Source organism: Bufo gargarizans, chromosome 1 (genome assembly GCF_014858855.1).
Source record: "Bufo gargarizans isolate SCDJY-AF-19 chromosome 1, ASM1485885v1, whole genome shotgun sequence".
Taxonomy (NCBI): domain Eukaryota; kingdom Metazoa; phylum Chordata; class Amphibia; order Anura; family Bufonidae; genus Bufo; species Bufo gargarizans.
The window spans coordinates 221720377-221792465 of NC_058080.1; the positions used below are offsets into that span (position 1 = coordinate 221720377).

At 43.9% G+C, this 72089-nt stretch overlaps 1 protein-coding gene across 2 annotated transcripts; it reads right to left on the reverse strand.

The window, feature by feature from the left end:
* Positions 1-2088: 2088 nt before the first annotated feature.
* CFI (complement factor I) lies at positions 2089-56219 on the reverse strand. Of its 2 annotated transcripts, XM_044301856.1 has the most exons (14): positions 55931-56218; positions 40323-40575; positions 39041-39197; positions 38401-38576; positions 36350-36460; positions 35320-35427; positions 26320-26364; positions 22553-22597; positions 19424-19459; positions 16879-16982; positions 14950-15053; positions 12845-13128; positions 9928-10029; positions 2089-2415 (listed from the first exon to the last, which is right to left on the reverse strand). In XM_044301856.1, the coding sequence occupies exons 1-14, from the start codon at positions 55988-55990 to the stop codon at positions 2198-2200; spliced, it is 1803 nt and encodes a 600-aa protein (XP_044157791.1). In that variant the 5' UTR covers positions 55991-56218; the 3' UTR covers positions 2089-2197. The 2 variants fall into 2 exon arrangements, with proteins under 2 accessions (XP_044157791.1, XP_044157799.1); XM_044301864.1 differs by lacking the exon at positions 22553-22597 and having other exon boundaries at positions 55931-56219.
* Between the last annotated feature and the right edge of the window lie 15870 nt (positions 56220-72089).

The window sequence follows — 72089 nt, forward strand, 5'->3', positions numbered from 1 at the left end:
ATATCTAGACCTCTTCAGCACCTCTGTGACGTTTACTTGACAGTATTTTTATTAATTGGTCACTCAGACACCATTACGTCTAGCTTGAAGTGCTGACTAATATAACATTTTAAATCTTTATTTCATTTCCTTAAAACTATTTTCCACGATATAGACATAATACTGTCAAGTAAACGTCACAGAGGTGCTGAAGAGGTCGAGATATTTGCATTTTGTTAAACTTTATTGTTAATTGACTCAGCGCTACTGCGCCTGCGGAGTGGGCCGCTACCTTCGGCTCGCTAAAAGAGACGGCTCAGCGCAGGCGCAGTAGGAGCCAAAGGTATCAGAAAATTCCAGCCCACTGCGCATGCGCGAAGCCAGAATTTTCTGCTATCTTCGGTCGGTCTTCGCGCATGCGCAATGGGCCGGAATTTTCTGCTACCTTCAGTCGTCTTTTTAGCGCATGTGCAGTGAGCCGGAATTTTATGCTACCCTCGGCACGTTAACGTTATGGGTGAATCGACAAACCCCCGGCAGAGCCAATGAGAAGCCGAGGTGAGAGAAACACCTCCCACGTCACTACCGGAAGTGACGTGGGTAGCAAAAATTTCCGGGTAGCAGAAAATTCCAGAACACCGGCTGGCCCTGTGTAGATTCGGCGCAGGGGCTCTGAGATAAGGAGGCTCGTCTCCTCAGCACTCCCTTCTCTTTCGGTGACGTCATCGGCGCAGGCGCACTGAGGGAGTGCTGAGGAGGCGAGCCTCCTTATCTCAGAGCGCCGAATCAACACAGGCGCGCGATTTTTGAAATGCTGACAGGGCCAGCCGGAGGAGGAGATCGCGGCTGGCCCTGTCAATCAACAGGAGGAGGGGCGTTTTTTTGCGGCTGCTAGACAGGTAATTAGCATATTATAAAAGTAAGTTTTTTTACATATCTACAGAGCGAAAATGATTAATAACATAATGTATAGCTATATCGCAGGATAGGGATTATAAGTGCCCAAAAAAAAAAATGAGTTTAGTGGGGTGACAGAAGCCCTTTAAGTTCTTCAACTATTAAGTGAGACCTGCAATTACCATGCTTATTGTGCCACCCCGTGTGCTTAGAACCATCAAGCGCTTGTGCCACTGTTGTAAAAGATAATAAAGTTATATGTTCATTGGTTACATTCCCTGCTCATTTTTTTAAAGGAAGCACCTTTTACAGATTTATTTAGTTTGGTGCATTATTTCTCTAGCTCTAGAGCACCTTGAACACTTGCTTGTGGTAGAGCAGAAGGAAAGACTCATCAGCACTGGTATCTCAACAACTCTAGTAGCTCCATTCTATAATTGCAAAAAATTGATTACAGTTTCACTAATATTTCATATCAGATCATAAAAATTAAGGGGGTCATTTAGTAACAGTTTTCTGGTGTATATCTGTCACAGATTGCAGAGCAGAGGTTATTTGCGCTGCAATCTGCGACTTTTTCCCCACTCACGCCAGGTCTGAAAATGTGGACAGGAATGGTTTGGCTGCCAGGTCCGTCTCATTCCTTATTTTCTAAATCTGTTTAAGGGTCTATTCACACGTCCGCAAGTGTTTTGCTGTTCGCAAATTGCGGATCCGCAAAACACGGACACCAGCCATGTGCGTTCCGCATTTTGCGGACCGCACATGGACGGCACTATGATAGAAATGCCTATTCTTGTCCGTGGCTGCGGACAAGAATAGGACTTGCTCTATCTTTTTTGCGGGGCCGCAGAACGGAACTACGTGTGCTGTCCGCATCTTTTGCAGCCCCTTTGAAATTAATGGGTCCGCACCCGTTTCACAAACCCATTCATGCAGACGTGTGAATGGACCCTTAGGTGTAGAAAATGTTCTAAATCTACATCAACAAGGGAGCTGGCGTAGATTTAGACCAGCGATGGAGGCCGGCACCTCTACATAACTTAGGTGCATCAAGCGCCAGCACAGCGCTTATTAAGACCGGCGTCTAAAATGACGGTCTTAATAAATGACCCCCTATATGTCTAATTATGCTCCAAAAATCTCTGTATGTTGACCTAACCAAATGTGTGTGATTTTAATTGCAAAAAGAATAGAACCATTGCTGAAAACTGCAAAAGGGAGTATGCCTTTATTATTGTTGCCCACATGTGTATATACATAAAGAGGAAGTAAATCATATTAAGACATCATTAACTTCTGGAAGAACTTGTAAGATTTATCAAATATTATATTTTGCAATGAGCTGTCTTCCCACTTGTCGACTTATCCACTCAAAGTAGTGAGCGACCTTTGTGTATACTCCAGGGTAACCAGGCAAACCACAGTTCTCTCCCCAGCTTACGATTCCCCATACATATGCCACATTCTCAGCATCACGGCATATCAGAGGTCCTCCTGAGTCGCCTTTGCAGGAATCTATTGATCCATCATACGTTCCTAAAACAGTAAAACAATAACAACCGTAAATTATTAGGCTTGATTTTCTTTGGTTGACATGGTCATTTCAATGTTGTGTTTTTTTATGTGGATTCAAGATTTTATAAACCCTAAATCAGTGAAAAGTTGCCCAGATTATCTTTACAGCATAAGGAATGATTCGTTATATGAGTGTTGGAAGTGTGAGACATTAGATCATCGCAACTTTAGATAATTTGTGGTTTATTGGGTCACTAAAAGTGAGCTGAAAGGGGTTTTCCAAGACTTCAATACTGGCACACGGAGGTCCTACGCTCGGGACCAACGCCGATCAGGTGTCTGAGAAGGCATCGTTGGTCCTCTCCATGCTTACCAAGATCAGTGCAGTACATTGTATAGTGGCCATTCACTTCAATAGGGCTGAGCTCTGCCTGGGCCACGTGACTGATGAATGTGACTTCATTTGGCCTAGACAAAGGTAGAGAAGGACGTGTCGCTAACAGCAAGTGCTGCTATCTTCTCAAACAGCAGATCAGCGGTGGTCCCAGGTGTCACACCCCCACGATCAGTATTAAAGTCTCGGAAAAATGTTTAATTTGTATTGGATGAAAATCAGGATTATAAAGAATGAATCACAATTCTAAAAACTGAGCAGTACACCTACTGCACAACAAGAGCAATGTGTAGAAAGGTTGGGGTAAAGGTTAGGAAAGGCCACCACAAAACCATCATTTTATTGATTATTTTCCTATTGTATTTAGTTAGTTATTCCACCTTTTACTGTGGCAGCCACTCAGAACTATACATCTGTAGTAGATCTGGATATTTTCCTATGTGGGCTATAATGTGGGTAAAATGTGTGTCTAGTTTTAAGGCTACTTTCACACTGGCGTTTTTACTGGATCCGGCAGGGTTTATCAAAAAAAATTCCGTTACTGATAATGCAACCATCTGCATTCGGTCTGAACGGATCCAATTGTATTATCTTTAACATAGCCAAGACGGATCCATCATGAACTCCGTTGAAAGTCAGTGGGGGACGGATCCGTTTTCTATTGTGTCAGATTGTGTCAGATTGTGTCAGATCGGAAAGCAAACTACAACATGCTGCGGTTTGCTCTCCGGTATGGGAACGCAGCTAAACGGAACGGAATGCATTTTGGAGCATTCCGTTCTCTTCTGTTCACTTTTGTCCCCATTGACAATGAATGGGGACAAAACTGAACCTTTTTTTACCGGTATTGAGCCCCTATGATGGATCTCAATACTAGTGTGAAAGTAGCCTTAAGCCTCTTTCACACGACCGTATGGCTTTTTCAGTGTTCCGGTTTACGTTGTGTTTCTGTATTTCTGTTCCGTTTTTCCGTATGGCATATACAGTATACAGTAATTACATAGAAAAATTTGGGCTGGGCATAAAATTTTCAATAGACGGTTCCGCAAAAACGGAACGGATACGGATGCATTTCCGTATGTGTTCTGTTTTCTTTGCGGACTCATTGACTTGAACGGAGCCACGGAACGTGATTTGCGGGCAATAATAGGACATGTTCTATCTTTGAACGGAACAGAAAAACGGAAATTAAAAACCGTTGTGTGAAAGTAGCCTTATTTGTTAATACGTTCACCATTAAAATGTAAACATTAAAGAGGTATTCTGGTTTAGAACAAGTGATCCCTTATCTGTGCACAACTCTTGGCTGTTTCCAACAGTCCCATTGACTTTGAATGTTGCACATACTGAACCATTGCTTCATTCAAACAGTAAACATTGGCCCTCGTGGTCAAACCCCCACAAATCTAATAGTAATCCCCATCAAGTGGATAGCGGATAACTTATTTTAACTGGAATACCCCTTTAATGTAAACTTTTACTCACAACCTGGTGTTGGCATTCTCACTATTCACTGTAGTGATGATGTGCAACACTTTTAACACTAAAATGTGTTCGTTTTCTCAATGATTTACAAATTTGGAAATTGATGACAAAGGTTAGTGGGGTTTTTAGAGGAGACATTTGGCCAGATTTATTAAGTAGAATAAGAGGAAACGGCAAATTTTGATGCAAGTCCTACATTTTCACATGTGTTGACCTTATTTCCTGACATCCAACAGGTACAAATGTGCCAAATTTATTAAGGGATATGTGCCTTATAACCCCTTATTGACCAAACCTGTTTGTGCCTTAAAGGGAACCTGTCACCAGTTTTATGGTTTCCTAACTAAGGGCAACATAAATAAGTGACTGATTCTCTTAGCAAAATGCTGGGTCACTTTCTTTAATTGCCTCAGTCAATCTGCCAACATGTTGTATTGAAAAGCTCCAGCTGATAATGATGAGTCCTGAATATTCATGAGCTCCTGACTCTCCCCGCCCACCTGCTGCTGATTGACAGTTTTTTCCATATGAATCAGCAGCAGGTGGGCAGGGGGGTGGCTATAGCTCTGAATTAAATATACGCTGGACTCAATGACATCACGCTGGACTCAAATCAGCTCATTAGCATGCAGAATCTTTGTGTGTATATTATGAGGTAACCATCTGTCACACCAGTAAGTGAATACATCTAAGGTACATTTTAGTAGTTAATGATTGTATATAATTAGTTAGATTATAATCAAATATCCACATGACAGGTTCCCTTTAATGGCTGTGGACACCTTTGCAATGACATTTATTGTATTGTTCATTTGCTTGGTAAGTGTGTGTAATTCCTTCACCTAGCTGCGGTGCTGCTGAATCTGACAAGTCGACCAGAGCACTGCTCCTGTTTCTGGTGTCTCTCTCTACTTTCCACTCTCTTCTTTCAGATGTTAGATATAGCAGTAGGGAGGGGGAGGAGGTTATACACAGCAGATCAGTGGGTGAAAATAATTATTTGTACACATATCTTCACAGAGACACAGAGGGCAATACTACTGTGAAGGGGCACAGAGTGCATTACTACTGTGAAGGGGACACAGAGGGCATTACTACTCTGAAGGGGTACAGAGAGGGCATAACTACTGTGAAGCAGGACAAACAGCATTGCCACTGTGAAAAGGGCACAGATAAGGCATAACTACTGTGAAGGGGGCACAATGAAGGAATAAGTACTTTAAAGGGGCACAATGTGGGCATAACTTCTGTGAAGGTTGTACAATAAGGGCATAAATACTGTGAGGGGGCATAGTGTGGGCTTAACTATCGTGACGTGTACAATATGGGCATAACTGCCGTGAGGGGGCACAATGTGGATATTATTAGGGGGCACATATCTGGACATAAGTACTGTGAAGGTTGTACAATGAGGGCAATGCTACTGTTAGGTGGCACAATTTTTTAAAGTATTGGGTGGGGGGGGTGCCAGACAAAGGACCCGCCCCGGGTGCTAAACACCTTAGGCATGCCACTGCTATGCACGCTCACACGGTCCTGGCCACCAGAGAGGCAGTGTTTTTCCTATAGTGTGCAAGCACAGCCACCACTGCTGGACTGCAGCAGTGGCTGTAACCCCTGGAAACGAGCAGCTTTTTTCTTATAGGTTTCACTGATTGAAACCTTGTTTTATATGTAAGAAATTGTATTTTATTTTTAGTGCTGCTTAGAAGTATATACACTTCACTGTGAAATTTATATACTTTTTTTTGCAGTATGTATCCAGACAAAAAAAGATATCTTGTCACTGTTTATTTAAATATACCATTCACATTCCACACTAAAAACCTGTTAAGTGCGTTGTCCAGGCCCTTAAAAAATTGTGATGACTGGGCATGATGTGTAAGTAAACTCACCTTCTCTGCTAGTATTAGTTCCTGTGGCATTTCTATGTCCCTGCCAGGCCAGAAGTGTGATGTGCCGACTCTCTGGAGGTCCTCACTGATGGCCAATCTCTGGCCTCAGCGGTCACGAATCAGCATGTCACATTTCCAGCTTGGTGGGAACTGAAAGAGAAGGGGATAGAGACATGCTGCAAGAACAGTGATAAGTAGAACCGGTGAGTGTTTTTTTTTTTTCACTTACACACAATGCCCGGCTATTCCCAATTTTTTGTCAAAGCACAGACATTTCCTTCAGGGGCATCTGTCAGCAGATTTGTACCTATGAAACTGGCTGACCTGTTACATGTTCACTTGGCAGCTGAAGGCATCTGTGTTGGTCTCATGTTCATATGTGACTGCATTGCTGGGAAAAATTATGTTTTAATATATGCAAATGAGCCTCTAGGAGCAATTGGGGTGTTGCCGTTACACCTAGAGGCTCAGCCCTCTCTGCAACTGCTGCACTTTCTGCACTTTTTACTGACAGGGCCAGACAGTGTCAACATCATCACACTTGGTCCTGTCAATCAGTGCAGAGGGCTCGATAGTTACAGAGACAGCAGAGCCTCTAGGTATAACAGCAACGCCCAGTTGCTCCTAGAGGCTCATTTGCATATATTAAAACATCATTGTTCTCAGCACTGAACATGGGACCAACACAGATGTCTTCAGCTGCCAAGTGCACATGTAGCAGGTCTGCCAGTTTCATAGGTACAAATCTGCTGACAGATGCTGTCACGGCTGAGGAGGGGAAAATCCTCAGCCGTGTGATGCCAGATGATGTTAACCCCTGCTCGGCCAGGACGACAGAATTAGGGAGCAGGTCACATCCTAATCGCATCCCTAATCTGACCCTAACTCCTAGCTGCATGGGCCGACCTTTAAGGTAGGAGGACCCATGCTCAGGAACCTCGGATCCCTAACTCACCCTCCGACCGGTCCCTGGACTAGGAGTCAGGGTAAGACGGCCTGTTCCTTCTGGACACGGAGGAACAGGGGTCTCACTGGCCAAGCTGCAGGGAAAAGGGGAACACTAACAGTCTTACGGATATGGCAGGTGAACTGAAGAGTTCCACCTACCTGCCACAGCCTTGCTGACTGGATCCCTGTGCTGGCAAACACATATCCACACACAGGAATCCAGATCCATAAGCTGCACCAAACAAAAGGAAAATCCCAACTGAACATCACATAGACATCACACATAAACATGACATAAACTTTATGTGACATAAATCTTTATGACCACAAGGGTGGCCCCCACTGGCAGATTGAAAACACAGGAGGCTGCTCCAGCTAAGCATGGCTGAAGCAACCTTCAGACATGTGCTAAACACTGAGGCCTTATAGGCCAAGAAGCCACACCCAACAGTCAGACACACCCAGTGACTCACACACACACTGGGAAGGGAGTTAACCCTTCCAGCACCAGGGAAGGGAAACACAAACTTAAAGAGAAAGTGTCCAACTCGAGAACACACAGTGGCTGTTGCCGCAGGCAACGACATGGGTGGCAACCATGTCCTGGGAGTCAGCCGGGACACTGCCACCACATGTACACATACAACCAAACGTTGCCACGGGCAACCACAGTGAAGGGAAGATGTCAGTGCACACCACACATAAAACAGAGTGCACACAAGACATACAAAAGTGCATACATACACGCACACAACTCCAAGGGAACCGCACACATACCTGTTGTCCGCGGCAACCGCACTTGAGGCAAACAGCATTATGCCTCCAGCTGCGGTTGACACTACAACCCAAACCGCGGGCAACTGTATGCGGCTCCCAAGGAGTCACGGCCATAAACATGGTCGTGACAGATGCCCTTTAAATTAGTTTTTCATTTATTACAGATAAATTTGTATTTTTTTTTTTTTACTTTTTTTATCCTACTTTTTAATTACATATTTTAGAAATAAGTAAATCCTATTAAGGGATTACGGTTTTACATGTTTGCCAATACGTTATGCCCTATGTCACCATGACAATGGCTGTTGTTTAGGCAGCACAGTTCAGACTTATTGTACAGACAGCCAAGGGTTCATCCTTCGTCCCCAGAGAGATTGTACAGGGATTCCCTAGTGCCTGAGTGCATCATTGGTAAAATCTGGTGGCCTAAATAAAGAGGGGAGGCCCCCTTTGATCATGTTGCAATCATGTAATCTAAGGTTTAAATTGAAGGAATGAATGTTCCTATGATCACAGCTACAGAAGCTCGGCTGTTATTAGACATCAGAACCAACTCTTGGACAGCATGGAGCACCCCCAGCACTTAATCTACAGCTCCATAAAAACATGGCGCTCGAGGATAAGTAAATGGGGGACAATACCTGTGATGAAACTAGTGAGCCTACACAATGCATCTGAGCCTAGGTTTACATGGGTCGATGAATTAACCAATCAGATAGACTTTGTCATAATTAGTTATAAAGGACAATTTTTAATCTAATGACAGCAGCATGTCATGTGATACGCCATCCTATAGTGAGTTTTTTTTTTTTTTTTAAACAGCAGGCACTTTGAGTCTCAGCTATGCATTCACTTAAAGGGGTTATGCGGTAAATTATATTGATGACCTATCCTCTGGATAACTGCTGGGAGTCAGCTGCACTCACCACAGCTCCAGTGAGTGTGGTGGCTCCCCATATCAGCTGATCTGTTGGGGTCCCGGGACTCGGACCCCCACCAATGGGATAATGATGACCTATACTGAGCATATTTACCAGGATAACCTTTTTAAACTGCAGTCCTTCTAAAAAGGACATCATTTAAGGAACAGAGTCCTGTCACTCTGTGTTCTTCCATTATAAAGCTAGCCTGGGACATGGTTATAGACAACAGGGAGGGGTTTTAGTATTGAAGATAAGGACAGGTGGTAGCATAGGTAATCTGACCTGAATGGTAAGAGGTAGGAGCTACTGGGCATGTTGATACAGGAGATAACTCTTTGGTCTTAAAGGGGTTGTATGGCAGGATAAAAAAATGTTATATAAGGGCCAATCCATGGCCACTGCCATTTTGATGCTCCCAATTCCTGGTCCTGGCTGGACACACATGAGATGCCAGGAGATGCCCGCTCATCCAATTACTGGCTGCAGTGTTGACCTATAGTCAGTGACTGGGAAAGCAGGCATCTCCAGGCATTTTCTGCATGTCAAGTTGGGACCAGGAAGCAGAGGACAGCAGAGACTTAGGCTACTTTCACAGTAGCGTTAATATAGATTCGTCATAGGGTCTCAATACCATACAAAAATGCTTTCGTTTTGTCCCCATTCATTGTCAATGGGGACAAAACGTAACTGAACCGAACGGAATGCTCCAAAAAGCTATCCGTTCCGTTCTCAGACCGGAGAGCAAACCGCAGCATACTGCGGTTTGCTTTCCGTCCTGGGATGCAGAGCAAGACGGATCCGTCATGACCCACAATGCAAGTCAATAGGGGACGGATCCGTTTTCTATTGTGTCAGATTGTGTCAAAGAAAACGGATCCGTCCCCTATTGACTTTCAATGGAGATCATGACGGATCCGTCATGGCTATGTTAAAGATAATACAACCGGATCCGTTCATAACAGATGCAGATGGTTGTATTATCAGTAACGGAAGCGTTTTTGCTGAATCCAGTTTTTTACCTATTCTGCCTATGTCATCCTGATGGACAATGCTTGGGTCTGAACATTCTCTTTTCTTCAAAGAGTACAGCAATGGCAGATTTTAGTCTTACCTGCACACTCCATTTTATCAAAGAAGCGTCCTTTGTAAACAGTTGAACAATTGTTCATCAATGAAATATGGCCCCACTTTAGATGAAACACTTTGCTCAACCCTAGGGAGACGAAATAAATACGGTACATGTTACATTCCTTGTTGAATGCATTTTATGAAAACCGGTCAGCAAAATTGCATTTCAAGGATCATATACAACAAGGTCCCTCATTGATTTAAAGGTTATGTACACCTTCGGAGGAAATTTTTTTTTATTGCATTTTACTCATTTTTGGCTAAAAATCTTTTTTTTCAGTTGGCCTTTATTAAAAATATTAAGCTGTTCTGTCACAAAGGGTTAACTGTTTTTCTAATTGTGTGACTGGCACTTTCACATTCACTTTGTGCCTGTAATAACTCTTATCTTTAAACTACTAAGAGGTCATAAACACTTATTTAAGCCACATTCTTATCAGTGAGATAAGAACTGAGCTATAATGAGTGTTTAGGAGATCATAGATCAGAGATAAGGAGTCGTCTGCTCCTGGTCTGACGGAATAGACAGAAAATCCAAAGGGTGCTACTAAAGCATGTCAGCTTTGTACAGAAAAAAAGGACATTATATTTTTAATACAGACCAATTGGAAAAAAAAAATTTTAGCCTGAAAATGAGTACAATGTGATAATTTAAAAAAATTGCCCCGCAAAGTTGTACATGGCCTTTAATTTAAAGGGAGTCTTTCACCTATACTGACCATTATAGAACACTAACACCATTGTCAGCATTATAGTCCCCATATTGGAATGCTACTTACTGTTTAGCTTATTTTCTTCAAAAAACACTTTTATTCAATATTCAAATTAGGTCTGAAGGCGCCCAGGGGCGGCATTCAAGCAGCCGGTGCCCAGGCCCCTCGTCACTATTCATATAAAACCCCTCCCCTTTCATCCCTCTGGCCCGCCCTAGGTTCTTGAGAAATCCAGCGGCAGCGCCGTTCACAATCTTCGCCACGCCTGCGCACTTCATTCCCCATTATGGGCAGAGGCACAAGAGCGTTTAATGCGCATGTGCCGGAATGGGAAATGAAGTGCGCAGGCGCGGCGAATTTTGTGAACGCCGCTGGCGCTGGATTTCTCAAGAACCTAGGGTGGGCCAGAGGGGTGAAAGGGGAGAGGTTTCATATGAATAGCGATGAGGGGCCTGGGCACCGGCCGCGTGAACGCCGCCCCTGGGCACCTTCAGACCTAATTTGCATATTGAATAAAAGTGTTTTTTGAAGAAAATAAGTGACGGACAGCTAAACAGTAAGTAGCATTTCAATATGGGGACTATAATGCTGATAATGGAGTTAGTGTTCTATAATGGTCAGTATAGGTGAAACACTCCCTTTAATTCTGAGAGAATACCATATTTTCCCTTTGATATAGCCATTTGATAGCTTGATTTTTTTGTGTAAACAGTTGTATTTTTTTATTGCATTGTTTTCAGGAACATGCAGTGTAACATTGAAACAACTAAGTTTTTTATGGTATAAATGACATGGTAACTATTCTGCAGTCAATTATATATTGGCAATACCAAATTTATATAGACTTTTTTGTTTTACTACATTTGCACATTAAAAAGCTGTGTGATGGCTTGTTTCGTTTTAGTTTTTTTGAAAGGGGCAAGCTGTAGTTTTTACTGGTACCATATTGAGGTACATACAGCATTTGGATTTTTTTTTTTACATTCACCATACAATACAATTTTCATGTGGGTTAGTTGCGATTAAAGAGATACTTCAATTTTTTTTGTTTTACTACTTTTGCACAATAGAAACAGCGGGAGTGCTGGGTGTCAGACCCCTGCCGATCTGATATTGATGACCTGTCCTGAGGATAGGTCATCAATATTAAAAGCAGACATCCTCTTTAAAGAAGAACTCCCGCAAAAATGTTTATTCTCTGACCTGCTAGAAAGGTATATGATGTAATCTGTAGTGAATGTAATCTTCTCATCAGTGACTGTATTTGTGAGCTATCCCCTCCCTTCCTTCAAATTTTTAGCTGTGTCATGTGACCAACTCTCTGATCTCCAACTAACACAGGACAGGGAGTCAGTTACTTCTCTATTCATTCCCATGAGACTGACATTGAGGCTCCCATAGGAATACATAGAGAAATTGACTTCCTGTCCACACATAGGATGCTGTGTTATTTGGAAAGTCTCAGTGCTGGTCACATGACAAAGCTGAGATGCAGAAGGGAGGGGATAACTCAGAAATACAGTCACTGGTAAGAAGATTACCTTCACTACAGATTACATCATGTGCCTTTCTAACAGTTAGAGAATACAATTTTTTGTGAGAGTTCTTTTTTAATGCAGTGGAAAAGTATTGTGCATTCTTAGGGCTCATTCACACGACCGTATGTCTTTTTCAGTGTTTTGCAGGCCGTTTTTCCCGGATCCGTTTTTTTGTTTTTATTTCTGTAGTGTTTCCTGTTCCGTTCCGTTTTTCCATATGGCATATACAGTATACAGTAATTACATAGAAAAAATTGGGCTGGGCATAAAATTTTCAATAGATGGTTCCGCAAAAAACGAAATGGATACGGAAGACATACGGAGTACATTCCATATGTGTTCCCTTTTTTTGCGGACCTATTGACTTGAATGGACCCACGGAACGTGATTTGCGGGCATTAATAGGACATGTTCTATCTTTCAACGGAATGGAAATACGGAATGCATACGGAAAGTATATTCCGTTTTTTTTGCGGAACCATTGAAATGAATGAGCCTGTATACGGAACGCAAAAAAAAACATTCGTGTGAACGAGCCCTTAGCCTAATGTGAGCAGTATGACAACTTCACCATTAACATGCAGTAATGCAAAATTACAAAAATAATACAAACAAGAAACTCATTTGACCATTAATTGTATGTATTTACCTTCTGAACGTCCCCATCCAGAGACTGTACAAATGTCCCCTTCCTTGAACTGATAAGGTGACCAAGGTACACAAGCAGCTAGAAGATTATTGTCAACTTGCATGCATGCTGGTTCATTGTATATATTTACCACTTCAAGCAGAGCAATATCATTTTCATATGTGTTAGGGTTATAGAGTTCATGGACTTTTACACTTTTCACTGGGAAGGAATCAATGTCTTTGTCATAAGCCAGGCGATCCAGGAGCTCAACAATAATACGGTATTTATGGGCCTGGTCTGACCTGTAAATATGAAATATCAGCTTAAAAGGAGAATTCCTGCCAAACAACTATATATCTATAAAAAAAACACATTTAAAGAGCATTTTCACCTAAAATAAAAAAAAATACTGTAAATATGTGGATATATAGGTCACTGAATTATTCTCTTGAGTGCAATCTTAAAAAAAAAAATTTGTTGCTATTTTACGTTAATGGGTTATCTCACAAATGACAATTTATCAAATATCCACAGAATACGTGATGTGTCTAATCTATTGTATTACATTATACCTAGTGGCTACAGTTAACCACAAATGTATTATTTAACTCCTTAACCCCTTCTGTAGAAGCTATTTTGAACAAATGCCAGAGCCCCATTTATTCAATCTGACATACTGTATATCACTTTATGTGGTAATAACTTTGGAATGCTTTTATGTACACACAGGATTGTGAGATATTTTTATTTTCTTGACAAAATGATACTTTATGTGTGGTATAAAGTTTGGTCGGTATATATTAATAAAAGATATCGAAAAGTTCTGAAATGTTTAAAGAAAATTAGCAATTTAAAAAATTTGAGTTTCTCTGCTTTTAAGAACGATAGCCATACCTCCCAAAATAGTAAAAAATTTAACATTAAACGTATGTCCACTTTCCATGGGCATCCATTGTCATACCAATTTTTTTTTATTTTCTTATAAGTTTAGCAACAATTTCTCAAGTTTTCAAGAAAATTTCCCAAACCCAATTTTATGGACCAATTTCAGTTTACTTATGTGGCTTTGAGGGGGCCATATCACAAAAACCCTCGATAAATTACCTAATTTTAAAATATGCACCTCTCAAAAGACATTTAGGAACTTTAATACTTTAGGTGTTTCACAGGAATTAATACAAAATGAAGGTGAAATTTAAACATTGCATTTTAGATTTTGATTTTAATCCATTTTTAACACAGCAGGTGTTGAAAGAGACATACGACTAGACATTTATTATGCTGATTCTGCATTTATATTTTAGAAATGTAACTCCATTATTGGTCTCAGAAATGAAGGTGCACCTATTTGGGGACTCCATTTGGGGACTTTCAGGCACCATTTCAGGTTTTAAGAGGTCTTGAGGTCAGAAAACATAAGAAACACCTCCAAAATACCACATTTTGTAAACTACACTGCAGAAGAAACTCACCTAGGAGTGTAGTGACCATTTTGAACCCAACAATTTTTTTTATAGAATTTATTAAAATTAAAAACTACATTTCTACGTTTCTAATAATATGTAGTTTTAGCTAAAAGGTTTTAATTTTCAGAAAGCAGGCAGGGTCTAATTGGCTACAGTGGCTGGCAGACCCAGAGACCATAGCAGCCATCGGCACCCCATGGTTACATAGCGAAATGCCAATGGCTAGACAGAGAGAGCCTCCTACTTTTGCCAACCATTAAGATGCCATGGTTGCTATTGACAGCGACACCTGCCGGAATTGCCCTAACTGCACTGACTTTTTTATTTAATGTTATTTTGCAGTTTATGTCACACCCTGGATACTTTATTTATACATTTTTTTTAACAGATTATTATTTTTTGTTGTGTTTCATTTTTGTGTTTTACTTTTGTACAATTTATCGCCTCTAATAAACAGCTTCTGTCTTCTCCTTAAAGTACCTAGCTGTCTCTGAATGCTGGGGACCCAACTTGCTCCTGCCAGATTGCAGGAGCTGGAGCTTTAAACCCTCCCCGTACACGTACAGTGCTCCAGATTAATTATCCAGACAATTATAAAATGAACAGGAACAGAATGTTGGATATATAATTGTAGGTGTTTTTTGGAAAACCCTGTACCTGACACAGTGAGCAGCTGTCAATACAAAGCAGCCACCTATATAAATTCCTCCGCAGTTAACTTTGCTGCCATCTTTTATGGCCACTTGCCATGGAAACTGATTCTAAAATGAAAAAGAAAATCAGTGATGATTGACTCATTGAAGAAGTATTACACATGCCAGGTAAAGGTTCTAAGTAACTGTTTTATGGAACTAAAATCAAGTTAGTAACAAACTGATCAAAAGCTTATTTTCACTTTACATACACTCATTGAAAAAAATAATAATAACGCACTCAGATGAGAAATGTCAATGTCATGGCAGGACTTCCAACTGGATAATGCTCACCCATACACAGCAAGGGTTTTTCACAGGGGTGGGATTCAAATTTTTAATAACAGGCTTCATACTCAACAGAACATTTATACACACACACAATAATTACCTTTAAAATTAAGAGAAGTCCAGGGGACTCACTATTAACAGCAGCAGAAATCCTTAGTTTTAGTGCTTCACTGCAGGTAATACAAGGGGGACAAAATGGAGATCAGCCTGCAGAAAGTGTCACAGGACACAAGACAGTCAATGGCTGATCTCTATGTGTCTGCCTCCTGTGTATTACCTGCACTGGAACACGAAAAATAAAGCACCATTACTTTCTGGTCCCGTGTACAGTTTTCCTCAATAAATGTATCCTTTTGCTCTAATATTATCATCATTACATTAACACATACTGTATACAGTTTGATTCCATACCAACAGCTCTATTTTCCCATCACATTATTCACTGGTCATTTCCACGCTTATGACCACCGTGTAATCCAGCAGTGGTGGTCGTGCTTGCACATTATAGGAAAAAGTGCAGGACTATGCACACTCTCATGGTCCCAGCCACCAGAGAGGCCGTGCATCTTACTATAATGTGCAAGCATAGGGCTGTATTACACCAAAATACCTATCCAATCAGACCAATAGTTGGTGTGTGTATAACAAAAGATCTGTGTGCGTAATCAGCCATCTGACTAATGATTGGTCAGATAATCTGCTGGCCTTAGTCTCTGTCATGTCAGTGATTCTGACTTTTTTGACAGTAAGAATCACACAATCTGCAGCACTTTCACTTTCATAGTAAGTGCCAGAACCCATTTAAGTCAGTAGGGTCAGTCACTCACCCTCTGGATGCTATGGACAAAGAAGCCATGACACTTGCGTGAATCTAACCTACACTAATACATTTTCCCTCTACTTTCAGTGTTTGTTGCACACTGATTGTACTTTTCTTCTCTAGGTCACCCATTCCCCAGCACAGGTAAGTTCCATGCCTGATGTGCTAATTAGTATGAAGAAACTGACATTTGCACCAATGTCAAAGGGTTGTGAATCATAGCCGCCCTGTCTCTAACCAATAAGTGGTGAGAATATCAGGCGGGTCCAGCTGTATGTTCTTCTGAGAATGTCACCATCTCACTAGATCACTGTGGATTGAATGACAGGCAGTCATCTCAGAGCAGCAGGAGATCCAGGTTCCACCAAGGTGAGGCAGAAGCTGCAGTAGTAATCATACTTACCTTATCCCCGTCGCTAGGTTCTGGCTCCACTGCTGCCCCACCGGTTCTGCAGATCCAAGCACTCCCTGCGTCAACATATGACTGCTGAAGCCAGTGACTGAGCACAGCGGTGAAATGCCAGTGAGGTGCCGCATGGGTGTCACATTACCACTGTGACTAGTCATTGTTTGCAGAGGTCACATGATCTGCATTGAAACAGATGTTGATGTGCTGCTTTCCGGGACTTGCAGAGTCAGTAGAGCAGTGATTGAGCCGGAACCCCAAGTCCGGTCACGCTGGGTTGTCTGAAGAACAAGTCGCCAGGGGTGAACAAACCCTTTAAAGATCAATCACACTGTAAATGTTTGAGTGCTATGCAGTGTAATATAAGGCAGTTCTACCTTTTCTGCTTTTTGTCCTCCAACAATTCTCTTCACTCTCGTGTGCTCTTGTTTAGCAACTCCACAGGAGAGGCTTGGAATGCTTTCCTTTATAAGTCTTCTCTCTATTTGAATACAAAGAAAACATGTGATAAGGAATCAAATGAAGAAAACTGGAACATCCATTGCATTCTTGAAATCTCTGGATGATATGCTATGGAGTTGTTTTATGTCCACATAACATTTAGTTAGTGCTCAGGCATGCAGTACACTAATCTTAAAGGGAATGTATCACGGAGAAACATTTTCTGGTAGTTTAAACCAGATAGCGACACATATCCTTTCTTTCTAATCTGTTTTCATTTTCTCATTGCAAATTTTCTTATTCTAAGTTTTGATCATGTTTATGGGGGCGGCCATCTTGCCTGAGCTGTTCTTAACAGCATTTAGAGATTTGCGTTACAGCAGCCCCATGGGCCATAGACACAGAGGATATCAGGGGACCTCATTGACTTCTATAGGAGAGTTTTATGGGCATGGTCTGTTACCTGTGCAGAGGTCATTTTACAAGAAGAAGTAGATAAGCTTTGACAATCCAATGTATAAAGATGTGATGGCACACTTACATATGGTATAAACTTGGAATGATGAGTATCTTGGTTATGATAAAATGGTATTTATTAGTGATAAAAAAGGGATATAAACCAAGTATGATTATATAAGGTCTGCTGTATAGTCACAATTAGATGGTATACTATGTGCGAGCTGAGTACATATGAAGATCAATTCAAGCTGAATATACAAAGAACTAGGTACAAGTACCTATACCAATACCTAATTGGTGAGCCACTGAATAACTACATTGCAAGCTTTGACAATCGCCTATTGTAAATAGTGGATCCTGTGTTCTCTGTACCTATAGGTGATATCAGTCATTCTAATCCAATCTGTGATGATAAGCAGATAAATACAATGAATTGATCTGTACAGACCAAGAACTGGTGCCTATTAGGCTTAGTGGCCAGTGTGAAAACCTCTGGATTTTATGTATTTTTTTCAATATAGATATTGACATGGAAATATTTAACCTAAAACATTATTTAAACAATAGGCCATTTTCTGATTACACATTCCCTTTAAGCTGGCCATATGCTCGTTCGGCTGACAGCTATATCTTCCGAACCTCCCACCATCTGATCAGTGCTGCCAGTGTCTGATTGTGGAGGGACACATCCCCGATTGGTAGAACCCAGCTGGACCTTTAATGCAGACTACAGCAGGGGTCAGCAACCTCTGGCACTCCAGCTGTTGTGAAACTACAACTCCCCACATGCATACTTGCTCTGCTCTTCTAAGAACTCACATACAAATGAATGGAGAATGCTGGGAATTGTAGTCTCACAACAGCTGGAGTGTCGAAGGTTGCTGATCCCTGGACTACAGGATAGGCCATCAATATAAAATTCCCAGATAACCTATTAAATGCAACTGGAATTAAAAATACCCCTCAGTTTTACAGCAAAGCATGTTGTGCTGTATGATATCTTCAATTTACCAAGTCTTGTCCATATACCTAAGGCTACTTTCACACTCACGTTTTGGCTTTCCGTTTGTGAGATCCGTTCAGGGCTCTCACAAGCGGTCCAAAACGGATTAGTTTTGCCCTAATGCATTCTGAATGGAAAAGGATCCGCTCAGAATGCATCAGTTTGCCTCCGTTCCTTCTCCATTCCGCTCTGGAGGCGGACACCGAAACCCTGCTTGTAGCGTTTTGCCGTCTGCCTGACGAAACTGAGCCAAACGTATCCGTCCTGACACACAATGTAAGTCAATGGGGACGGATCAGTTTTCTCTGACACAATCTGGCACAATATAAAATGGATCCGTCCCCCATTGACTTTCAATGGTGTTCAAGATGGATCCATCTTGGCTATGTTATAGATAATACAAACGGATCCGTTCATAACGGATGCAGACGGCTGTATTATCTGAACGGATCAGTCTGTGCAGATCCATGACGGATCTGCCCAAAACGCCAGTGTAAAAGTAGCCTTATTAGTTAGGAGCTCCCTATATTACTCAAAGAGCAGCTCCAATGTTACATGGTCGCCCACTCATTTGAATAGTTACCATGTTAAATGAGGTTTCTTCAGATGTGTGTCCACTCAGAGTGCCCATGTCCCCATTTCAAGGCGTTAAGAGCTGATCACCAGCGGATTCTCATTTTGAAAAGGGGTTGTCCAGATGGAACAAACCCTTTAAAAGTATCCATTATCAACTAGATTTAAATTGAACAATTTCCCGCTGATCAGACTGACAGTCAAACATTTACTCAATAATGATACAACGTTATAATATTACATGCAACGATATTTTGCCACAAGAGGAATGATTGATGATGATGATCACCCTTCCAAATATGTTTTTAACATTGTTCAAAAAGGTTTCAGACTGATGAAAAATGTTTCAGAACCGCTGGATCATCACCATTGACAGAAGGTCATTATACACATACAGTAGTTTTGAATTGATATTAAGATGGTGGTGAATTGCAATGTTTACTTACCTGCATTAATGTCATACTTTAATGCATTGCTTCCCTCTGTATAATACAAAAAGATTGGTTAGCTTATTAGAAGATCATTAGAAAATGGTGGTTTACTATTGGTCCTTAAAGATGTTATCCAAGATCTATAATGCCCCCCATATGCCCGGACCCCTCACAGAGGTTATACTTTACATGGCTCCCCGACACCCACTTCACTTCTGATGCCGCTACTGCATCTCCCCGTCGCGCGGATGAAAACATCCTGCAATGGGGGAGCAGCCAATGGCATGTTTTCATCCGCGTGACGGGGAGATGCAGTGGTGCCAGTGCCAGCATCGGGAGCAACGCGGATGCTAGGGACCAAGGCAAGTATAACCTCAATGAGGGACTTGGGCATATGAGGGGGCATTATAGATCTTGGATAACCCCTTTAAACTTTGTTACTGTGTAGACTATGCTTATTATATTATAGAAGAATAATCTTCTCCAAAGTTTTCACATTGTTACGTTATAGCAATTAGGTGCAAGATAAAATGCTTTCCTCTTTGTAGGGATGCTTGTAAACTTCGCCCTAAAGTCTATGGCATTAATTGACAAATGGCACTAACTGAGAAAAACATAACGCAGCCAGATAGAAATCTTAGATTGCTGCAAAACTTGGCATGCAAATATGTCTCATGCTGATATGTAAACGATGTAAGGTGTGGTTTGATTAGACACAGTGCCTTGCCACTCTCAGAAGCTACTTATGGGTAGTGTAGTGACTGATCGTTGACTGCTAGACATATCTCTACAACACACTCAAAGTCATTTTGCTTAGTTCATAGTCTTTGAAAGAGTGAGCAACATTGGACTGAAATAAGCTCACTGTCTACCATCTTAGGCTACTTTCACATTAGCGTTCGGGGCTCTGCTTGTGAGTTCCGTTTAAAGGCTCTCACAAGCGGCCCGAACGGATCCGTCCAGCCCTAATGCATTCTGAGTGGATGCGGATCCGCTCAGAATGCATCAGTCTGGCAGCGTTTGGCCTCCGCTCTGCTCAGCAGGCGGACACCTGAACGGATCCGTCCAGACTTACAATGTAAGTCAATGGGGACGGATCCGACACAATATGGCTCAATTTTCAAACGGATCCGTCCCCCATTGACTTTCAATGTAAAGTCTGGACGGATCCGTCTGAAGCTACTTTCACACTTAGAATTTTTTCTACAATATAATGCAGACGGATCCGTTCTGAACGGATCCCATCGTCTGCATTATATGAGCAGATCCATCTGGGCAGACCCCAGACGGATCCGCTCTGAACGCAAGTGTGAAAGTAGCCTAAGCCTTTCTTACCTAGCTCTTAGGATGTTTTGGGAGCAGCTGTTACATGAACTCACCTACACACGCCTTGAAAAGGCCCAGAAAGACCACCTGTAGAGGTTAGTAAATGTTCTGGTGAACTAGCAAGTGAGAGGATGTGCCTAGTGTATGCTGCTTACAAGCAGCTCAGAAGAGAATCCTCTATGTGGATCCAGGAAAACACCATTCCTGTGTGATTTAAAGCTGCCAGAAAAGCAACCTTGATAAGAATTAAGCTCTGAAGGAAAGAAGCATTGAATATTTGCAGAAGGTTGAGGACCATAAAGGGACAGTGTCTGAATGTTATAAACAGTAAAGGTAACACGCTTGCATCTTTGGACTTTACTGCACGTGGTTAGGGTTAATTACTTCCGACAACTGCCATGCTGCTAAGATGGACTGGCTATCTGATCAAAGCTGCACCCAATCTAGGAACTGCAGACATATAGAGCAAGGAGTTGTACACCTTTAATCATTTAGGAAGATTACATTGTATACCTAGAGAGAGACTTAGAGGGACTATCATAATTGTTATTCCCTATAAAAAGCCATTTAGGAGACATCTGCCTTGTGAAATACTTGGCAACGGTGCCTACTACTTGTATTTGCACTGTGACACCCATCATCTATCCATTAAAAGAGAGACTTTATTTTACGTGTACCATCATCTGGTTATTGTTCTCCAGACCCTAAATGGGTCCTCTTGCTCTGTGAACATAGGGTTATGCCCCTCTCCATTCCTTGCGTGCGTGGCCTGGGGGAGCACTGGAACAGGGGTTAGCCACCATTAAAGGGAACCTGTCACCTGGATTTTGGGTATAGAGCCAAGGACATGGGCTGCTAGATGGCCACTAGCACATCTGCAATACCCAGTCCCCATAGCTCTGTGTGCTTTTATTGTGTAAAAAAAAACGATTTGATACATATGCAAATTACCCTGAGATGAGTCCTGTCCCTGACTCATCTCACGTACAGGACTCATCTCAGGTTAATTTGCATATGTATCAAATCGTTTTTTTACACAATAAAAGCACACAGAGCTATGGGGACTGGGTATTATGGATGTGCTAGTGGCCATCTAGCAGCCCATGTCCTCGGCTCTATACACATAATCCCAGTGACAGGTTCCCTTTAAGTACTACAACACCCCCTATTTGCCATTGCCTTCCCCTACAGGCCTGCTCAATTACAGCAATTCCTTCTTGGTGCCTTATAATTTTTTGTCAACGAGTGTAGTTTAGTAGGATTTACAAAGCAGTGCCATGGTAAAAATCCACATGTATTTTAGGGCATGTCAAATATCACTAATTTGTTGCAGATTCCCCAAGGAACTATTGGGTCGTGTCCATTCTATTGAAATGGGGATGCAAGTGATTGCATATGGCTGGTCACTTGTTTTTGCTTTTGACTGTATGTATGGTGGTGTGGTTGCCTCAGTTTTGCTCTTGCACCCTAGCCACCTATCTTTTCAAGGTTGTTTATATATAGCTGGACCCTACTCTCACTGAATTTATTTGAGGCCTACTTTATATTAGGTTCCTATTTATATGAGGTCATATTTTCGTGGTAAATGGACACAAATGATTTTGGTAAAAATATCTGCCAAGATCTCATATTAATTTACCATATTTTTGGACTATAAGATGCAGTTTTTAGCAAGAAAATAAAAAAACTGCCAAAAAAAAACCTGCCACCTGTGTATTTAATGAAGCTTGGGGCCTCCTGTGACATATAGTTGACCCGCTCACTGGACCTGTAAGTACACACACATATACTGGACATGTAAACTAAATGTATACTTACCATTAACACCAGATACAGGATTTTCTGATCTTGCTTCTGTACGTTCTAAAAAAGTTAAAGGCAAAAAATGTACATTAGTTTACCTTCAAAGGCATAGTTAACTGTCTGATGGCAGATGTTTTCATTATAATCACATCAGAATGTGGAAGTTTGTTTTCTCTTTAAGGAAATTAAACTCAAAATTTAAATGTTTAAGGTAATTTTTTTGTATTATCAGAAGCCACTGATTGCAAGTGATTTAGTATGTAAAGATCCTTACTATTTAGGACTATAGAAATGTAGAGCTCAGGCCACAGTGCAAAGTCTGTTAACAGGGTCCTCATCTACCATAGGCCACTTAAAATACTTGTGTCTTCTTATGTGTCAAGGGGCCTCTGTACCTCCTCGGCAGTAGGGCTTGGGGACAACTGCTACCTCAGCACTCCCTGTAGCTACCAGTCAGGCTGTATGTGAGTTCAAACTGACAAAATTATTTAATGAATGCATCACATATATTTATATTGACAGTTGGAACACCTCTTTCAATTGGTAAATTGTAAAACTCCCTCTGATTGGCTATGCAAATGAGGTAAGCAGGGATTAGTTCAAGAGCTTGGCTGGGAGGCAGATGGGTGTGGCCATTGTCACAGAGAGATTCAAACCATGACAGTCCTGATGGTTTCCAACGTTACTGGCATGACAAGCAGATCCCACCTGAGATGTTTTCTACGCGCCACAGTGGAGGGGGCGCCATAATGGTCTGGCGTGCTTTTTCCTTCAGTGGAACAATGGAGCTTCGGGAAGTGCAGGGGCGTCAAACGGCCACTGGTTATGTCCAGATGTTGCAGAGAGCATTCCTCATGACTGAGGGCCCTTGTCTGTGTGGTAACGACTGGGTTTTTCGACAGGACAACGCTACAGGACACAAGGGACTTCTTCCAGGAGAATAACATCACTCTTTTGGCCCATCCTGCATGTTCCCCTGATCTAAATCCAAATGAGAACCTCTGGGGATGGATGGCAAAGGAAGTTTACAAAAATGGACAACAGTTCCAGACAGTAGATGGCCTTTGTGCGGCCGGCTTTACCACTTGGAGAAATGTTCCCACTCACCTCATGGAAACGCTTGCATCAAGCATGCCGAAATGAATTTTTGAAGTGATCAACAATAATGGCGGAGCTACTCATTACTGAGTTCATGTTTGGAAGTTGGATTTCTGTTTTGGGGGGGGGGGGGGGTTTAGTTTTTTTTTGGGAGGTGTGGTCCTAAACTTTTGATCAGCTGAAAAACAGCCTGTTTCAGTTTATTCGTTGTTTTCATTAAATTGAATGCTCAAAAAATGTTTTGTCTCACTCCCATTTCTTCTTGTTGCACGTTGAAGCTCTACTTGGAACCTTGTTAAGATCCAGCCATGCTAAATATGATTTTTTGCCATTTTTCAAGTGGTCTTAAACTTTTGATCAGGACTGTATATATAGCTGGACCCTACTTTCACTGAATTCATTTGAGGCCTACTTTATATTAGGTTCCTATTTATATGAGGTCATCTTTTCGTGGTAGATGGACACAAATGATTTTGATAAAAATATCTGCCAAGACCTCATATTAATTTACCATATTTTTGGACTATGTTGACAACTATAAGATGCAGTTTTTAGCAAGAAAAAAAAATTATGCCAAAAACTACCTGCGTCTTATAGCTTGCAGTCAAGGTAGTATAGCAGTGTCAAACCTCCTAATCAATTAGAGAGAGGTGTGAGTCTTATGGTCTGGTGCATCTGAAAAATATAGGCATATATGCAGAGTGCTGTTGCATTGTTGGTTCACTTGTCTAAATGAAGACATATGGCTAGGGTCACTTGTTGATCAGTGGGAATCCAAATGCCATAACCCCCACTGATCCTCAGAGGTGTAAAACTGTGGATTCTTTAAAGATTTCAATTGAGCTATGTTACAGGGCAGAGAAAAAGCTGAAAGGGCTTCTGCACTGTTCTTGGGATTAACAAGCATCCTAGAGTATCGTATTCTAGGACAGAGAAGCATTTAGGGTAAAATATATGATATTAATAAATTTTGGGGCCTCGTGTGACATATACAGTCATGTGAAAAAATTAGGACACCCTTTGAAAGCATGTGGTTTTTTGTAACATTTTTAATAAAAGGTTATTTCATCTCCGTTTCAACAATACAGAGAGATTAAAGTAATCCGACTAAACAAAGAAAACTGAAGAAAAGTCTTTTCAAGATCTTCTGTAAATGTCATTCTACAAAAATGCCTATTCTAACTGAGGAAAAAGATAGGACACCCTTGCCCCTAATAGCGAGTGTTACCTCCTTTGGCTGAAATAACTGCAGTGAGACGGTTCTTGTAGCCATCTACCAGTCTTCGACATCGGTCTGAGGAAATTTTACCCCACTCCTCAATGCAGAACTTTTTCAGCTGTGAGATGTTTGAGGGGTTTCTTGCACGTACAGCCCTTTTCAAGTCACCCCACAGCATCTCAATGGGATTCAAATCTGGACTTTGACTTGGCCATTCCAGGACTCTCCATTTCTTCTTTTTCAGCCAATCTTTGGTTGATTTACTAGTATGTTTTGGGTCATTGTCATGTTGCATGGTCCAGTTCCGCTTCAGCTTTAATTTTCTAACTGATGGTCTCACATGTTCTTCAAGCACCTTCTGATACACAGTAGAATTCATCGTGGATTCTATGATGGTGAGCTGACCAGGTCCTGCTGCAGCAAAGCAGCCCCAAACCATGACACTTCCACCTCCATGCTTCACAGTTGGTATGAGGTTCTTTTCTTGGAATGCTGTGTTTGGTTTACGCCAAACATGTCCTCTGCTGTTGTGTCCAAATAATTCAATTTTGGACTCATCTGTCCAAAGAACATTATTCCAGAAGTCCTGGTCTTTGTCAACTTTATCTCTGGCAAATGTCAGTCTGGCCTCGATGTTTCTCTTGGAAAGCAAAGGTTTCCTCCTTGCACACCTCCCATGCAAGTTAAACTTGTACAGTCTCTTTCTGATTGTAGAGGCATGTACTTCTACATCAACAGTAGCCAGAGCCTGCTGTAGTTCTCGAGATGACACTTTAGGGTTTTTGGAGACCTCTTTTAGCATCTTGCGGTCTGCTCTTGGGGTGAACTTGCTGGGGCGACCAGTCCTGGGCATGTTGGCAGTTGTTTTGAAAGCCCTCCACTTGTAGACTATCTTCCGGACAGTGGAATGGCTGATTTCAAAATCTTTTGAGATCTTTTTAAATCCCTTCCCAGACTCATAGGCTGCTACAATCTTTTTTCTGAAGTCCTCTGACAGCTCTTTTGCTCTCACCATGGTGCTCACTCTCACTTCAACAGTCAGGAGCACACCAAACTAAATGTCTGAGGTTTAAATAGGGCAAGCCTCATTCAACATGCAGAGTAACGATCTACTAATTATGTGCACCTGGTGTGATATACCTGTGTGAGATCTGAGCCAATTTAAGAGGGAATACATGTGAGGGTGTCCTATCTTTTTCCTCAGTTAGAATAGGCATTTTTGTAGAATGACATTTACAGAAGATCTTGAAAAGACTTTTCTTCAGTTTTCTTTGTTTAGTTGGATTACTTTAATCTCTCTGTATTGTTGAAACGGAGATGAAATAACCTTTTATTAAAAATGTTACAAAAAACCACATGCTTTCAAAGGGTGTCCTAATTTTTTCACATGACTGTAGTTGACCCGCTCACTGGACCTGTAAGTACACACACATATACTGGACATGTAAACTAAATGTATACTTACCATTAACACCAGATACAGGTTTTTCTGATCTTGCGTCTGTACGTTCTAAAAAAGTTAAAGGCAAAAAATGTACATTAGTTTACCTTCAAAGGCATAGTTAACTGTCTAATGGCAGATGTTTTCATTATAATCACATCAGAATGTGGAGTTTTTTTTCTTTCTTATTCTTAAAGGAAATTAAACTTAAAATGTAAATGTTCTTCAAGGTAATTTTTTGTAATATCAGAAGCCACGGATTGCAAGTGATTTAGTATGTAAAGATCCTTACTATTTAGGACTATAGAAATGTAGAGCTCAGGCCACAGTGCAAAGTCTGTTAACAGGGTCCTCATCTACTATAGGCCGCTTAAAATACTTGTGTCTTCTTATGTGGCAAGGGGCCTCTGTACCTCCTCGGCAGTAGGGCTTGGGGACAACTGCTACCTCAGCACTCCCTGTAGCTACTCCATTGATTGCAGTTCGGCAAGTTCCTAGTACACCTTTTTGGTGTCATGGCTTGAAAGTTTGTATTAATCAAAACTGACCATGATAAGTGTAAGATACTACTATTTCATAATAACCAGCCGTAGAACTGACATAAACCTCAATTACTTCCTATGTATCTATGTATACAAATGCGGGGACGTTTGTAACTTGCTAAACACACACACTGTTGTCTTGCTGTAGATATGTATGGCACTCCCGCTGTGCCTGTAGGCACAGAAATCGTGGTGACGATATGGCATGTGTGGTATCACTGTTCAAAACTTGCCACGTGACATGTTTCGTTAGATAACTGGTGGCTTCAGGTGTTGTCAGGCAATCGCTACCAATTGCGCCACGGCTTTTAAGCATTCTCCCCTGACTTTATTATATTGACTTCCGAGAGATATACATAGCTGTCAGTCACTAATAGTTTGGCAAGGGGTGTTCTAAAGTTTAAAAAAAGAGAGTTTAATGTATAAATTACAAGTTTTACTGAATCTTTCCACAAACTATGGATCAATCTGCCTAGAAATTAGGTCCATGCACACGACTGTCTTAGTTTTTTTGATTCGCACATTGACAGTTGGACCCATTATTTTCATTAAGTCCATGGTACTTTTTGCATCGTATGTCCTTTCCGGACCGAATCTCTATTTTGTAGATCCGTGATTTGTGGACCACAAAATGGATACGGTCATGTGCATTTTGTGGTGACAGGTCCTCTTTAAAGAGGACCTGTCACCACAAAATTCTGTGCAATCTGAAAGCACCATGTTATAGAGCAGTAGGAGCTAAGCAGATTGATATATAGTTTTATGGGAAAACATTTAGTAAAACCTGTGATTTACAGTATTTTTCTGACTATGCACTATGCACTCCCCCCCTCCCCCAAAGTGAGGGGAAAGTGGCAGTGCACCTTATAGCCCAAATGCTAATGACCGCCATTGTCAAGGAACCATGAACCAGACGTACAACAAGAGATACGTGGAAATAAGAAGGCTTTATTGCAAATCAAGCTGTAAGCAAAAGTCCAAACGGATGGCTAAACCGGAGCAGGGTCTTGCGAAGCCAGAGGTCAGGAGCCAGAAGGGTAGTCAGACGAAGCCAGGATCAGGAACCAGAAGGGTAGTCAGACGAAGCCAGGATCAGGAACCAGCGGGGTAGTCAGACGAGGCCAGGATCAGGAACCAGAAGCAGCAGCAGTCTTAGAAGCATGTGCACACAGGAGGACCAAGCAAGGAACTGAAGCCACAGACCTCCTATATATATGAGCTAGGCATCCAGCTCCTCCCAGTGGGAAGGAGAAGCCGCAGGGTGGGAGGCTACAAGAAACCCAGAAACCAAGATGGCCGCCAGCACATGTCAAACGAAGGAGAACAGCAAGAAGGTAAGACCATGACAGTACCTCCCCCTCAAGGGCCCCTCCTCCGCGGAGTAAGGAACGGTTTCTGAGGGAAGCGTGCGTGGAAGGCTCGGAGCAAGGCAGGAGCATGGACATCTGCGGAGGGAACCCAGGAACGCTCCTCTGGACCATAACCACGCCAATGGACCAAAAACTGCAACCGACCGCGGACCAGGCGTGAGTCCAGGATATTGCTCACCTCATACTCCTCACGATTGCCCACTTGGACCGGACGAGGCCGAGGAACCGAGGAAGTGAAACGATTACACACCAATGGCTTCAACAGGGAGACATGAAACACGTTGGAGATCCGCATGCCAGGAGGAAGCGCAAGGGCATAGGCTACCGGGTTTACCCTGCGAAGCACTCGGAAGGGACCAACAAAGCGAGGCGCCAGCTTGGGAGTGGGCACTCGAAGGTTGAGGTTGCGGGTGGACAACCATACACGGTCTCCAACCTGGTAGGAAGGAGCGGGCGCTCGTCTGCGATCAGCCTGGAGTCTCTGGCGCTGCGCAGAGACCTCAAGGGACCTCTGGATCTGTACCCAAGAAGCACGTAGGACGGAAAGGTGATCCTCCACAGCCGGAATATCCTGGGGAGAGAATACCTCCGGTAACACGGCAGGAACCCATAATTGGCCATGAAGGGAGACGTCCCAGAGGAAGAGTTCACCGCCGTGTTCCTGGCAAACTCAGCCCAAGGCAGGAGGTCAACCCAATTGTCTTGGTGATCGGAGACATAGCAACAAAGGAATTGCTCCAAGGCCTGATTGGATCGTTCTGCGGCCCCATTGGACTGAGGGTGGTAGGCCGAGGAGAAAGAGAGATGAATCCCCAACTGGGAGCAAAAGGCGCGCCAGAACCTGGACACAAACTGACTCCCCCGATCCGACACAATCTCCTTGGGCAAACCGTGCAACCGGAAGACCTCCCTGGCGAAAATCGTGGCCAACTCTTGTGCAGAGGGTAACTTCTTGAGAGGAACACAGTGGCACATTTTGGAAAACCGATCCACAATCATGAGAATGACCGTATGGCCTCGGGATGCAGGGAGGTCCACAATGAAATCCATCCCCAGGTGTGACCATGGGCGCTCCCCGGTGGCTATGGGTTGCAAAAGGCCCAACGGAAGGTGCCGAGGGGACTTACTCTGGGCACAAACGGAGCATGCCGCTACATATGCGGCGATGTCGGAATGTAGAGAAGGCCACCAGAACAGACGTGAAACAGCCCAGGACAGCTGATTCTTTCCAGGATGCCCCGCGGCCTTGGAGTTATGGTAGGTTCGCAACAACCGAGTGCGCAACTCCTCAGGCACAAAACATCTGCCGTTGGGTCTCCCAGAGGGAGCACCAGATTGAGCCGCCAAAATCTGCTCACCCAGGGGAGAGGTCAGGCTGGTGCGAATGGCGGCCAGGATCTGATTCGGAGGTATGACCGAAGTCGGAATCGACTCCTCCCCGGACAGCTCGGAGTACTGCCGTGATAAGGCATCCGCTCTGATGTTCTTGGAACCGGGTAGGTAGGAGACCACGTAATTAAAACGTGACAAGAACAGAGCCCATCTGGCCTGACGTGGTGTCAATCTCAATCAGGAAAGAAATAAGAGACTCGAGCTCCAGTGGTAGGTCCTTAGCTGCAACCTCATCCTTCAAGGCATCCGAGAGACCATGAGAGAAAGCAGCGACCAGAGCCTCATTATTCCAGCCCACCTCTGCTGCCAGGGTACGAAACTCAATGGCGTATTCAGCTACGGATCGTGAACCCTGTCTGATGGACATAAGGAGCTTCGCAGCAGAGGCAGCACGAGCCGGCACATCGAATACCTTCCGAAGAGAAGCAACAAAACCAGAAAACTCGGCAACCACCGGATTGTTGTTCTCCCATAAAGGGCTGGCCCAGGCCAAGGCCTTGTCCGAGAGCAGCGAGATCAAGAAGCCCACCTTTGATCTCTCAGTAGGAAAGGCATGTGGCAGCAACTCGAAATAAATGCCCACCTGGTTAAGGAAACCTCGGCACTGAGTTGGCTCTCCCCCAAAGCGCTGTGGAAGGGGGGCAGAACCGGTCATACCCCGAGACACCGCAGGCGCAGCAACAGGTGTCGGGGTAGACTCTGGCGCAACAACCGGAGCGGCAGTAGGAGCGGGCCCAGGAGCGACAACCGACCCATCGGCAACGGAAGCGAAATGAGCCGTGCGTTCAAGCAGGGTTTGCAACGCCACAGCGAACCGACCCAACAGGTGATCCTGCTGATCAAGTCTGGCAACCAGCGTAGGTAGCGAGGATGGCCCTGTACCGTCAGAATTCATGGCTTGGTCCTAATGTCAAGGAACCATGAACCAGACGTACAACAAGAGATACGTGGAAATAAGAAGGCTTTATTGCAAATCAAGCTGTAAGCAAAAGTCCAAACGGATGGCTAAACCGGAGCAGGGTCTTGCGAAGCCAGAGGTCAGGAGCCAGAAGGGTAGTCAGACGAAGCCAGGATCAGGAACCAGAAGGGTAGTCAGACGAAGCCAGGATCAGGAACCAGCGGGGTAGTCAGACGAGGCCAGGATCAGGAACCAGAAGCAGCAGCAGTCTTAGAAGCATGTGCACACAGGAGGACCAAGCAAGGAACTGAAGCCACAGACCTCCTATATATATGAGCTAGGCATCCAGCTCCTCCCAGTGGGAAGGAGAAGCCGCAGGGTGGGAGGCTACAAGAAACCCAGAAACCAAGATGGCCGCCAGCACATGTCAAACGAAGGAGAACAGCAAGAAGGTAAGACCATGACAGTACCTCCCCCTCAAGGGCCCCTCCTCCGCGGAGTAAGGAACGGTTTCTGAGGGAAGCGTGCGTGGAAGGCTCGGAGCAAGGCAGGAGCATGGACATCTGCGGAGGGAACCCAGGAACGCTCCTCTGGACCATAACCACGCCAATGGACCAAAAACTGCAACCGACCGCGGACCAGGCGTGAGTCCAGGATATTGCTCACCTCATACTCCTCACGATTGCCCACTTGGACCGGACGAGGCCGAGGAACCGAGGAAGTGAAACGATTACACACCAATGGCTTCAACAGGGAGACATGAAACACGTTGGAGATCCGCATGCCAGGAGGAAGCGCAAGGGCATAGGCTACCGGGTTTACCCTGCGAAGCACTCGGAAGGGACCAACAAAGCGAGGCGCCAGCTTGGGAGTGGGCACTCGAAGGTTGAGGTTGCGGGTGGACAACCATACACGGTCTCCAACCTGGTAGGAAGGAGCGGGCGCTCGTCTGCGATCAGCCTGGAGTCTCTGGCGCTGCGCAGAGACCTCAAGGGACCTCTGGATCTGTACCCAAGAAGCACGTAGGACGGAAAGGTGATCCTCCACAGCCGGAATATCCTGGGGAGAGAATACCTCCGGTAACACGGCAGGAACCCATAATTGGCCATGAAGGGAGACGTCCCAGAGGAAGAGTTCACCGCCGTGTTCCTGGCAAACTCAGCCCAAGGCAGGAGGTCAACCCAATTGTCTTGGTGATCGGAGACATAGCAACAAAGGAATTGCTCCAAGGCCTGATTGGATCGTTCTGCGGCCCCATTGGACTGAGGGTGGTAGGCCGAGGAGAAAGAGAGATGAATCCCCAACTGGGAGCAAAAGGCGCGCCAGAACCTGGACACAAACTGACTCCCCCGATCCGACACAATCTCCTTGGGCAAACCGTGCAACCGGAAGACCTCCCTGGCGAAAATCGTGGCCAACTCTTGTGCAGAGGGTAACTTCTTGAGAGGAACACAGTGGCACATTTTGGAAAACCGATCCACAATCATGAGAATGACCGTATGGCCTCGGGATGCAGGGAGGTCCACAATGAAATCCATCCCCAGGTGTGACCATGGGCGCTCCCCGGTGGCTATGGGTTGCAAAAGGCCCAACGGAAAGAGCTGAGGGGACTTACTCTGGGCACAAACGGAGCATGCCGCTACATATGCGGCGATGTCGGAACGTAGAGAAGGCCACCAGAACAGACGTGAAACAGCCCAGGACAGCTGATTCTTTCCAGGATGCCCCGCGGCCTTGGAGTTATGGTAGGTTCGCAACAACCGAGTGCGCAACTCCTCAGGCACAAAACATCTGCCGTTGGGTCTCCCAGAGGGAGCACCAGATTGAGCCGCAAAAATCTGCTCACCCAGGGGAGAGGTCAGGCTGGTGCGAATGGCGGCCAGGATCTGATTCGGAGGTATGACCGAAGTCGGAATCGACTCCTCCCCGGACAGCTCGGAGTACTGCCGTGATAAGGCATCCGCTCTGATGTTCTTGGAACGGGTAGGTAGGAGACCACGTAATTAAAACGTGACAAGAACAGAGCCCATCTGGCCTGACGTGGTGTCAATCTCAATCAGGAAAGAAATAAGAGACTCGAGCTCCACTGGTAGGTCCTTAGCTGCAACCTCATCCTTCAAGGCATCCGAGAGACCATGAGAGAAAGCAGCGACCAGAGCCTCATTATTCCAGCCCACCTCTGCTGCCAGGGTACGAAACTCAATGGCGTATTCAGCTACGGATCGTGAACCCTGTCTGATGGACATAAGGAGCTTCGCAGCAGAGGCAGCACGAGCCGGCACATCGAATACCTTCCGAAGAGAAGCAACAAAACCAGAAAACTCGGCAACCACCGGATTGTTGTTCTCCCATAAAGGGCTGGCCCAGGCCAAGGCCTTGTCCGAGAGCAGCGAGATCAAGAAGCCCACCTTTGATCTCTCAGTAGGAAAGGCATGTGGCAGCAACTCGAAATAAATGCCCACCTGGTTAAGGAAACCTCGGCACTGAGTTGGCTCTCCCCCAAAGTGCTGTGGAAGGGGGGCAGAACCGGTCATACCCCGAGACACCGCAGGCGCAGCAACAGGTGTCGGGGTAGACTCTGGCGCAACAACCGGAGCGGCAGTAGGAGCGGGCCCAGGAGCGACAACCGACCCATCGGCAACGGAAGCGAAATGAGCCGTGCGTTCAAGCAGGGTTTGCAACGCCACAGCGAACCGACCCAACAGGTGATCCTGCTGATCAAGTCTGGCAACCAGCGTAGGTAGCGAGGATGGCCCTGTACCGTCAGAATTCATGGCTTGGTCCTAATGTCAAGGAACCATGAACCAGACGTACAACAAGAGATACGTGGAAATAAGAAGGCTTTATTGCAAATCAAGCTGTAAGCAAAAGTCCAAACGGATGGCTAAACCGGAGCAGGGTCTTGCGAAGCCAGAGGTCAGGAGCCAGAAGGGTAGTCAGACGAAGCCAGGATCAGGAACCAGAAGGGTAGTCAGACGAAGCCAGGATCAGGAACCAGCGGGGTAGTCAGACGAGGCCAGGATCAGGAACCAGAAGCAGCAGCAGTCTTAGAAGCATGTGCACACAGGAGGACCAAGCAAGGAACTGAAGCCACAGGCCTCCTATATATATGAGCTAGGCATCCAGCTCCTCCCAGTGGGAAGGAGAAGCCGCAGGGTGGGAGGCTACAAGAAACCCAGAAACCAAGATGGCCGCCAGCACATGTCAAACGAAGGAGAACAGCAAGAAGGTAAGACCATGACAGCCATCCAGTATGGAAGCGGCCATCAGCATGCGGGAGGTGTCGTGAGTGGTGAGGGAAGCGCTGCGCTGCTCTACTCACCTTCCCTGGTCTTCCTTCTGGCCCCGCTCTGCATTGTGTTCAGACTGCATACAGCACCAGGACATACTGCACCTAGGTGCGCACTAAGTCCTAGTGCTGTGAGACGTCAGGTCACAGTACAGAGTGGGCTGGAAGGAGACCAGGGAGACATGAGTGGGTGGCAGCACCAGCTGGAGAAAGTGAGGTAAGTTTATTTATTTTTTACATGTGATCTGAGGCTGATGGGGTCTGATCTGAGGCTGATGGGGTCTGATCTGAGGCTGATGGGGTCTGATCTGAGGCTGATGGGGTCTGATTTGAGTCTGATGGAGGCTGGGGGATCTGATGGGGGACTGATCTGACACTGATGGAGGTTGGGGGGTCTGATATGAGGCTGATGGACCTTGGGGTCTGAGGGTCAAATCTGAGGTCTGATGGAGCTTGGGGGTCTGATTATGGGGCCTGATCTGAGGTCTGATGAAGAATAGGTGTCTGATTTGGGGGTCTGATGAGGATTGGAGGTCTGATCTGACGTCTGATAAAAATTATGTTTTTCCTATTTTCCTCCTCTGAATCCTTGGTGCGTCTTATAATTCTGTGTTTTATGGTCCAAATAATACAGTATACATTTATGTCTCTGCTTTTTCCACTTCCTATAAAGAGCTTTCAGTGACTGACAGCTATCTCTCTATGCACACTTATACACACAATGCTATTAATCACTGATAACTCCTCCCTCCTGTACCGATAAGTTTTCACAGGGCTGCACAAAAGCAAAGATATACATGTATAAATTACAAGTTTTACTGAATCTTTCCCCCCAAAAATATATATTGATCAGCTTCTCCTGTTCTAAAACATGTGGGTTCATTTACCAAACTGCTGTAAAGTAAAACTGGCTTAGTCATGGCAACCAATCCAATTCCACCTTTCATTTTTGACAGCTCCTTTGGAAAATGAAAGGAGAAGTCTGATTGGTTGCTATTGCAAACTAAGCCAGTTCTACTTTACACCTGTCTCATAAATGACCCCAATGGTGCCTTCAGATTGCATTGCATTTTGTGGTGACAGGTCCTCTTTAAAGCTCCTAACTATGGTGCCTTTGTATTACTGAGGTGTGTTGTCACCGAGGCCACAAGAAATTAAACACTGATTTATTTAACATGATGATTTGGAATGACTTTGTTTTATTTTCTACTTTAAATCATACAATTTGGATCTAACCCAACATACTGTAACCGATACAGTCTTTTGACCTGTTCACAGCCTGCACTTGGCATCGCTATGAGTGCCCATATTAAGTAACTCAGTAGTACGCCATGTTGCAACTGTTTGGAAAATGTGATATATCCTAGTCCCTTCTATTGCAATACAGTGAGTGTTTTTGGCAGGCATACTGCAATCATTTCTTATGCCAGTATGTATGTGTACCATTTTTATGAATAAGCCTCATAACCCGAGCTTAAAACAGGAGATTTAATTATGTACCTCTAGTTCCTGGGGACTATATGCTTATTTTACCTTTGCAGCCGACCTCATCTTCTCCACTGATACAGTCCACTTCACCATTGCACTCATAGTCCAGGGGAATACATATATCTGACTTACAGTGAAAAGCACCTTTGCACTCTGTAATGGCATAATACAATAAATAAAATAGGACTATAAATGTATGACCCTGAAATAGAAAAACGGCATAAGGCAAATAAGACATAAGGGTCAGTGCACAACAATGTATTTCTTATGCGCATGCACTGCCGCTCCATTTATCTCCATGGGAGTTCCTAAGATAGTTGAGTACAGTGCTCGGCTATTTCCAGAACTCCCATAGAGATGAGTGGAGCGGCAGTGCACATGCTCGACCTGCAGCTCTGTTCTCGTGATCATGGAAGTCCCTGTGGATAGGGAATCGTTTGTTACAATTGGAATACCCCTTTAATAGGTTTGTATTTTCTGTTGCTTATTTAGCACCAACTCATTGCTGTACACAGTTTGGGACCACTACTGTATCTCACACATACTAGAGGCAATTTCACAGGAGCCTTTGTGGGGAGAAACGAGGGTACCTGGTGGAAACCCACGCAAACACTGGGAAAAAAATCAAACTCCATACATATGTTGTCCTTGGATAGATTTGAGCTCAAAATCCAATCGCTTTGTGATAACCACCAAATCACCATACTAGTAAGGGCGGATATTTGCTGAGATACTTGCTACAGATTTAATGAAACGCTGAGTATTCTCTTGTCTATATCCATCTATATTGTAATCCAGCCATCTAATGATGAATGTGCCCTGATTATTTTATCTATTCATGTCGCATGCATGTGCCATGAGACACGTGACATGTGAGACGGTGCTTGGAGACACCACTGATTGTAATGACAGGTTCTAAGCAGGACTATTAAATTCAGGGTTTCTTCGAACTGAGCACTAAGAAGACTCTTGGTTACAGAAATAGCAAAAAGGTGTCCACTAATATTATCTAGCTTTATGTCTTCATTAAATGTAAGAAGATAGGTATGCTATGTGATTTCTACGTCATAGTTACCTGTACAGCAGAGTTCATCACTGAGGTCTCCACAGTCATTTTGCCCATTACAGGTTTGATTACGAGCAATGCATTTTTTGTTGACACAAGTGAACTGATCTTGGCCACATTCTGCAATAAAACAATAGGGCATTTACTTATACATGTATACATGTATGTTTTTATTTAATGTGGGGGCTTTTCAAAAAACTGTATATACTATCTGATACATAAAATATTAACTTAAAATTCTGATAATCTAGAGAATCTTGAGAATACTGAGGCAGGGGCTGCTCTTGTGCAAAAGTGTGAGTCCTTGCCCTGTATTCTGTGGTTCTGTGCCAGCAAAACCACAGGAATAACATTTACACGCTGTTGTAAGACCCAGTGTCTAATCTGACCACACCTGCCACAGGTATCTGGAGCCATATGCAGTCAGCATGTATGGGTGTACGTGATCTGCAAGGATGGATTCATACCCAAATCGGTTGAGAGTGCCTTCCACATGGATGAGTGGGCCCAGAGAATGCCACGAAAACCTTCCCCAGACCATAAAACTGCCACTAGCAGCTTGTGTTTTTCCAGCAATGGTTGCAGGGTGTTTGTTCTCTAATGTTTCTCGCCTGTGTCGTTTTAGACACACGTCTGGTAGCCCCCTGGTTCATTTTGGTGGTGAAGTGCTCCGCTGTAGGGTGTTGGTCCACCCTCGTACACCTTTGTAGCCGACATTAACCTCTCACATCAATGGCACATGGTGCTCCAACGTTTCGACTTCGCTTATTCGTAGTGGTATATCACACACCTTATATGCCCACCGAGCCAGCTCACAATACGTGACTTCCTTCATAAGCTACATGCTCCTGACTTCAAAAGTAGGAAGTGGTCATAATAATGTGACTTGACTATATACATTTTTATATATATTTATATACAACATAACTACTGCGTGGGACAAAACTACTGTGTGGGGGAAATATGGGGGCATACTACTGTGTGGGGCACTTTGGAGGCATCACTACCTGTGTAGGGGCACTATGGGGGCATAACTACTGTGTGGGGGCAATATTAGGGCATAACTAATGCGTAGGAGCACTTTGGGGGCATAACTACTGTGTAGCCACACTATGGGGGCATAACGACTGTGTGAGGCCAATAAGAGGGCACGACTACTGTGTGGGCCAATGAGAGGGCATGACTACTGCATGGAGGCACTATGGGTGCATAACTACTGTATAGAGGCCCATTATGGGCATAACTACTCTGTGAAGACATCACTACTGTGTGTGGGGGGGGGGGGGGGCAGTAATGAGAAAAAATTACTGTGTGGGGGAACTAAGGGGACTGGTCTGAATTGGGCGTGTTTAGGTAGGCCTGCTGCTGAGTTATGTACTACTCTAAAACAATCCATTTTTTTGTTTAAACTGTGCTGTCCCAGCTATGTCTCTCATTTAGAATCCATCGTAATTGTACTGTGTTATGTCTGTTAACCACTATACCAGTATATATTACTGCCATCTAGTGACGATTGTTAAATTTGGTTTATGTAAGTTATCGATGGTTGTAATTCTATGTCATTCATCTTGTAACTCCTCCTGTTCTGTGAGCTCATATCAAGTGTCCTTAAATCTTTTCCTGTTTTTTAGACATGCATCACAGAGGTGGAGGGAAGATTTCTTTAAAATCCCTATGATCATTTCTCAAGGTACAATCAATAAATTAACTAAACGCATATTCATTGCATCTCCACCACTGGAATTCTACATGTAACTAGTGTAGCTAAGGGAATAATTATAGCGAGTTCACTATCTGTGATAGTGAACTATCCGCATTTCCTAGGGTGACTGCACCCCCTCTGATCCAAACCTACTGCATCATAGTCTAGTGTTCCGTACTCACAGCATCATGTCAGCAGGAACTCACAGCATCATAAATCACTATGATGCATTGAGTTCAGGTTACATTAGCAGTATTCAATCTGGGAAATGTGGCTTTCAACTTTCCCATGAATTCACATGCTTTTTTCTGAGCAGCACTGATGTTAGTGAGTGCCTTATTTAGACCTCAATACCTACCATGTGTCTCCTTATAACATGAAACACCAGCTCGCATATTGCTTGTACTTGTGCTCTTCTTAATACTGCATTCCGCCAGGGTGGTCTCAGATCCTCGGCATGTCACCTGAAGACACTCCAGCTGACTATCATCAGTCTCTGAGAGATCGTACTGTAAATCTTCACTGAAAGCACCTCTGGAAAAAAAGATTGAACAATAATATTCTATAAGAAGATATACTATTGCTGGTTGGGCAGGGGCCTTCTCACTTTTTGCTAAGTAAGGTTGTATTCACATGTTGTGCAGTGCAAAGCCGGTTTTTGTGGTAAACAGTTTTCCCCATTTAAATCGATTTTCCCATACATTGGAAATGCCATCACTTTTTGATCAGCGGGGATCAGATGAACCCGAGTAATGTTGAGGACAAAGCGGCCACAGCTGTATTCTCCGCTGCACATTCAACATCCTGGCCATGGGCTATGCAGGGAATTGCATGGGGTTGTAATGCATTTTCCTGCTCATCAAGGATCTTAAAGAATATAGTCCTATATCAAATCATACACTATACATTGATGTTGATCAGTATCATTTTGTAGTCCATTTTCAGAACTGCCATTCTCTAGAAACCAAACTAACACTGACAATTGTATCGTAACTTACTGGGAATATTGAAGTTGTCGGCAGGCTACATTGGCTTCTGTGATAGTCCATTTTTCAGGACACACAAAGAATTCACTCTTTTGGCTGGGTAATTTGATTTTTATAATACCCTTCTGTTTTGTTGGATTTTCATCTTTCAACAATGTTTCAAATGTGTCTAAAACATGAACAAAATAAATGTAAGGTTTTTATGTTATTAAGTAGGTGAAGTAACTCATCTGTCATATGTCAATTATTTTTAGTGTACACATACTAATACGGTTCTTCATGTAAATGTTAGTTTGAAAATGGTTTATCCAGGTTGCTTTTAATTATTATTTTTTAATTAGAAAGAAAATATTTCACACATTTCTATTGTCAGAGACTTAAAGGGTTTTTCTGAGATGTTAATACTGATGACCTATCCTCTCATCAGTGGGGGTCCAACACCCGGGGCACCGCCACAGCCTTCTCTCAGCTTTTCCTAGGCCGAGTGACGACACATTCATCGGTCACATGGCTTAGTCGCAGCTGAAGGGAATGAGGCTGAGCTGTGATACCAAGCACAGCCGCTATACAATGTACAATGTTGTGCTTGGTAAGCTGAGAGAAGGCAGCAGTGGTCACAGGAGCGCCGCTGCCTTCTCAAACAACTGATCGGCGGGGGTCCTGTTTGTCGGACCCCCACTGATCAGATAATGATGACCTATACTGCGGATAGGGCATCAGTATCAAAATCTTGGAAAACCTGTTTAAATGTATACTGGTAAATTACAAGTTTTATTGAATCTCTACCCACAAAACTATATACAGATCTGCTCAGCTCCTCCTGCTCTATACCATAGGTGTGCAATTCCTGGCAAACAGTTACAGGACTACGACACTAAACAGTGCAATTCCAGATAACATTATATTAGGGAATCACTAACTTTGCCATGTGTTTTTTTTTTTATGGTTACAATTATGATTAAGCTTCATTTGAGTGAGGGGACTAAATAAGTGAGTAGGGTAATACCCAGGGGGCCGGTGTCTAGCTTTGGACAGAGAGAATCCAAATAGTGACCAAGCTTTATAGTATCTAGTCCTTGGTGGTTCATAGTAGGTCTTCAGCCTGTACCACATACCTTTAATTTTAGTTTACTGTCACATAGCTATCTAGCCACTGAAAGCTATACTTCAGATATAGACTGGTTAACAGTATGCTTATTTAAACAGAACCCCCATAGTCATCAGTAATCATGTGGAGGACTCATAGACATAGAAATCTACAGTAATTAGCACACAACAGAGATTTTGATATTACCACCAACGCATGGAGTCGCTGAAGAAAACCTGTATTTTGGGTTGGTGCATTCTGCACTCTTTAACTGACAGTAGTTTATAAAGTTTTTCTTGCTTTCACTGCAGGCCCCTATGGTCATATTTCGAGGACATTGGTAAGGCAGCTTACAAATACATTTCCCATCCACACATCTCTGCCAGGGAGCACAAAATACTTTATGGCATGAATTGATAGTGTACTTCTCATCCCAGCATGTTTTCTGTGGCACGGTGCCCTGTAAAAGACAAGAAGATATGACTAAAATGTAATATATTAGCTATAGTTCCCATGCTGTGTACTATGCAGGCAGGGGTGCACCTCCAATGAGGCCAGGTGAGGCGGCGAGACCTAGAGACAAGCGGGGGCGGTGGCAGGGCGATGAGAAATGAGTGCTTCCATTGTGGAAGTGGGCAACTCTCTATATTCACTTGTATCACAGTATGCCTTTAACAGTAGGGAGCCATTTCAATTTTTGCCTCAGGCAGCAGAAAGACTAGGTGCACCCCTGTCTGCAGGGTTCCTTCAACCGCATATAAGAGTTGTGAATGTGATTCCCTTGCTATCATATGCCATCATAGTCAGATGTGCTCTTCATGACCTGCAAAAGATCTTTATTAAATAGATAAGAATAATAAAAAATGAGAATGCACAAGGCGACTGACAGATGTTAGATTGGTAATACCCATACATAGACATATCTCCTACACATGAACATATCTCCCAAACATATGCCAAACTAGGGTTAATAATTACAAATCCATACATGTGTATATGCCTCTATGCACATGCAGTACCCCAGAACAGGGTACTACCAAACTGGTCTTGTTATATAATGTTATCTAATGTGTAAATGCAATGTAATGTCCCAGCATATCTCTGTATGGATCAGTCAGAGTTAACAATCTTGACTCTGCCCCTGCAGGAAGTTAGATGTGGATTTAGATTTGCTCCTAGCTTCATGAGTTGTGAGTTAGGCTACTTTCACACTTGCGTTCGGGGCTCCGCTTGTGAGTTCCTAGGGCTCCATTCACACGTCCGCAACCTGTTTTGCGGATACACGGAGCCACGGATCCGCAAAACACGGAAAGCGGCAATGTGCGTTCCGCATTTTGCGGACCGCACATTGCCGACACTAATAGAATATGCCTGTTCTTGTCCGCTATTTTTTTGCGGAAACGGAAGCACGGATGCGGAAGTGCGGATCCGCAAATGTGGATGCGGACAGCACATTCCGGCCCCATTGAAAATGAATGGGTCTGCACCCGTTCCGCAAAATTGCGGATCCATTTTGCGGACGTGTGAATGGACCCTAAAGGCTCTCACAAGCAGCACCGAACGCATCCGTACTGCCCTAATGCATTCTGAGTGGATGCGGATCCGCTCAGAATGCATCAGTCTTGCAGCGTTTGGCCTCCGCTCCGCTCAGCAGGCGGACACCTGAACACTGCTTGCAGCGTTCGGGTGTCCGCCTGGCCGTGCGGAGGCGTGCGGATCCGTCCAGAGTTACAATGTGTCGGGTGTAATAATTCAATTAAGAATTATTAATTATGGTCATAAAAATAATTAATAATTCTTAATTGAATTATTACACCCGACATAGATGGAGGCCCCAGCGAGATATGATTGATGAGATGACATATTAATGATAAATTGTCATGTATATTGTTGCTGGCATTAGAATGTTACAGCCAGATCATGTTTATAACTCTTAGAAGGGCGTGGTCTACACGTCGTCAAAATTATTGTCCTGGTACTGAAGGGTTAAGCCCATACCAGAACCGCAGATGAGTTGTTGCAGTAAAGTGTTATTACACGAATGCAACGAGTGCATGACATGTAAATCAACTCAGGAGTTGTTTGTCTATGCTAAACACAATTGATGTTTTTGTATCGCCAGAAATTAATAGTAAATTGTCCCAAGATAGGGAACAGATGTAGGTCTCATTAGCCTAGGCGGTACAGGGTCCGGTTCTAGTCCTTTGTTTGACTCAGGAACCTTCCTATTAATTCCTGGCCAGTTGACTCCCATAGTTGGAGATTTACCCCCATATACAGGGAGGTTGAGTTTAGTAACTCAGGGCGTTACAGGATAATAGAGGAACTTTATACATAAAGTCTGACCCAATGTTATTGATAAATAGAATCTATAAGAGAACAGTATTAAACGGGTTAATTGCTATGTATGCTAATATAACCATGCTTTCTTATAGGATCCTAATGTACAATTCGCAATTGCCACAGATATGATAATCCCCCAAGGAGGGAATTGTTTTTTTTATCTATCTTTGATTAATCGTTTCAGATTTTAGTTTTGTTTGTGAATTATTTTTAAACAGAGTACCTAGAACCTGTTAATTGTTTTAGTAGTAAAAAGCGCAAAACTGTATTTAAATAGCTCTGTTAACAAACCCTAATTGCCTTAAAAAGTCTCCTAAGGGAGGGGTGAGGAGTAGTTTGCAGTAAGAGCAGACCAGAGTATACTCCCAGGGTCTCAGAGCTGTGTCATGTATACAATCAGTTTTCCTGCAGATGCTGTAGGTCCCAAAATTTTGCCCACCATCTTAAAGATGGGAGGGGGGAAGGAGCACATTCCTAAGTTTAGATGCATGTCAGTGAAGAGGTCAGAGGTTGCAGAGCTGCGCTGTGAGCTGATTTCTTCAGTCAGACTAATGGAAAGGAAGAGTAAGATTCTCCCAACTCCATTGAATGTAAATTCCTTATCTCATGAAGTGAATAAAGAATAAAGGAAAAGTTGTTTAAGACTTCGCTGAGATAGGAATGTCCAGTAAACGAAGCAAACTGCTTCATTAAATTAATAATTATAGCAAGTCAATAAATGATTAAAGATATTGATTACTAATCAAAATTTTCCACAGGATCATTAACATGATGTTTTTGTAGAGTTGTATTTCAGGGCTAAAAACGCCAAGAGCTGAACTGAGATTGAAAAAAGCAAAAATTTGAAGACAGAGAACAGAGACACACACAAGAAAGATAGGAGAGAGAAGTTGAGCTCTCTAGAGGTGTCTATCAGGATGAAAGCCATGGTGAGATGTGCTATGATGGACCACCCAGCTTTCCTAGGAGCAGAAGTGAGATTTCTACTAGGACTTGGTAAGAGACACAGAAAATGATATTTCATTTTATTAAGACTAATTTGATAGTGTGGGTGAAATTATACCATCTAGATTGGCAAATAAATACAGTAATTAATTGATCATCTCCATATTGAGATGTAGTTTTAGGATATTGTGAGACTTCATTCTACCTGCAGAAGAATCAAGACTCATAATCTAGCACAGCATTAAATAATTGCTTAGATATATATATATTGATAGAACATTCTTCGCCAAGCTAAGTGATGGATTCCCACAGGAAAGACTTATTTCAAGTCCTTCCCGTTTAAGATATGGTCTAGCAAGATCCTATATCCCTGTCATTTGTCTTAATAGTCTTACCAAAGTTATATGTGTGAAAATAGTCCAGGATGGGGCGGAAGGATACAGTTATCTCTTCTAAGTTATATCCTTGAATGGATTTGCCCATGCCTGAAGTCATGTGACGTGTAGTTGGTTAGAGGGGGTGGAATGTATTTAGCATTCCATATTGATGTCTAGGATTAGACAGGCCCGTCCTGATATCATGAGGCTTTCTCTGAACAGGGTAATATATAAATTATGTTCCTACTTGATATCCTAACCTAATAATAGCTTGGTTATAATGTGACAAGTTATTTCCACTCACATGTATTGTTAAGCTTGTAATGCTTTATATTAACGCTATATATATATTCATTTGCATGTATCATTGTGTTTATTTAGGCTGCTTTCACACTAGCGTTCGGGTTTCCGTTCGTGAGCTCCGTTTGAAGGAGCTCACGAGCGGACCCGAACGCAGCCGTCCAGCCCTGATGCAGTCTGAATGGAGGCGGATCCGCTCAGACTGCATCAGTCTGGTGGCGTTCAGCCTCCGCTCCGCTCGCCTCCGCACGGACAGGCGGACAGCTGAACGCTGCTTGCAGCGTTCGGGTGTCCGCCTGGCCGTTCGGAGGCGTGCGGATCCGTGCGGATCCGTCCAGACTTTCAATGTAAGTCAATGGGGACGGATCCGTTTGAAGATGCCACAATGTGGCTCAATCTTCAAGCGGATCCGTCCCCCATTGACTTTACATTGAAAGTCTGGACGGATCCGTACTAGGCTATTTTCACACTTAGCTTTTTTTAGCTAAAATAATGCAGACGGATCCGTTCTGAACGGAGCCTCCGTCTGCATTATTATGGGCGGATCCGTTCAGAACGGATCCGCCCGAACGCTAGTGTGAAAGTAGCCTTACTTATATATGTTTATAACCTTGTAACCAATAAATCTGCATATTTGTATAATACCTTTGTATTATTGTGTAATGTAGAACTACATGTTTTATCATTAACGTCATCTCACGTCAAAAATAATTTATTTATCTGAGGAAATAGTCGGACTCAGATGTGAATTGTATCAAGTAGGTTGTCTACAATTCACCAGGTCATGATTTTAAGAATTTATGACAAATTTTATAAATTTTATTTTTTATGGTTAATTATTTTTATGACCATAATTAATAATTCTTAATTGAATTATTACAACCCGACAAATGGAAGTCAATGGGGACGGATCCGTTTGAATTTGACACTATATGGCTCAATTTTCAAACGGATCCGTCCCCCATTGACTTTCAATGTAAAGTCTGGACGGATCCGTCTGAAGCTACTTTCACACTTAGAATTTTTTCTACAATATAATGCAGACGGATCCGTACTGAACGGATCCCATTGTCTGCATTATATGAGCGGATCCGTCTGGGCGGATCCACTCTGAACGCAAGTGTGAAAGTAGCCTTAGCAGAGGAAGAGTAAGCAGTGACGTGCCTCACTCCTCACAGCACTAGGCCAAAGTTCTAGAGAACCATTATCTCTGAGGATTATCTACTCAAATGAAAGGCCTCACTACTTTACAGTTCTCCAGAGGAAAAAAAAAAAGAGAGAAAAGAAAAAACCTAGAAGGTCCAGAATCTGCATGGCGGAACATTGGAGTCAGACAGTAAAAACGTTACTGTAATGAGAGAGACATGAGAGAGATCACCCTTCACACTTGGACATGGTTTGGCCCACCGTATCCTATACCCTGTATCCCTTAGTTAGAAATTACAGCCACCATTGCAAGAGTAATATTGCCACTCATAGAAAATGGGAAAGAGTACTACAACCCCCTTCCTTGCTCAAGTTCATACATTGTTGGAAGTGTGGAAGTGAGTTTTGATACCGTTGGATGAACTACAAGCTCCATCCTGCGCTGTAGTTAAGACAGAGGTTTATTTTCTTACAACTGACTCAAGCAACATATGAAGGCCTCTGCATCTACATGCCCTGGCCTGCACCCATACAAAACGTTAACACCAAGGGTGTGGTGTGCTCCGAGGGAGGAAAGGATGTGCCCTCCTGTCACTCCCTTGGCCCTAGGAGGATTGCCACTGTATTGAGTGTACTAAGTACTGCAGCCAGAGCCACTACTGCTTTCATGCTTCGCTCCGCTCCTCCTGGGCCGCGGCACACACAGCGGTAAAACCTCAGCGAAACCTATAAAGCTAAAAACTGTTCTAAAAGTATGCAAAGCTAAATTACCCATAGTGGTCTTCAAACCAAAGATGACAGCAGCCCTGGACCGCATTTAAAGCAGTCTTAATTTGGATTTTAGATGCTGTATTTTTTGACATTCTGTGATTGTGGTTGTGGCAACTTGTGAACCACACTGCGACACGAGGCAGTTCAATGACTGCACCGCTACACATCGATATTTGGTTGTGTGACCAGGAGTGGTGTTTAGCCCCAGCCCTAATGTTGTGATCTCCATTATTTTACTCGTTTTAACAGTTTGTGATGTATTGTCTGATTACATGTGAATAAAATATATATTTCAGTGATAGCTCTTTCTATGTGACCGTTTAATGAGAGGCATTCTCTTTTTGGTGCTTTGCGAATCCCTGTGGTCATGCATTGCCCCTCATACCGTGTGTTGGGCATCGCATAGTCTCACTTTTGCCCACAGTGGTTTAAATTCTATTGTAATGTTTTGTTTCAAATGTTTTTTATGCTGAATTGCAGACTTGGTGTAGTTAACATTTCCAAGGAACAAACATGTTTATCCGGCATTGCAGTAAGATATTTCACAACCTTTACTGATAACCATGTATTTACCTATATCAAATATTTGCTTAGGTCTAGGAGATCGATGTGTTACACAAGCTTACGGAATAAGCCACTGGAAACAAACCGGTGCTGACTATAGGGTGCACCTGTTTCCTTCTAAAGGTACCATACACCTTCGATAGCTGTCAGCCGAACGCTCAACTGGCTGAAAGCTATCAATCTCGACTCCTCCGTACTTATACACGCTCCTCAGGTGTTCTTTCTCCAAGGTTGCCACACCGGAGAACGACTTAGGGCTGGGTTTACACATAGTCAATTATCATGCTGTTTTGCAGGTACATAGAAGTTGTAACAAAACACACAGCCATTAACAATCAATATGAAAACTGCCCTGATTTGCAGTAAAACCATATGTTGGAGCAGTTGGTCCCACAGTGCCTGAGTACTCAGCTTTAACATGTTAATATCCATCTCTGGGTCCCCATCCTATCTTTAGAATAGGGTACCCCAACCACTGTCCCATCTGGTGAGAGTTTCACCGGCTTCCGCATCCAGTCAAGTGGCCTCTCCAGTCACTTCTTACAGAAGCAGCAATACACCTTGATTTACATAGTTTTTCTTCTTCATCATAAACTGGCATATCAGAAGCAGCTCTACGGTGTGAGCACCTACCAAACTCCTTGTAGCTCAGCTTACACAGTGGGATATTGCAGATCATTGTTTCATGAATTTTTAGATGTTGATGGGTATAGCTAGTTGTGCGATTTCCCAGAACTTAAATACTGATGAAATATTCCGAGGATAGATCATGCATATCTGATCATGGGGGCTCAATTCTCGGCATCTCTGCAGGTCTCTTCCTTGGCCTGCGACATCAAATTATTCAGTCACATGGCCTTTAGGTGGCACAGTCCTAATCAAATGAATGGGACTGAGTTGCAATACCAAGCACAGCACTCTGTACGGCGCTTGGTATACTATGAAGAGGTTCAGCGCTCATACAGGCTCTTTTCAAACAGCTGAATAGCAGAAGTGCCAGGAGTTTGACCTCCACTGAACAGATATTAATGACCTATCCTTAGGATAGGTAATCAATATTTAATTGAGTTTCCCCGAGATTCTAATATTGAGGACCTTTCCTCAAGATAGATATTTAGTGTCAGATTGGTGGAGACCCCCAAGTATCAAGCACAGTGCCGTCCATATGGCCCCTGAGACTCTTCCTTGCGGCCTGTAAGATCTCTGGGGGAGTAGGGTGCCCTATTAACTGATGGATGCTTCCACTGCCGAAGTGCTCATTAGTAAAGAACAGGAGGAGCAGGAAGCGGTGAGTATGTCACTGCTAGTGCTACATTGGCATTACTCACCTGTCACGTTCGGGTGTGGGAGGGAAACACCACACCGAACATAGGAGGGAAAGGGGTAAGGGAATAAGGCCTGGAAACTAGGGAAAGGAGATGGACACCTCCTAGTAAAACCCTAATCAAAGTCCTGACTAACTACCAGTATGAAATATATATTAAGCCGGGTATCCTACCACTTTCCAGGCATGTTCCAGGTGTATCCACTAGTCCAAACAGTTGTCAAGCGAGTGTGTCTAAACTGTGTGATGAGGATATATCAGTAGAATAGGGTAATTACTTGCCCTAGTAATGCCCTAAGGGGGGTGCTATCTCTAATCCTGATAGCCCAGCCACAGCGCACCCGCCCTGATAAGGGAGACCCCGTCCAGAACCTTGCCAGGGCGGGTGCTCTGTGGCTAGGCTATCAGGGTCAGAGATAGCACTCCCCTCAGGGCATTACTAGGGCAAGTAATTCCCCTATTCTACAGTTATATCCTCATCACACAGTTTAGGGACATTCGCCTGACAACTGTTTGGACTACTGGATATACCTGGAACATGCCTGACAAGTGGTAGTATACCCGGTGTTGGAACTGATAAAATTTACATCTATGATACAGCTTTAATGCAAAGATGTTCCTTGATATTTTGAACTGAATCAGCCCGGGTCTGCTTGATATGCAAATGAGAATCATCAAAGGGTTCTTGGGGCAGGACACTGATGAAAGGAAGATCTGCCAGGACTGTCACATCCTGGGGAAAGCCCGACCCCTGCTGGTATTTACTGCCCACATCTGTGTCAGCAAGGACATATATGCTGGGATGGGGGCAGGGGTATATGATACAAGTATCATTCCTGTGCAGATGAACCTCTTAAGAGTCAAGTTAATGCGTTGTTGTCTCAGTGTCAGTAACATAATGACGAGCTGCAGAGTAGACCGCTTACAAAAAAAGGTAACAAAAAGAAATTGGCTAACGAAATTGTGGTATTGCTCAGAATCACAGAAATTTCTGAGAAAATGGGGGAGCAATGGAGAGCAGAAAGGAGTCAACTTGGAGAGCAGATAGAGAAAGTTGGAGATAATCTTAGGAGCATTGCAACTGCCTCCAGTGTTGAAATGAATGACTTGAGGGCTACGGTGTGCAATTTATCTGAAAGAAATTGTGAGCTCCAAGAACAATTGGAACAATGCAATGCAAACTTTGATATGAAGAGTAGGCTTGTTGGTTCATTGCAACTAAAATTATCTCATATGGAGGAATTGGTAATGTCTTTGGAGAGGAAATTGGAAGATGCAAACTCCCAGCTACTTAGAAAGGAGCAATGGATATTATCCCTCAATGAACGGAAGAAAAGGTGTCCATCAGCCAATATCTGTATTGTCACTGATGTGAATACATCCAATGAGGTGGCATTAGCAAATGCTCCTGGATATTTAGGGGAGGCACTAGTGTACTCACAATTAATGAAAAACTTACATTGAGCCAGATTCTGGGTGAGTTTAATACACTGGAGTCACCCGTGTGCCTGTCTAATAAATTTGAGGCTATTGTACAGAAATACACTTTGAGTGATAAAGATGCATGCTCTCTTCTAAAGGCTTGGGTACCAGCACCTCTAGCAGCCCAGGTATCTGCATATGAGAATGATAACTTAGATGCAGAGGGAAGGATGAAAGAACTGCAGCGTGTGTTAAAGAGTCGTGATGATAGAGGGATAAATGCGTTACAAAGAATGAGATTTAGAAGAGGAGATGACCCTATATTGTTCTGTAACCAATATCTTTCACTGTACAAAAGTGTGTATAACTGTCCTGGTATGTCTGCTGATGATCCGAGCTTCATATACTTAATGGCCAATATCTGTTATGTGAACTATCCTAATAGGATTGCCCTCAGAAATGCCAATTCATACCAGAGCTTTATCGATATACTTAGAGACTGGTGTGAAGAATCCAGTGATGGTTATAGATCAGATGCAGATATATCTGTAGTGAGCTGAGGTACAAGAAGGAAGAAATTCATCAGGTGTTACAAATGTCACAGACCAGGGCACATTCAGAGATTTTGTAGGACCCCCGATATTTCAAGCCTGATACCGGATGATAAAAGTATATCCACCCAGGACAAGGAAAGCATACCACAGGAGCCTGATGTAATGGATAACAGCCTTGGGGAGTCAGGAAATGCTGAGGGGCAAAAGGAGGAGATTACAGATAACAATGGCCCCCACCCTCCGAAAAGCCAACAGCCATGGGGGACGAGCATACCAATGTTTGCACCCTGGGCTAATCTTCCATTTTGGCTGGTATGCAGTTGGTCCCAAATAGCATTACCATTTTTCATAACAAATATGGCAAACTTTGTGAGCAATGCCTGCTTAGTTTAGAAAGAATATGGGACTTATAGTCTAGCCGTACAGATAACAGGACAAGGCTTAGAGAATAAGGATTTGACTATAATGATAATTGTGTGTAATAATAGTCTTTGTGTTTCTTTTTCAGGAGCCACTAAAGGCAGCTTAGTCAAGCTGGCCAAACACTAATGTTTTTGTTTTGTTCACAGGTTGTAGGTGGAGTGGTCCGGACTACATTTAGTTAAGCATTAGTTAGATCAATTTAAAAAGGTCTTCATAGTCACCACGTGGTATCATGAGCTCAATAATTAGTAATTGTTTGCAAACAATTCAATAACAGTCAGGCATTTGTTGGTTAATGTATACTGTACCTTTGTGATGTGAATGTATTTTTTGCCCCCCCCCCCCCCCCCCATGACCTTTTGTGTTTTAGGTGTAAATAGCATTTGCTCTTTCAATGGACCTCACAGGAAGATGTCTTTGTTCACACACCAGAACAAAGGTTGAGTTGGGAGATGGTGTTAGTATCTGTCTGTCTGTCTGTCTGTCTGCGATGTGTTAAGGGCCAGCAGAATTTGTATTTTTTTATATATGTGATTTTTTTTTTCTACCTGTGCATTTGCTTTCCTTGTTAACATTTTAAAATTAACAAGGTATTTTTTTTTTTTAAGTATTTTGTAATTAATGTTTTTATATATACAGACCTACTGCTTGGGTAGGCACTAAACTTCAAAGTTGTTTACCAGATTGGTCATTTTCTAGTTAGTATGGTACCAGTGTAGTATGGTACCAAATGGGGGAAAGTGTTTGAAAGAATTATAGGTCACACTAAGAGGCCATGTTTTTTTGTTTGTTTTTGTGTGGTTTAGAAATACTCCCCAGCTAGGATGGATTTAGATTACCGTCTGGTCTGAACCTAGGCATATTAGTGAGGTTACATGTAGGTGTAGAAAGGTATTGACTGCTAAGAATAATGATACTGCTCTTGATTTTTATTTCCAGGATCCATAATGAGGCGAAATTACATATCCAAATTTGGGACCCTGGAGAAATAGCAGCAGCCCAATATTGTGGTGGCAATTGGACTACATTTGTAGCGTTCATCTTGCACATTTTATTTATAGATCTTAGACACTGCTTAGAAAAAAAAGAGTGACTGGGATTTTTGCGCATGGACATCAGCTAGAAGTCTACATGGGGGAAGGCCTGCCATGGACAATAGAAGAACACATGTGGTTGTTTTGCATAAATTCACCATATTGCTGAGTTCTTTTTGTTTTCTTGTTTCCTCTTACTTGCACCATTAAATCAGTGAGTGGAAAATGAAGGAAGCAGAAGTTCCTATCAATATATAAGCCATAGTGAAGTTTTAAAAACTAATTGTCTGTAGTCTGATATGGCCATGTCTATTCAATCTTCAGGCACATCTTTGAGCCTTTGAATAGCCAGATAATAGGTCCCTTGCAGCACTTATTATACAGGGGTAAGAAGGTAGAATGACCAACATGAAAAATTACTCAGCCTTCTGGAAATTGTAAATGTGTATGCCAGACATTTGCAGCACATGGTTGGTGATTAATTTACTCACGTGTACTCGATTATCATGAATGAGGCCTGAATTTTCACATGTCTAGTTTAAAATCATGCAGAGTATGGCATTATGGGTAACAGTCCAAGGTTTCACTTTATGCTTATTGGCCAATATAGAGCACAACGTACATTAGAATCAACCTGTATTAGACATATATACATCTATCATGTATCTTTGATTGTTTATTTTTATTTTATGAGATCTTGTGAGAAGTAGAATTCTGCTGGACTGGACTTTTGCAATGCACAGACTGTCATATATTGCTAAAGAGGGCTTGCCCATATTCCAGTTATATAAGGCAGCTGACGAGCAAGACTAGTTGGTAGTGAAATGACAATCTGGTTAAGGGATCGAGTCAATTAGCATGGTGTAATGTTATATACTGTGTGTGATATCAATGTAGGATATGTAGATTTTCTTGTGATTATCATGAGGGATATTGGTGACTTGTTATTTATTTATTAATATCCATAATGAATAGTGTGTGACTGTTGAATGAATGGGTTCCTGTTCTGTCTATGCCTGCCCATGTTGACGAAGAAACTGTTTCCGAAGAAAGGCTGCAATGCCGGAAAGTTCGCAGGACTGGAGTAATGCAGATATCAAGTTCCTGTGGTTATTTTTTGATTGTGTGTGCCGATAGGCACAAGACCAGGGAATGTTGGAACTGATAAAATTGACATCTATGATACAGCTTTAATGCAAAGATGTTCCTTGATATTTTGAACTGAATCAGCCCGGGTCTGCTTGATATGCAAATGAGGACCATCAAAGGGTTCTTGGGGCAGGACACTGATGAAAGGAAGATCTGCCAGGACTGTCACATCCCGGGGAAAGCCCGACCCCCTGCTGGTATTTACTGCCCACAGCGGTGTCAGCAAGGACATATATGCTGGGATGGGGGCAGGGGTATATGATACAACTTTCTTCCTGTGTAATTACCTGCACCAACCTAACTCACAAGTAAGGCCTCTTTCACACTTGCGTTGTCCGGATCCGGCGTGTACTCCACTTGCCGGAACTACACGCCGGATCCGGAAAAACGCAAGTGTACTGAAAGCATTTGAAGACGGATCCGTCTTCAAAATGCTTTCAGTGTTACTATGGCACCCAGGACGCTATTAAAGTCCTGGTTGCCATAGTAGTAGTGGGGAGCGGCATACTTACAGTCCGCGCGGCTCCCGGGGCGCTCCAGAGTGACGTCAGAGCGCCCCATGCGCATGGATCATGTGATCCATGCGATCACGCCATCCATGCGCCTGGGGCGCCCTGACGTCACTCTGGAGCGCCCCGGGAGCCGCGCGGACTGTAAGTATGCTGCTCCCCGCTCCCCACTACACTTTACCATGGCTGCCAGGACTTTAGCGTCCCGGCAGCCATGGTAACCATTGAGAAAAAGCTAAACGTCGCATCCGGCAATGCGCCGAAACGACGTTTAGCGTAAGGCCGGATCCGGATCAATGCCTTTCAATGGGCATTCATTCCGGATCCGGCCTTGCGGCAAGTGTTCCGGATTTTTGGCCGGAGCAAAAAGCGCAGCATGCTGCGCTATTTGCTGCGGCCAAAAAACGCTCCATTCCGGAACGGAAGACATCCTGATGCATCCTGAAGGACGGACTGTCCATTCAGAATGCATTAGGATAATCCTGATCAGTATTCTTCCGGCATAGAGCCCCGACGACGGAACTCTATGCCGGAAGACAATAACGCAGATGTGAAAGAGCCCTAAGAGCAATGGTGACCTTGGTGACCTCTGGGACAAGACAAGTCTTCCTGGACTCTACAATCAAGAATGTGATTCGCTGAGACCTGCCGGAGAGGAGTGTCCTGAGTACAGAAGAAAAGCCCATGGCGTGACTGAGAGAGAGAAGGATCCTGACCCCCTCCAATCCCCTCTCCCATTCCCTTAATTGTATTTAGAATGTAGATATATCCCTATTTGTAAATAAATCCAACACTGAGTTAAGATACAGTTGTTCATCAGTAATTTAAGGCACCTGCAAAGCAGAGCACATTCTACACCTGGTTTAATATATATTATTGCTGGTATGTGCCGCCGTGCACTTGAATTCTGGCCACATTCCCTGTTTTAATCCTTTTTTGTTTGTTAATTATATGAATCTTATAGTTTTTTTGTTCTTTTATATCGGTAACAATAAGTAAAAGTTACGTTTTATATGTCTGTATATGACTCTTTGATCTCTTCTGCAGTATTTAAATGTATTCAACTGTGCAGTAAGTAAGAAAGCCATGTTAGTGAGCATTTGTAAGCAAGTCACCTACCAACTTTAAAGGGAATGTCCAAGATCTTAATATTGATGGCCTATCCTCAGGATTGTGTATTGATATCTCATTGGCAGGGTCTGACACCCTGTAGGTTAGGCTTTCCTGAGTAGTTCTGGCATTAGAAGTAGGTAGAGCTGTTAACTTACAACACTGCTCGCATTCACTTCAACTACACAGTGAATGGGGCTGTATAGTTCACAGGTCCGAGCTACTACAGAACACTTGATCGGCGTGGGTGCCAGGTGTCGGACCCCTGGCAATGAGATATTGATGACCTATCCTGAATAGTAGGCTTCAGCGAATCGAAGTTAAAAAACTTCGTTGGTAATGCTGTTTCTGTACAGCATTAAAATGTATTGTCTCTGTGTAGCCAAACTTTGTCTCAGCCAAAGCTGCGCGAGACTTTGGTGAATGACTACGGTATTCCTATCTGCCTATATATATATATATATATTTAAAAAAAATTACAATAGGAATCCGAAGTCGGCTTTGGTACTGAGGTACCATCTAGTACCAAAGCCCACTTGGATTCCTATTTTAAAATGTTTTTAAATACACAGATAGGAATACCGTAATACTGTAGTAAGTCTTGCGCATCTTCGGCAACTTTAAGGAATCAACTTCAGATCTATGATCTGAAGCTACATTCGCTCAAGCCTACTATGGAAGCCTACTCAAGTTTTTTTTATGAATTCGAAGCTCGATTTGCTCAAGCCTACTGAATTGAGCTATGGTCACATACTTTTTGTTAGAAGGGTCTCCCAATGTTAAACTAATTCTAGGATGTCCCAGAACCCAACATAAAATGTCACCACAAAATGCAATGCAATCTTCAGACAGCATGTTATAGAGCAGGAGGAGCTGAGCAGATTGATACATGGTTTTGTGGGAACAGATTCAGTAAAACTTGTAATTTATACATTTAAATCTCTGCTCTTTCTGACTACATTGTTCACGTGAGAGGTGTTATCAGTGACTTATTCTCGGTGTAAAGCTGACAACTATATCTCCCGACTCCCTGCTCCCCTATACATGTTTGGCTTAGCCAAAAGTGACTGTATATTCAATATAGAGAGGGGACAAAGATGCTACCAGATATCTCTAGGGACGTCTTATCTCCCAGGATCAGGTGAAAATATTAATTTCACCCAGTCCTTCTCTCTCTCAACATCCTCTGTCAGGGGAGAGTCGGGAGCTCCCCATACACTGAACCCGCTGGCAGGTTTAGCTGACACTACACTAATGTATACGGGGCCTTAAGTGTGTATACATACTGATATCACCTCCCTGTGAACAATGAGGTCAGAGATTACAGAGATATGAATGTACAAATGACAGATTTACAGAATCTTTTCCCACAAACTACATATCAATCTGCTCAGCTCCTCCTGCCCTAATAACATTCTGCCTGTAGACAGCATTATATTTCATGCTGATAGGTTCTCCTTAAATATTCTTTCACTTACATGATGCAGTTTGTCACAAGGAGATGTGCACTTCACACTTTAATAGAAATGAATGGGATAACAACAGATCACATCTAATACTAAGGGGGACATTTATTTAATGACGATGGGTGTTTTATACACCAGTCTTCATTTAGTTTGATCTAAATTAGGATGCACCTAATTTATTAAGAATTACAGAATTCAAACAAACAAAAAAAAAAAAATGCTAACAATATATATATATATATATGTTCCAGAAAAGTCTGGAACACAAAGCAACCGGGCGGTCAGCAATGAATTCCCATCTACAGTATGTGAAGGAGAACCCATGGTTACTGGAGACCAGCTAACCTCCATAACTTGTAAATCACTGTAGGCTCTTACCGCTCTGATGCAGATACAGACGAAGCTTAACATAACCCATGTTGGGATCCAGGTCTTCATCCTGATGCCTTGTCCAAACTCTCCTGTCTTTTCTCCCCAAACCACCGGTTTATAAAGAATTTCGCCTGAAATCTGCAGTGCTTAATCTTTAACCACTGATCTAACAAGGTGAAGAGCTTTATTTGTACTGTGAATGTGCACAGACCCTGGCTGGAATCTGAATACAATTGGAAATGTGACCCGGAGAGGCATAATCCAGTACACAAAGAGGCAGAACAAAGACAGCATTTAATGCTCCCGCTATCACTGCATTTCTCAATCAGTTACTGTGTTTCCTTCTTATGTGGAACTTTACTAAGGAGTGGCTGCTCGGTGTTTAGCAACCAGAGGATAATCCTAACAAAGAAAAATGCATTTAGTAAAATTTTGTTTTCTCCTTGTGAGCCAAAAACAGATGGAAACAGAAATTATTAACCATTAGTTATTCCTCACTATATATAGTATATGGGAGAACAGTGTCTCCCTAAAGTATAGAATAAAGAGGCCAACAGCAGACGAGGCCCAGCTCTCTGAAGACAACCAGTGCCCCTTTTAACTGGAGACTGGTTGATGCCTTAGTGTTAGTTAGGGGGCGTTTCTAGGGTCTGAAAACATCTGGGGCACAGGCCCACTGTGTTGAAATTGCACATTAAAGGCATGCTTAAAGGGTTGTTCTGGTTAACGCAAATGAAGTGCAGTACTGCAGACTGCAGTCATTATGTAATACAACATTCGGTAACTTTCATTTCCTCACCACTGCAGAAATCTTTGCTTGGGCCCTTTGATAACCCCACAGATCATCCCCCCACGCCCTTTTACTTGTTCCGGTGATCCGCTACCGCGTGATCCGGCGAGACCCGTGACCTCCAGCGGCGGGTCTCGCGGGATTATGCACTTCAGGACAGGATTGCGCACCGAAAACTCATGCCTGCGCAGCCCGCAATTAGCGGATCAGCGGAAGAGGTACAACGGGGGGTGGGAGGGATGATCTGCGGTGGGTTGCCCAGGTCCAATCAATATTAAAGGGCCCTGGAATACCCGGCCACAGGGGAGCACCCAGGAATTTTGTCTAGGGGAACACCGAAAGGCAAAAAATTTGGCTATTTTAGCGTGCTGTGCCAATTCTTTTGCCCGCCTATTTTTCAAAGCCCCCTTCATATTTAAAAATGCGGCGCACGTAGCGTGCTGCACCGATTCTTTTGCCTGGCCATTTCTAAAAGCCCTGTAGGAGTGGAAAAATGTGGCGTCGCACACATTTTTTAGCCCCGTCCATTATTTTTTGAATCAAGTAGTTTTTATTAAAACATTTTACCCTTTTGTATAGATAAGCGTACATCAAAAACACAGTGACATAAACAAATGAAAGCCCAACTTGGGCACAATAATACACAAAGTATAAACCCTGAAGGGTACCCCCCCCCCCCACCCCCCCTTTAACCCACACCATACCACAATGTCTGCTCAGTTTTCTCCTCCAAAAATCCTGAGAAACATCCATCTCAGTTTCTACCATAACCCGTTCATCCATACCGTCCCATTATCATGTTTCACTTCATCTTATTCTAGGCAACCATCCTAATTGCAAGGACAGAAGACGTCCAGTGGGAAGTCCTGGCGTACTCAACCACGGTCCCCATATAGATTCAAACTTCTTACTCACACCTCTTTTATAATACACCCCCCTTTCATGCCCAATTATCACATTCATACGAGCAATAAATTCCTCCTTAGTTGGTACTGCAGTGCTTATCCAGTATTTGGCTATTAATTTCCTGGCTTGATACAGTGTTCTACTAATGCCTATATTGAGATCTGTTGTGAATTCGTCCTGTAACAAGCCCAATACACATATCAAAGGTTCTACTGGAAGTCTGATCCTGAACACCTGAAAAATAATATCTAGCACTAGATTCCAAAAGGGACCTATGGCAGTGCACTCCCAGAACATGTGCATTATATGTGCCTCCGCCACATCACATTTCGGGCAGTTAGATGTGTCACGTACCCCTATTTTATGTAGGAATTTAGGTGTTCTATAAACCCTGTGTATTAAGTATAATTGTGACAATCTGTGTGTCTCACACAATGATAACAAGGGGCTTTTAGACAGTATTTCGGACCACTGCGCATCATTCAGGGGGCCAACCTCTTGGGTCCATTTTCCCCTAACATTCAATGGAAAGTGGTCCTGATAGAATGAGAGTAACAACTTGTAGAAGCCGGAAATCACTCCTTTGGTATCCCCTCCTTTTCTGATCTGTTCCGCTATCATAGAAGCCTGTATAGTGAGATCTGTTGTCTTTCCCTGCGCTGACAAGGCGTGGCGTAATTGCAGGTACTGATAGAAGTTTGTGTTCGTGAGCTGAAACTCCTCCTTCAGTTGTTCAAAGCTTTTGAAAATTTTATTTGTATACAGTTGTGACACCCAGTATATTCCTTTTTTCTCCCAACTATCAAAGCCCTCCAACTTACTCAGTTCCGGGAGACTGGGGTTGTTCCATAAGGGAGTTAGGGCACTACACCCCGAGATTTTGGTAATATCTTTAAGTTTTTTCCATGCTTTGCATAGTAGAGTAGCACACGGGATAAGTTCTGGGGGACGAATAACTGATCCAAGCTCCAGTATATACCCTGGTGGCCTCCCTCCCATCAAGTAAGACAATAGCGCACTCACAGACCCCGAGTTACCCAGGACACTACAGGATTTGCACTGTTGTGCTTGTGCCGCTAAAAAGTACAGCCATGGATTGGGAATCGCCAGTCCACCACTATCCTTCTCCCTCTGTAAGGTCTCTAAGCGAATTCTTGGGGACTTCTTATTCCATATTAGGGCCCTGAATAGCCCCTGTATTTTGTAGAAGTGTCTCATTGGTATCCAAATTGGGCTATTATGTAAAATGTACAGAAACTGTGGCATTAGAACCATTTTAACTAAGTTAGCTCTCCCTATAACAGATAATGGCAACTTACACCAGCTATCAACCTTTTGGGCACTTTTTGTCACTAGTGGACTTAAGTTCAGGTCAATATATTCTTGTGACCGATATGTTACCTGTATTCCCAAATATTTAAACTGCCTGGCCAATTGCAAAGGAGCTATTTTGATCTGGAGTGAACTCGGCACTGAGTCCATGGGGAGCATTACCGATTTGTCCCAATTAATGGTTAGGCCCGAATAGGCACCATATTCCTCAATAAGCTGCATGACATGGGGTATTGAATGTTCGATGTTGTCTAGAAAGAGCAGCATGTCATCGGCGTACAGTGCAATTTTCTCCTCTACTCCGCCATATGTCAAACCCGTTACCTTGGGATCCGCACGTATTAACTGCGCCAGAGGTTCTATAGCCAAGGCAAATAGCATTGGCGATAAAGGACACCCCTGACGTGTACCCCTCTCTAAAGCAAATGCCTCGGACAATACCCCATTAGTGCGTACTCTGGCTCTCGGTCTTTTATATAATAACTTTACCCAGGATATAAATTTGGGTCCGAACCCCATACTCTCCATTACTTTCCATAAGAACTTCCACTCGACGCTATCGAAAGCCTTCGCAGCGTCGAGTGAAAGGATTGCACGGCAACCCGCTCGTCCCCCAGACAACTGCAGATTAATGAATAATCGCCGAATATTGATGGCCGTAGATTTGCCCGGCATAAAACCAGTCTGGTCCCCGTGTATTAAGCTAAGGATCACTTTAGCCAATCTGTTGGCCAAAACTTTAGCCAACAACTTGACATCTGTGCACAATAAGGAGATAGGCCTGTACGATCCCGGACACGTGGGGTCCTTACCCGGTTTTGGCAAAACTATTATTATGGCCTCTTCCATAGACTCGGGCAAACCACCCAGCATATTCGCTTGATCAAAGACCTCTAAGAGATGCGGTAACATAAAATCTTTATATTTCTTCAGCAGTTCCCCAGGTATTCCATCCGCCCCCGGTGCTTTCTCATTAGGAAGCCCTCCCACTGCCACTTCTAACTCCTCCAGACTAAGGGGTTCCTCAAGTCTCTCTATTTGTTCCGTAGTAAGCACTGGTAGCCTGGCCGAGGTAAGAAAGTCCCGGATCTCACTGTCGCTGCGCTTTAATTTAGTGGCGTACAACTGCTTATAGTAATCCGCAAATGCCGTTATTATTTCTGTGCTTTCCGTTATTAAATTGCCTGTCGCATCCCGCAAGCACCCTACAAAAGAGGGTCCCTGCTGAGCCTTAATAACAGAGGCCAGCATATGGCCCACACTCTCTCCCTCCTCAAAGTACTTCTGTTTCCAGAACATCCTTTTATTGTTCGCTAGCTCTATTTGGTGGTCTTTATACAATTGCTGTGCTTCTACCCAGTTAGATCGATTTGCCGCCGTGGGATTATCAACGAATTTACACTCCGTATCAGTGACTCTAGATTGTAGTTCTTGTGTCAGTTGTCGATTTTTAGCTTTATGCCTTTGGATACGCTTAATGAACATTCCTCTAACAGACGCTTTAAATGAGTCCCATACTACCCCCAGCTGTGCTGACCCAATGTTAATAGACATGAACTCCTGCATCTCTGCCAGTATTTTCGCCTCATCCTGTAATACATTCAGCCAGAAAGGATTCAACTTCCACAAACTGCCAGTTCTCTTAAAAGCAGAGTCCATGTTTAGCTCTATCCTGATGGGGGAATGATCAGAAAGACTTCTGGGCAGATATTCCACTGTCCGCACAAGTCTCAGTAACTGTTGGTTGCCTATTGCTAGGTCAATTCGCGAAAGGGAGTTGTGCGAGCTAGAATGACAAGAGTATTGTCTAACGTAGGGGTTACGGATTCTCCAAATGTCACTGAGTGTTGCCTCTGCCAATATTTTTGCCATATTGGACAGATGCGGTTCACCCGGGGCTACTACCTCATGATGTCTGTCTATACGGTAGTCCAATACCATGTTGAAGTCTCCGACGATAAGCGTGGGGATATCAGGGGACGCAGCCACGAACGCCAGCACTTGCTTCAGCACTTCCCCCGTGTATGGAGGTGGGACATATATTGCCACAACTACGCATGAGTATTGATATATCGTGCACTGTAGGCATACATAGCGACCATCGGGGTCTATATTCGATCTGACGCACTGAAACGGAATCTGTTTGTGCACAAGTATACTGACCCCCCTAGCATGACTAGAGTACGTCGAGTGGTATGCATGGCCAATGAACGCACGATTAACCGTGACCACAGATTCCGCTGTCAGATGCGTTTCTGAGAAACATATGATAGCTGGTTGAAATTGTCTAAGAGAGTTCAGTACTGCGTACCTTTTGGCTGCGTCACCGAGACCCCTCACATTCCATGCCAACACATTAACCCCCATCATCAAAGCTCCCATATATCCTGCCTTGGACGTCTCTCCTTGTCCCTCCATCTTTCATCCTGTCTTCCTTACTGTCAGAGAAAAAATTAGTATTACAGAGATACATGACATTGTGGTAGTGGTGCGGTTCCCCAAAGTTAACATACAAATTCAACTCGTACAACAACATTCCCCTCTGTAACATGGGGGTATAAACCATTACAGCAAATATACCCAGCGATTATAGGTAACGTGAGTGTATACAACCACTCTTCATCCTAAATCGCCCGTCTCCTGGACATATTTCACACTGTATATAAATATGCATCCTATTGTGCGTAATATAGTGCAACCAAGTACATCCCTATGCAAATCAGATTGGTATCTTTCTATGCTCAACAAAGACTTTTTAACTAACATAACAGGAACTCAGAGTCCTATGGCGCCCCAGTACCCTCCAAACCAATACCGCAGCACTCCTTCATATACTCATCGTCCAAAGCATCTATGCAGCTGACATCAGTGCTGTTTCTTCTCCATCCTTCAGCATAGCGTCCACAAATCAACCCAAGGATGCTTCAGGATGTCCCGGCAGACTGGTATCCTCCAGCCATTTCACTGCCGCATCAGCTGAATCAAAAATATGGACTTTTCCTTCAGCCACCACTCGTAGCCTGGATGGATATAGCATGGAGTACGGTACTTGGCGCTCCCTCAAGCGGCGTTTTACGTCCACATACTTTGCCCGTTTTTTCTGTACTTCCGCAGAAAAGTCCGGAAAGATAAGCACTTTTCTGTCATTTATCCGGAGGTCCTCATGATCCCTAGCATTTCTCAATATGGCATCTCTGTCTTTGAAATGCAACAGCTTCATCAGGATAGGTCTCGGAGGGGCCCCTGGCGGTGGAGAACGGAAAGGCACTCTATGAGCCCTTTCTATGGCAAACATATTCGACAGGGAGTCTTTTCCAAACTTCTCAGTCAGCCACTGCTCAAAGAAAACAACAGCATTCGTGCCCTCTACCTTTTCTGGGACACCCACAAGTCGCAAATTATTCCTGCGAAGCCTGTTCTCCAAATCATCCGTTTTATTCAGCAGATAGGAGACATCATGGGTTATTTTGCCCAGGTCTTTTCTTAGAGGGGACACAATATCTTCCAAGCAGCTGACCCGCTCCTCCACTTCTTTAGTTCTCTCTGTGACCTTCCTGAGGTCATGCCGAATAAAAGACATGTTTTCTTGTAGGCTCCCCATTTGTATATTAAGGGTGAGAAGTGCTGTATTGCAGTTGGTGACTGCTTTAAACACATCAGTCAATGTTGGTGCAGTGGGAATTGTTGCAGCTGTACCAGCCATCTCAGCCGCCACTGCCACCTCCTCCACTGCTCCTTCCGTCTCCATGCTGCCAGCACACATTGCAGTCGTCGCCAGAGGTGAGTCCACCCAGTCTTCAGACCCGTCACTCTGTTGGTCCACCAGGGCTGCGGCTGTGTTCAGGGGAGTCTGTCTAGCAAACTTTCCCAGCCGCGCTGCGATCTCTCCAGCCTTCTCTCCCGCTCCGGCGCCATCTTGCCTGGAGCGCACCGCTGGCCCGCTCACCTTCTCCTCCCTCTCCTTCTTGTTGTTCCGCTTCATGGTGCCGGCGGCTACTGTGTCCTGGTTCCGGTAACTTTTGGTGTCACTTATATTAACTTTTTATTCGCTGAATCGTTTGGATGCCGATGGTTTTGCAGGATTCTTATCCAGGAGAGCAAGCGTCCACGTCTCCTCACATGCCGCGCTAGGCCACGCCCCAAATGCGGAGCTTTCCCCGTCCATTATTAAAAGCCGCTCCTACATATGATAGGCCACTCCTAACAAACACTGTACAGCTGAAATTCTATTGTTGAGGCCTGTCTCTACACATCATAAGGAGAGGGGAGGACCTGCCTGCTTCACATTATACAATAAACAGCAGGCTACAGCCAGGAAGCTCCTCCACTCTCCTCCCTCCCCAGATCCTGCTCAAGGCCTGTGGTTCACCCCTACCATCTGCCACCCGCCCGTGGCCTGCTGCCCCCTTGCCCATCTTCACCCAGCTCTGAATCCTCCTTCTGCAAGTGGCAGGGGGGAGGAGCCGGAGCATCTCCTCTCCTACATAGTGCCCCATACCTCTTACATCCAGTGATGTCACCTTTGTTGTAGACGTTCTCTTTCCTCATCTTCTCCATTCAGACCAGACCGCCATGATGATTTTTCAGCCATCTCCCGTCTCTGCAGAGATTGACAATGTTTCCCACATTTCCATCATCTTCACATCTTCTGACCACCCTCTCCTGCCACCTCCAATACTATACTGCAGAAACAGTCCCCCTGGAAATGCTACTACCACACAGATAGTGCCCCCTTCAACAATTATTGGCACACAGTGCTCTAAAAAATAACTGTGCCCAGACACTAATAGTATAAATATAATGTCCCCCCCAAAAAAATTGTGCTGAGCTGATACTGTGCCAGGGTGCCCCCCAAAGTAACAGTGCTCCCCAAAATCCTACCAATAGAAATAATTCTCTGCCAGAGCACACTAAGTAGTAATAATGCCTCTATAGTGCCCATACTAGTGACCATGTTCCTCATAGCTCCCCAATAGTAGTAAAGCTCCGCATAATACCCCCTAGTAGTAATAATTTTCCCTATAATATGACAGTACATGAAATACCCCCGCTTAGTGCCCGCAGTTGAGCTAATGTCCCCATAATGTATGCCAGTATAATATACCCCTATATAGTGCCCCAGTAAATGCCCTTATAGTGCTCCTCTTTCCCTTCCCCATAGTGTCCCCCATAATATGCCAGTAAAAAAATGCCCCTTTTTTATTGCCCCCAGCAGATGCCCCTATAGTGCTCCTCTCCCCCATAATGTGCCAGTAAAAAACGCCCCTTCTTAGTGCCACCAGATGTCCCAATAGTGCTCCACTCCCCCATAGTGCCGTTCTCCCCTATAGTGCCTCCCATAATGTGCCAGTAAAATATGCCCCCTTAGTGCCACAAGATGCCATAGTGGCCCCATAGAGTGCCAATAAAAAAAGGCCCCTTTAGAGCCCCCACTTCCCCATAGTGCCCCCAAATAATGCCCCTATAGTGCTACCAGATGCCCCATAGTGCAGCACTCCCCTATAGTGCCACCCATAATGTGCCAATAAAAAAAGCGCCTTTAGAGCCCCCAGATGCCCCCATAGTGCTCCTCTCCCCCATGGTGCCCCCCCATAATGCCAGTAAGAAATGCCCCCATAGTGCCCACCTGAAATGGGCAAGAAATAAATGCCCCCAGAGTGCCACCCCAAAAAAAATGGGGCTGTTAGAAATGCCAGATGCCCCAATAGTGCCAGCTCCCCCCCCCCAAAAAACCCCCCCCCCACTAATACTTACCTTTATTAGCAGTGATGCGATGCAGGCCTCTTCTGGCCTGTGTCCCCCGCTGTGTGCTGCCAGGCTCAGGCGGCACGATGATTATGACGCCATCGCGCCACCTGAGCCGGCCTCTGATAGGCCGCAGGCATTAGTGCCTGCGGCCTATAAGAAGAACAGGGAAGGGAGACCCCTCTCCCTCCCCTGCCCTGCCGCAGCACAGCCATCTGTATCGCTGTGAACTAGGGCCACACCGCCTGCGGTGATCCGCGGTGCGGCCCTGAGGGATAAAAAAAAATGATGATTCACTGGTGCGCCACTCGTGCGCCACTGCCAGGCCAGCATAACATTCGGGGCACTGGACAAAACATCCGGGGCTCGAGCTGTTGGAAGAGAATTCAGCGTTAGTACAAGTGCTGTATTTATATGAGCGATGCGTTCTCTTCAAACAGCTGATTTGGGGGGAGTGCCAGGAGTCGGACCCCCTCTCTGATCTGATATTCATAAGCTTTCCTGAGGATAGGGCATCAATATAAATAAAACAGACAACACCTTTAAGGGGTTATATAATTTTCCATCCCCCACATTACTTCTCCCCCTGGGGACATGTACAGTCATACAGGTGAAAGCTGACAATTTAAAACAGATACTGCCTTTAGAAATCAGATTGGGCGTGCGAGCTGTAGGTATATGCAGCTCTTTCTGGGATTCTTTTATAAGGGATATTTCTCACATATCAGTAGCAAGGAGATATGTCCTTGGCTACTGAATGTCACCCTACAAGGCCATATGAGATATGAACGTTGCAGGGAAAGAGTTAAAGGCTCATATCCTAATATGTTACCTATAAAATTTGTTGGATTTGCATAATTTATGTTCTGACATCATTTCTTGCTCAACACCCACAAGGTTGATTTTCTGCTTTAATCATGGCATTTTTCTTTTCTCCCTTTCCCAGAAGTAACTGTCATTTCATGGCAGAAGACTGGGCCTGTAATGCCTGTATTACACCTGCCGATTTTTCGGCAGATGATCGCTAACGAGTGTTTGTAGTTACGCTTGTTAGTGATCATCTTGCAGTGTAATACTGCCGGGGATTGCCCGATAAAGGAGCAAACGCTCATTCATTGGACAATCCAAATCTTTTGACAGGTTAAAAAATTATCGTTAGAAGATGGCAGATTGTGGTTAGGGATGAGCGAACTCGAACTGTATAGTTCAGGTTCGTACTGAATTTTGGGTTGTCCGTGACACGGACCCGAACCAGGACATTTTCGTAAAAGTCCGGGTTCGGTGTTCGTCGCTTTCTTGGCGCTTTTGTGACGCTTTCTTGGCGCTTTTGAAAGGCTGCAAAGCAGCCAATCAACAAGCGTCATACTACTTGCCCCAAGAGGCCGTCACAGCCATGCCTACTATTGGCATGGCTGTGATTGGCCAGAGCACCATGTGACCCAGCCTCTATTTAAGCTGGAGTCACATAGCGCCGCCCGTCACTCTGCTCTGATCAGCATAGGGATAGGTTGCGGCTGCGACAGTAGGGCGAGATTAGGCAGATTAACTCCTCCAAAGGACTTGATTAATTGATCGATCTGCAGCTGTGGATCATTGAGCTGCTGATACTCAATTGCTCACTGTTTTTAGGCTGCCCAGACCGTTTGTCAGTCACTTTTTTCTGGGGTGATCGGCGGCCATTTTGTGTCTTGTGGTGCGCCAGCACAAGCTGCGACCAAGTGCATTTAACCCTCAATGGTGTGGTTGTTTTTTGGCTAAAGCCTACATCAGGGTGAAGCTGTCACACCAAGTGCATTTAACCAGCAATAGTCTGTTTATTTTTTGGCCATATACTACATCAGGGGCAAGCTGCGCCTGTCACCAAGTGCATTTAACCCTCAATGGTGTGGTTGTTTTTTGGCTAAAGCCTACATCAGGGTGAAGCTGTCACACCAAGTGCATTTAACCAGCAATAGTCTGTTTATTTTTTGGCCATATACTACATCAGGGGCAAGCTGCGCCTGTCACCAAGTGCATTTAACCCTCAATGGTGTGGTTGTTTTTTGGCTAAAGCCTACATCAGGGGGAAGCTGTCACACCAAGTGCATTTAACCAGCAATAGTCTGTTCATTTTTTGGCCATATCCTACATCAGGGGCAAGCTGCGCCTGTCACCAAGTGCATTTAACCCTCAATGGTGTGGTTGTTTTTTGGCTAAAGCCTACATCAGGGTGAAGCTGTCACACCAAGTGCATTTAACCAGCAATAGTCTGTTTATTTTTTGGCCATATACTACATCAGGGGCAAGCTGCGCCTGTCACCAAGTGCATTTAACCCTCAATGGTGTGGTTGTTTTTTGGCTAAAGCCTACATCAGGGTGAAGCTGTCACACCAAGTGCATTTAACCAGCAATAGTCTGTTCATTTTTTGGCCATATACTACATCAGGGGCAAGCTGCGCCCGTCACCAAGTGCATTTAACCCTCAGTAGTGTGGCTGGTCAAGCTGTCACACCAAGTGCATTTAACCAGCAATAGTGTGGTTATTTTTTGGCCATATCCCAGTCTAATTCTGTCAGTAAATTCATACCGGTCACCCAGCGCCTAAATACTAGGCCTCAAATTTATATCCCGCTAAATCTGTCGTTACCGCTGTACTGTTGTGGCTGGGCAAGTTATTTAGTGTCCGTCAAAGCACATTTTTTGTTCTGGGTTGAAATACAATTCCCAATTTAGCAATTTCATAATTTAGTGGTTTCTGCTATATCAGAGCTATTTGAAATCTATCCCTAAATGGGTATATAATATTCAAGGTGCACATAGGGTCATTCAGAATAACTTCACACACACGCTACTGTGCATTTCCAAGTCTAATTCTGTCAGTAAATCCATACCGGTCACCCAGCGCCTAAATACTAGGCCTCAAATTTATATCCCGCTAAATCTGTCGTTACCGCTGTACTGTTCTGGCTGGGCAAGTTATTTAGTGTCCGTCAAAGCACATTTTTTGTTCTGGGTTGAAATACAATTCCCAATTTAGCAATTTCATAATTTAGTGGTTTCTGCTGTATCAGAGCTATTTGAAATCTATCCCTAAATGGGTATATAATATTCAAGGTGCACATAGGGTCATTCAGAATAACTTCACACACACGCTACTGTGCATTTCCAAGCCTAATTCTGTCAGTAAATCCATACCGGTCACCCAGCGCCTAAATACTAGGCCTCAAATTTATATCCCGCTAAATCTGTCGTTACCGCTGTACTGTTCTGGCTGGGCAAGTTATTTAGTGTCCGTCAAAGCACATTTTTTGTTCTGGGTTGAAATACAATTCCCAATTTAGCAATTTCATAATTTAGTGGTTTCTGCTATATCAGAGCTATTTGAAATCTATCCCTAAAAGGGTATATAATATTCAAGGTGCACATAAGGTCATTCAGAATAACTTCACACACACGCTACTGTGCATTTCCAAGTCTAATTCTGTCAGTAAATCCATACCGGTCACCCCGCTCCTAAATACTAGGCCTCAAATTTATATCCCGCTAAATCTGTCGTTACCGCTGTACTGTTCTGGCTGGGCAAGTTATTTAGTGTCCGTCAAAGCACATTTTTTGTTCTGGCTTGAAATACAATTCCCAATTTAGCAATTTCATAATTTAGTGGTTTCTGCTATATCAGAGCTATTTGAAATCTATCCCTAAAAGGGTATATAATATTCAAGGTGCACATAGGGTCATTCAGAATAACTTCACACACACGCTACTGTGCATTTCCAAGTCTAATTCTGTCAGTAAATCCATACCGGTCACCCAGCGCCTAAATACTAGGCCTCAAATTTATATCCCGCTAAATCTGTCGTTACCGCTGTACTGTTCTGGCTGGGCAAGTTATTTAGTGTCCGTCAAAGCACATTTTTTGTTCTGGGTTGAAATACAATTCCCAATTTAGCAATTTCATAATTTAGTGGTTTCTGCTATATCAGAGCTATTTGAAATCTATCCCTAAAAGGGTATATAATATTCAAGGTGCACATAGGGTCATTCAGAATAACTTCACACACACGCTACTGTGCATTTCCAAGTCTAATTCTGTCAGTAAATCCATACCGGTCACCCAGCGCCTAAATACTAGGCCTCAAATTTATATCCCGCTAAATCTGTCGTTACCGCTGTACTGTTCTGGCTGGGCAAGTTATTTAGTGTCCGTCAAAGCACATTTTTTGTTCTGGGTTGAAATACAATTCCCAATTTAGCAATTTCATAATTTAGTGGTTTCTGCTGTATCAGAGCTATTTGAAATCTATCCCTAAAAGGGTATATAATATTCAAGGTGCACATAGGGTCATTCAGAATAACTTCACACACACGCTACTGTGCATTTCCAAGTCTAATTCTGTCAGTAAATCCATACCGGTCACCCAGCGCCTAAATACTAGGCCTCAAATTTATATCCCGCTAAATCTGTCGTTACCGCTGTACTGTTCTGGCTGGGCAAGTTATTTAGTGTCCATCAAAGCACATTTTTTGTTCTGGGTTGAAATACAATTCCCAATTTAGCAATTTCCTAATTTAGTGGTTTCTGCTGTATCAGAGCTATTTGAAATCTATCCCTAAAAGGGTATATGATATTAAAGGTGCACATAGGGTCATTCAGAATAACTTCACACACACGCTACTGTGCATTTCCAAGTCTAATTCTGTCAGTAAATCCATACCGGTCACCCAGCGCCTAAATACTAGGCCTCAAATTTATATCCCGCTAAATCTGTCGTTACCGCTGTACTGTTCTGGCTGGGCAAGTTATTTAGTGTCCGTTAAAGCACATTTTTTGTTCTGGGTTGAAATACAATTCCCAATTTAGCAATTTCATAATTTAGTGGTTTCTGCTGTATCAGAGCTATTTGAAATCTATCCCTAAAAGGGTATATAATATTCAAGGTGCACATAGGGTCATTCAGAATAACTTCACACACACGCTACTGTGCATTTCCAAGTCTAATTCTGTCAGTAAATCCATACGGGTCACCCAGCGCCTAAATACTAGGCCTCAAATTTATATCCCGCTAAATCTGTCGTTACCGCTGTACTGTTCTGGCTGGGCAAGTTATTTAGTGTCCGTCAAAGCACATTTTTTGTTCTGGGTTGAAATACAATTCCCAATTTAGCAATTTCATAATTTAGTGGTTTCTGCTATATCAGAGCTATTTGAAATCTATCCCTAAAAGGGTATATAATATTCAAGGTGCACATAGGGTCATTCAGAATAACTTCACACACACGCTACTGTGCATTTCCAAGTCTAATTCTGTCAGTAAATCCATACCGGTCACCCAGCGCCTAAATACTAGGCCTCAAATTTATATTCAGCTGAATTTGAATACAATACATTGGGCCAAATAATATTTTTGTTGTTGTGGTGAACGATAACAATGAGGAAAACATCTAGTAAGGGACGCGGACGTGGACATGGTCGTGGTGGTGTTAGTGGACCCTCTGGTGCTGGGAGAGGACGTGGCCGTTCTGCCACATCCACTCGTCCTAGTGTACCAACTACCTCAGGTCCCAGTAGCCGCCAGAATTTACAGCGATATATGGTGGGGCCCAATGCCGTTCTAAGGATGGTAAGGCCTGAGCAGGTACAGGCATTAGTCAATTGGGTGGCCGACAGTGGATCCAGCACGTTCACATTATCTCCCACCCAGTCTTCTGCAGAAAGCGCACAGATGGCGCCTGAAAACCAACCCCATCAGTCTCTCACATCACCCCCATGCATACCAGGGAAACTGTCTCAGCCTCAAGTTATGCAGCAGTCTCTTATGCTGTTTGAAGACTCCGCTGGCAGGGTTTCCCAAGGGCATCCACCTAGCCCTTCCCCAGCGGTGAAAGACATAGAATGCACTGACGCACAACCACTTATGTTTCCTGATGATGAGGACATGGGAATACCACCTCAGCATGTCTGATGATGACGAAACACAGGTGCCAACTGCTGCGTCTTTCTGCAGTGTGCAGACTGAACAGGAGGTCAGGGATCAAGACTGGGTGGAAGACGATGCAGGGGACGATGAGGTCCTAGACCCCACATGGAATGAAGGTCGTGCCACTGACTTTCACAGTTCGGAGGAAGAGGCAGTGGTGAGACCGAGCCAACAGCGTAGCAAAAGAGGGAGCAGTGGGCAAAAGCAGAACACCCGCCGCCAAGAGACTCCACCTGCTACTGACCGCCGCCATCTTGGACCGAGCACCCCAAAGGCAGCTTCAAGGAGTTCCCTGGCATGGCACTTCTTCAAACAATGTGCTGACGACAAGACCCGAGTGGTTTGCACGCTGTGCCATCAGAGCCTGAAGCGAGGCATTAACGTTCTGAACCTGAGCACAACCTGCATGACCAGGCACCTGCATGCAAAGCATGAACTGCAGTGGAGTAAACACCTTAAAACCAAGGAAGTCACTCAGGCTCCCCCTGCTACCTCTTCTGCTGCTGCCGCCTCGGCCTCTTCTGCTGCTGCCGCCTCGGCCTCTTCCTCCGCCTCTGGAGGAACGTTGGCACCTGCCGCCCAGCAAACAGGGGATGTACCACCAACACCACCACCACCTCCGTCACCAAGCATCTCAACCATGTCACACGGCAGCGTTCAGCTCTCCATCTCACAAACATTTGAGAGAAAGCGTAAATTCCCACCTAGCCACCCTCGATCTCTGGCCCTGAATGCCAGCATTTCTAAACTACTGGCCTATGAAATGCTGTCATTTAGGCTGGTGGACACAGACAGCTTCAAACAGCCCATGTCGCTTGCTGTCCCACAGTATGTTGTTCCCAGCCGGCACTACTTCTCCAAGAGAGCCGTGCCTTCCCTGCACAACCAAGTATCCGATAAAATCAAGTGTGCACTGCGCAACGCCATCTGTGGCAAGGTCCACCTAACCACAGATACGTGGACCAGTAAGCACGGCCAGGGACGCTATATCTCCCTAACTGCACACTGGGTAAATGTAGTGGCAGCTGGGCCCCAGACGGAGAGCTGTTTGGCGCACGTCCTTCTGCCGCCAAGGATCACAGGGCAACATTCTTTGCCTCCTGTTGCCACCTCCTCCTACTCGACTTCCTCCTCCTCTTCTTCCACCTGCTCATCTAGTCAGCCACACACCTTCACCACCAAACTTCAGCACAGCCCGGGGTAAACGTCAGCAGGCCATTCTGAAACTCATATGTTTGGGGGACAGGCTCCACACCGCACAGGAGTTGTGGCAGGGTATAGAACAACAGACCGACGAGTGGTTGCTGCCGGTGAGCCTCAAGCCCGGCCTGGTGGTGTGTGATAATGGGCGAAATCTCGTTGCAGCTCTGGGACTAGCCAGTTTGACGCACATCCCTTGCTTGGCGCATGTGCTGAATTTGGTGGTGCAGAAGTT

Bases quoted from the DNA above. Each gene is read 5' to 3' on its own strand.
- CFI (XM_044301856.1), bottom strand. From the start codon at position 55,990: ATGAAGACCTGGATCCCAACATGGGTTATGTTAAGCTTCGTCTGTATC. The intron at 39,198-40,322 runs GTAATATCAAAA...TTCATGTTTTAG, and splicing joins AGCGACTCCATGCGTTGGTG to ACACATTTGAAACATTGTTG. The intron at 26,365-35,319 runs GTAAAATAAGCA...TAACTTTTTTAG, and splicing joins AGATGAGGTCGGCTGCAAAG to AACGTACAGACGCAAGATCA.